Below are 72,089 nucleotides of genomic sequence, written 5' to 3' on the forward strand. Positions count from 1 at the left end.
CCACTTCTATGTCTCCTTGAGAAAACACTTAGGGCGATGATGGAAGAGGAGGTGGCCCAGGAGGAGGAGGAGGAGGAGGAGGAAGAGGGGTCATTTTTAGCACTTTCAGGCCAGTCTCTTCGAAGTGACTCAGAGGGAGGTTTTTGGCAACAGCAGAGGCCAGGTACAAATGTGGCCAGCCAGGGCCCACTACTGGAGGACGAGGAGGACGAGGATGAGGAGGAGGTGGAGGAGGATGAGGATGAAGCATGGTCACAGCGGGGTGGCACCCAACGCAGCTCGGGTCCATCACTGGTGCGTGGCTGGGGGGAAAGGCAGGACGATGACGATACGCCTCCCACAGAGGACAGCTTGTCCTTACCCCTGGGCAGCCTGGCACACATGAGCGACTACATGCTGCAGTGCCTGCGCAACGACAGCAGAGTTGCCCACATTTTAACCTGTGCGGACTACTGGGTTGCCACCCTGCTGGATCCACGCTACAAAGACAATGTGCCCACCTTACTTCCTGCACTGGAGCGTGATAGGAAGATGCGCGAGTACAAGCGCACGTTGGTAGACGCGCTACTGAGAGCATTCCCAAATGTCACAGGGGAACAAGTGGAAGCCCAAGGCCAAGGCAGAGGAGGAGCAAGAGGTCGCCAAGGCAGCTGTGTCACGGCCAGCTCCTCTGAGGGCAGGGTTAGCATGGCAGAGATGTGGAAAAGTTTTGTCAACACGCCACAGCTAACTGCACCACCACCTGATACGCAACGTGTTAGCAGGAGGCAACATTTCACTAACATGGTGGAACAGTACGTGTGCACACCCCTCCACGTACTGACTGATGGTTCGGCCCCATTCAACTTCTGGGTCTCTAAATTGTCCACGTGGCCAGAGCTAGCCTTTTATGCCTTGGAGGTGCTGGCCTGCCCGGCAGCCAGCGTTTTGTCTGAACGTGTATTCAGCACGGCAGGGGGCGTCATTACAGACAAACGCAGCCGCCTGTCTACAGCCAATGTGGACAAGCTGACGTTCATAAAAATGAACCAGGCATGGATCCCACAGGACCTGTCCGTCCCTTGTCCAGATTAGACATTAACTACCTCCCCATAACCATATATTATTGGACTCCAGGGCACTTCCTCATTCAATCCTATTTTTATTTTCATTTTACCATTATATTGCGATGCTACCCAAAGTTGAATGAACCTCTCCTCTGCCTGTGTGCTAGGCCTAAATATATGCCAATGGACTGTTGCAGTGGTGGCTGACATGAAGCCTGATTCTCTGCTATGACATGCAGACTAATTCTCTGCTGACATGAAGCCAGATTGTCTGTTACGGGACCTCTCTCCTCTGCCTGGGTGCTGGGCCTAAATTTATGACAATGGACTGTTGCAGTGGTGGCTGACGTGAAGCCTCATTCTCTGCTATGACATGCAGACTGATTCTCTGCTGACATGAAGCCAGATTGTCTGTTACGGGACCTCTCTCCTCTGCCTGTGTGCTAGGCCTAAATATATGCCAATGGACTGTTGCAGTGGTGGCTGACGTGAAGCCTGATTCTCTGCTATGACATGCAGACTGATTCTCTGCTGTCATGAAGCCAGATTGTCTGTTACGGGACCTCTCTGCTCTGCCTGTGTGCTAGGCCTAAATATATGCCAATGGACTGTTGCAGTGGTGGGTGACGTGAAGCCTGATTCTCTGCTATGATATGAAGACTGATTCTCTGCTGACATGAAGCCAGATTGTCTGTTACGGGACCTTTCTCCTCTGCCTGGGTTCTGGGCCTAAATTTATGAAAATTGACTCTTACAGTGGTGGGTGACGTGAAGCCTGATTCTCTGCTATGATATGAAGACTGATTCTCTGCTGACATGAAGCCAGATTGTCTGTTACGGGACCTTTCTCCTCTGCCTGGGTTCTGGGCCTAAATTTATGAAAATTGACTCTTACAGTGGTGGGTGACGTGAAGCCTGATTCTCTGCTATGATATGAAGACTGATTCTCTGCTGACATGAAGCCAGATTGTCTGTTACGGGACCTTTCTCCTCTGCCTGGGTTCTGGGCCTAAATTTATGAAAATTGACTCTTACAGTGGTGGGTGACGTGAAGCCTGATTCTCTGCTATGATATGAAGACTGATTCTCTGCTGACATGAAGCCAGATTGTCTGTTACGGGACCTTTCTCCTCTGCCTGGGTTCTGGGCCTAAATTTATGAAAATTGACTCTTACAGTGGTGGGTGACGTGAAGCCTGATTCTCTGCTATGATATGAAGACTGATTCTCTGCTGACATGAAGCCAGATTGTCTGTTACGGGACCTTTCTCCTCTGCCTGGGTTCTGGGCCTAAATTTATGAAAATTGACTCTTACAGTGGTGGGTGACGTGAAGCCTGATTCTCTGCTATGATATGAAGACTGATTCTCTGCTGACATGAAGCCAGATTGTCTGTTACGGGACCTTTCTCCTCTGCCTGGGTTCTGGGCCTAAATTTATGAAAATTGACTCTTACAGTGGTGGGTGACGTGAAGCCTGATTCTCTGCTATGATATGAAGACTGATTCTCTGCTGACATGAAGCCAGATTCTCTGTTACGGGACCTCTCTCCTCTGCCTGGGTGCTGGGCCTAAATTTATGACAATGGACTGTTGCAGTGGTGGCTGACGTGAAGCCTGATTCTCTGCTATGACATGCAGACTGATTCTCTGCTGACATGAAGCCAGATTCTCTGTTACGGGACCTCTCTCCTCTGCCTGTGTGTGTGCTGGGCCTAAATATATGCCAATGGACTGTTGCAGTGGTGGCTGACGTGAAGCCTCATTCTCTGCTATGACATGCAGACTAATTCTCTGCTGACATGAAGACAGATTCTCTGTTACGGGACCTCCCTCCTCTGCCTGGGTGCTGGGCCTAAATATATGCCAATGGACTGTTGCAGTGGTGGGTGACGTGAAGCCTCATTCTCTGCTATGACATGCAGACTAATTCTCTGCTGACATGAAGCCAGATTGTCTGTTACGGGACCTCTCTCCTCTGCCTGTGTGTGTGCTGGGCCTAAATATATGCCAATGGACTGTTGCAGTGGTGGCTGACGTGAAGCCTCATTCTCTGCTATGACATGCAGACTAATTCTCTGCTGACATGAAGACAGATTCTCTGTTACGGGACCTCTCTCCTCTGCCTGTGTGTGTGCTGGGCCTAAATATATGCCAATGGACTGTTGCAGTGGTGGCTGACGTGAAGCCTCATTCTCTGCTATGACATGCAGACTAATTCTCTGCTGACATGAAGACAGATTCTCTGTTACGGGACCTCCCTCCTCTGCCTGGGTGCTGGGCCTGAATATATGCCAATGGACTGTTGCAGTGGTGGGTGACGTGAAGCCTGATTCTCTGCTATGACATGCAGACTAATTCTCTGCTGACATGAAGACAGATTCTCTGTTACGGGACCTCTCTCCTCTGCCTGTGTGTGTGCTGGGCCTAAATATATGCCAATGGACTGTTGCAGTGGTGGCTGACGTGAAGCCTCATTCTCTGCTATGACATGCAGACTAATTCTCTGCTGACATGAAGACAGATTCTCTGTTACGGGACCTCCCTCCTCTGCCTGGGTGCTGGGCCTAAATATATGCCAATGGACTGTTGCAGTGGTGGCTGACGTGAAGCCTCATTCTCTGCTATGACATGCAGACTGATTCTCTGCTGACATGAAGCCAGATCGTCTGTTACGGGACCTCTCTGCTCTGCCTGTGTGCTAGGCCTAAATATATGCCAATGGACTGTTGCAGTGGTGGGTGACGTGAAGCCTGATTCTCTGCTATGACATGCAGACTGATTCTCTGCTGACATGAAGCCAGATTCTCTGTTACGGGACCTCTCTCCTCTGCCTGTGTGTGTGCTGGGCCTAAATATATGCCAATGGACTGTTGCAGTGGTGGCTGACGTGAAGCCTCATTCTCTGCTATGACATGCAGACTAATTCTCTGCTGACATGAAGACAGATTCTCTGTTACGGGACCTCCCTCCTCTGCCTGGGTGCTGGGCCTAAATATATGCCAATGGACTGTTGCAGTGGTGGGTGACGTGAAGCCTCATTCTCTGCTATGACATGCAGACTAATTCTCTGCTGACATGAAGCCAGATTGTCTGTTACGGGACCTCTCTCCTCTGCCTGTGTGTGTGCTGGGCCTAAATATATGCCAATGGACTGTTGCAGTGGTGGCTGACGTGAAGCCTCATTCTCTGCTATGACATGCAGACTAATTCTCTGCTGACATGAAGACAGATTCTCTGTTACGGGACCTCTCTCCTCTGCCTGTGTGTGTGCTGGGCCTAAATATATGCCAATGGACTGTTGCAGTGGTGGCTGACGTGAAGCCTCATTCTCTGCTATGACATGCAGACTAATTCTCTGCTGACATGAAGACAGATTCTCTGTTACGGGACCTCCCTCCTCTGCCTGGGTGCTGGGCCTGAATATATGCCAATGGACTGTTGCAGTGGTGGGTGACGTGAAGCCTGATTCTCTGCTATGACATGCAGACTAATTCTCTGCTGACATGAAGACAGATTCTCTGTTACGGGACCTCTCTCCTCTGCCTGTGTGTGTGCTGGGCCTAAATATATGCCAATGGACTGTTGCAGTGGTGGGTGACGTGAAGCCTCATTCTCTGCTATGACATGCAGACTGATTCTCTGCTGACATGAAGCCAGATTGTCTGTTACGGGACCTCTCTCCTCTGCCTGTGTGCTAGGCCTAAATATATGCCAATGGACTGTTGCAGTGGTGGCTGACGTGAAGCCTCATTCTCTGCTATGACATGCAGACTGATTCTCTGCTGTCATGAAGCCAGATTGTCTGTTACGGGACCTCTCTGCTCTGCCTGTGTGCTAGGCCTAAATATATGCCAATGGACTGTTGCAGTGGTGGGTGACGTGAAGCCTCATTCTCTGCTATGACATGCAGACTGATTCTCTGCTGTCATGAAGACAGATTCTCTGTTACGGGACCTCCCTCCTCTGCCTGGGTGCTGGGCCTAAATATATGCCAATGGACTGTTGCAGTGGTGGCTGACGTGAAGCCTCATTCTCTGCTATGACATGCAGACTAATTCTCTGCTGACATGAAGACAGATTCTCTGTTACGGGACCTCTCTCCTCTGCCTGGGTGCCGGGGCCTAAATATCTGAGAATGGACTGTTCCAGTGGTGGGTGACGGGAAGCCAGATTCTCTGCTATGGAACCTCTCTCCAATTGATTTTGGTTAATTTTTATTTATTTAATTTTTATTTTAATTCATTTCCCTATCCACATTTGTTTGCAGGGGATTTACCTACATGTTGCTGCCTTTTGCAGCCCTCTAGCTCTTTCCTGGGCTGTTTTACAGCCTTTTTAGTGCCGAAAAGTTCGGGTCCCCATTGACTTCAATGGGGTTCGGGTTCGGGACGAAGTTCGGATCGGGTTCGGATCCCGAACCCGAACATTTCCGGGATGTTCGGCCGAACTTCTCGAACCCGAACATCCAGGTGTTCGCTCAACTCTACTTATTATGTAAACCCATAAACTTTCATATATTCCTATTGACTAGAATTCTTATTTTCTCCATAAATGACAATTGTGAAGCCTTCAATTCCCATTTAGGGATAATTTCAGAGAACGCAAGTTGCGAAGATGGGAATAATACTTTAATTTTACAAAAGGTGTCATGCATATCTTTTAACAATAAATGAGTACTTATTCTGCCCAAATCATCCAAACCTACATGAAGAATAATCAAGTCAGGCATAGGCCAATCTCCTGAGAAAGAACAACATAAAGAATAAATGTTCTTAAGTCTGATACCCGTAATTCCTCTCCAGAACATAACCACTTTATTACCAAAACCTAAATTATTAGATTTAAACCGCATAGTTGAACGATCACATGCCAGAGATATGAGTTGATTTCCTAGGATCCACACAATCTTTATATCTGAAAAAGATTAAGATAATAATTCAGGTCTAATATATAAACGAAACCTATTGGATTTCCACCTGCCAATTATTTTTATCACATTGTCCCTAAGTCCTAAGGAGTAAGCATAATTGGCCGCCACAATACGGAACGAATGAGCAGAGATTTTATCCTGCTCCAAGTTAAAACGTGCCTTACATTTTGATAAGACAAAATTAAATTAACATTTCGTCAAGGGAGTGTTGTCAGCATGAAGGATTAAGGGACCAGGAATTACCCCTCTAGTTAGTAACCATTCCTTTATAGCTAGGACAGGACATAATTCAGAAGAGGGATATTTATTTAAGTTGCACCAAGCACCTTTACCAAGCTGATCTGTTTTAGATCTTTTAATAAATATTTTTATTCTATCCTCATGTAGGAGTAAATCCTTAAGCAACAGCGGGGCCTCCGACACTCTATTCACGGCCGCTAACTTGCAAATATGGAAAGCAGCGAAAAAAGCAAGCAAGAAGACAGCTTTGAATAATGAATTTTCATATGAAGAGGAACAAATGGCTGGTAAATACAATATACATTTTTTTTTAAATTAATCAAAGATAGTGGTTTAGTTCTAACGGTACAACTTTTCACTTTTTTCGCTCCTTTTATAACTTGTTTAGTCAGAAAACTATTAGAAAAAGGGTTAATATTAAGGGCTTTTTGGAAGAAGGAAATGCCATAAATCAGCTTTTGGATATAATCCCCTTTCTTTCCTTCTCTAAGTAAATTCTGAAGAAAAAGCATCAAATGCAGAGAATTATTATCAGTCTCCTCAAAACTATTAGCCAAGAAAAATTGCCGCCAATTAATCCACGCGGCTGAATATGCAGCCTATGTAGTTTTAGCTAAAGAGTTTTGTAGGAGCCTGCTTATAAATTCGATATCAAGTACCTTGGGTGAGCCGGGCACACTATTTCTTCCTTGTCCGAGATCTCTGAATACTGTCATGTTCTGTCGGGACAAAGCATCAGCTATTAGATTATTTCTCCCTTCAATATATCTTGCCTTAAGCCAAATATTGTTTTGAAGACATGTTAAAACAATTAATCTGAGTAACCCAATAACAAAAGTAGACTGTGCAGATAAGCAGTTGATAGCAAATACTACACCTTTGTTATCAGAAAATAATAATATTTTTCTGTTTTTAAAATATTCTTGCCATATAGTCAAAGCAACCAAAACCGGGAAAAGCTAAAAAAAATGTATATTTCTCATAAATGGCTTTTCACACCATTCAATCGGCCAAATATCGGCAGACCAATGTGTACCAAAACAAGCCCCATAACACAATGACACAGCTGCGTCAGTGAATAAACGGAGAGAATCAGAGTCAACGAACTCCTCCTGCCAAACCGTTCGACCATTAAAATTCTCAAGAAAGCAGAGCCAGATGCGAATATCCTCTTTCAGTTGGGAGGATAAACTGATGTGATCATTTGCATTTCTCAATCCCGCCGTGGCAGCATATAATCTTTTTGAAAAAATTCTGCCCATAGGTATAATTTTGGATATAAAATTCAAAGAACCCAAAACAGTTGGTAAACATTTGAGGGATGTTTTCTTACATAGTAGCAAATTAAGAAGCTGAATCCTTGTAGCAATTAATTTATCCTCAGGAATTTTGAATTCCATATTTGCGGAATCGATAAAAATTCCAAGGAATTTCATATTTCCAGTCTGTTATACAGTTTTTTCAACGGCTAACGGGATATTAAAATACTCAGAAATACCACTAAAAGTATTCAATAAATGAATACAATCTTCAGTACCTTCCTTGCCTATGAATAAGAAATCATCCCGATAATGAATTGTATACCCAGAGTTATAATGTGCTTCTACCATCCATTGCAGGAAGGTAGAAAATGCTTCAAAGTAATGACAGGAAAGAGTAAACCCCATTGGGAGTGCTTCATCATAATACAGTTTACCTTCAAAATGAAAACCTAAAGAATTGTAACCGTCAGGATTAATAGGGAGTAACCTGAATGCGGACTTAATATCCATTTTGGCCATCAGCACGTTTCTACCTGCCTTACGTAAAAGAGATAACGCTATATCGAATGAAGCGTAATGCACTGTAGACAAATCTTTATCAACCATTTCATTCAGAGATCCGTCTTTTGGAATAGACAGATTGTGAATCAAACGATAGGAGTTATTCTCTTTTTTCGGCACCAGACCAAGTGGAGATATTCTGAAATTATGGAAAGGGGGGAAAGAAAAGGACCCGCAATTTTATTGTCAGAAATTTCTTTATACATTTTTTCCTGGACAATAAGTTTATTAATATTAACAGATTTAGCGTTTTTTTTACAACACAACAACCAGGACCTAAGAAAGTTGGTACATAAAACCCCTTAGAAAAACCATTAATTAGAAGATGGGCCTTCTGTTTGTCTGGGTAATGCCTTAAATAAAGCAATAGCTTTGGCAGAATCAAGGGAGTCAGTCACCTGTTCTATTTGTGTCTTTGCTAATACCTGGTAGTCCGTGTTTTTTAAAACACTTGGTTGCAGATTGGTTACCGGTACACAAGCTACATTCGTGTTTGTACTTGCAATTGCTCTGCCAGCGACAGACGGACTCATTAAACGCGAAACATAATCCTTTCTTAATAGGTTGGTGACGAAAAAGAAAATTTCTCTGAAGTAACATTAAATTGAGCCATAAGCCCACGTCTTTTGTCCCCCAACCTAAATTAGGGTATACAGCCAATTTTTGCCTATAGGACTTGTCGTAATTAATCCCGGCTGTACCCCCAACATTTCTGAAGGCCTCCAAGATGCTATCCAGATAATAAAATAAATCACAGCAGTGCATGGGCTGTTTTTCTCCCAAAACAGCTGCGTATATACAGAACGCCTGCACCCAGTTTAAAAAGGATTTTTGCAGACTACATTTCCTTTCTTTTTCTTCCTTCTTATCAATTTTCACATCTTTAGATGAAGGAAGTAAAGAGAATAAATCAACTTATTCTCTTCTCCATATTTTCTCCTTAATTTGCTGGGATAAATGGAAACCCAGGGGATACATTCGGCAAGGCATAGAATCCTTCAGGGAAGTCTCCTTAATACCTGCACAATTCTCAAGTGAGGGAATTATCTGAAGCCCCAACCTATCCTCGGCTGACGCAATGTTGTCAGTGTTAGAGACCAAATTAGGCATCTCAACGACAGAGTCATTGTCAGTTAAAGACCTCTGCTTTGTGATGCGAGTCAGATTTTGATAGGAAAGAAACATAGTCTTTAAATAACTGTATCTTTTCCCTATCAAACATAACATCAGAGATGGGAATATTACCATAATCCTGTGTAGTGCCCTGCAAAAAGCAGTCACTATTAAGTGTTTGTGCATAAGGAGTCTCACCAGCTGCAGAATCCTGCGTAGCAGTCACCGGCTTGGTCATTAAAGATCTGACAGTGGACTTGGCCGTTGACTGTTAAGACAGATGAAGATGCTTGCGCTGCTTATCAAAAGATCTCGAGCCTTGTTGTGCAGCAGAAAAATTAATCCTGCGTTTTGGAGAGTGAGAAGATGGTGAATAAATGGCCTTTTTTTCCCTAGGTCTTTTGGCTGGGACTGGGGGAGGCGGAGCATCGTCCTGTAGTCGCGGAGGGATGACGTCAAGAGCTGTCGGCTCTGCGCTCCTAATGGGAAAGGCAGTACAGACCGAATCAGAAGAAAACCTATCCGGCTGAATACTCGTGCAGACTGCTTCATCCTGTAAGCATCTGCGTAACCATTCTTCTCCTCCTGAAGACGCTCCTTTAGAAATTAGCTGTTTAAGTAAATCTTCCATGCTGGAGACTTCTTCTTACAGGTCCTGGTTTCTTCTCTGCCGCTCACCAATTGAGCAGTAACTGTCAAACCTTTTCTTTTATAGGTACTCACGTGCATACAGTTGATCCATTCTCCAATCAAGATGAGGAAGATCTTTCCTTGAAGCCCAGATCGCACGAGGCATCTGTTACCAGGTAAGAAACATAAACCGTAAATACTTGCGCATGCAATTAAAGGTGTCATGACACCATGTCACCCCTAATTGCATATGCAACTAGGTCTGCCCATTATCCCTCACATGTGGAATGCATCAGCCTTCACAGCATGATGCACACCATGGAAATCACACGATGTAACATCCATGTGGGGGAGTCATGTGATGTTCTGTGGGCAGGTCCTAAATGTTACATTCTGTGATTTCCATGGTGTGCATCATGCTGTGACCCATATGCAACATCCAGACATGTGGCTAGGGCCCTTTTAAGATATGATAAATGTAATTTTTCGTGACGCCAGTTGCATTGCAGCAACGAGGGACTATATTCCCCCATGTAGAAGGTGATGGTGGAACCCAGGTGTAGGAATGCCAGAGTGGTGTAAGAGTTGCCTATAATTAGAGATGAGAGAATCGAAGCTGACGAAGTGGAATAAGTTTAGAATTTCAGTAAAAATTTGATTTGCAATGAATGCCAATTTCCTCGCGCTTTGTGGTAAGGAATCACATTTTTCCTCAAATTGCAGCTACACGTGTGAGGACTAAGGACATGGGGCAAGGAACTCTGGGAAGGCGGGATCACCCAGATTGACATGCTTGCATGCAGCCAATCAGCAGCCAGCCTGCCCTGTGTTGTCACAGCCCTATTAATACATCTGCCATCTTACAGTCAGACATTTTCCAGCGTTCAGAGTGCAGGGACAGATGTGTGAAGGTGCTAGGGACAGCTATTGAAAAAACGATTGTGGAAAAAAACTGACAGAAAAAATTATTTATAAGTGCAGGGAAAGGATAGGGAGGAATCATTTCACAGCATCTTAGTGCAGGAAGAAACGTCAGAAGGCGCTAGGGACATTTATAGGAAAGTGATTTACAAGTGCAGGGAATGATTATTTGAGGATCCAAATAGTCATTAGACAGCTCTGTCATTCAAGCTTTTTGTTATTGGGCTGCAAGTCTTATGTTGAAATGATATGCATTTCACTTCTGCAGTTATTTCTGTTGAAAGCGTATAGGGGCATATTTCAGTAACAAAGAAAAATATATACGCACTGCACTGTTCCAGTTATTTCTGGTGAAAGCATATAGCGACGTATTTTCGTACAACAAAAAATATATACTGTATATTTACTGCACTGTTGCAGTTATTTTCTATTGAAAGCGTATAGTGGCTTATTTCAGTCCAACAAGAACAATATTTACGCACTGCACTGTTGCAGTTAATTCTACTGAAAGCGTATAGGGGCATATTTCAGTAAAATAAGAAAAATATATACACACTGCACTGTTGCAGTTATGTCTAGTGAAAGCGTATAGGCGTGTATTTCACTAAAATAAGAAAAATATATACGCACTGGTCTGTTGCAGTTATTTCTGGAGAAAGCGTAAAGGGGCGCATTACAGTAAAATAAGAAAAAAACATACGCACTGCTGCAGTTATTTCTGTTGAAAGCATATAGTGACATATTACCGGATGACCGGGACACTCCATGACCTTCCCAGAAGCTGCTGTCAGGAGCAGCGGTTAATTTGTTATACATCTGTATAGTGCGGGGGGAATCCAAAGACCCTTTCCATCTCTGTGCTCCATTATATGTGGTAAATAGTGTTGATCAAGCACAAGGGAGATGAGCGCTTCCTATGTGGAAGCACTCATCTCCAGTCATCTGTATCGCCGTCCTCAGGACAGCGATACAGATGCCTGCCTGTGCTGCGGTAGGGGAGGGAGAGGCGTGTCCCTTTCCCTTCCTCTGATAGGCTGCCGGCCTAGTGGCTGCAGCCTATCAGAGGCCGGCGCAGGCGGCGCGATGACGTCATTGCGCCGCCTGAGCCATACAGCGTGGGACACAGGCCAGAAGAGGCCTGCATCGCATCACTGACATGGAGGTAAGTATGTTTATTTTTTATTTTTTATTATATACAATACTTTTACTGGCGGGGGCTGTTATTACTGGCAGGGGCTGTTATTACTGGCAAAGGGGGGGGGCTGTTATTACTGGCAAAGGGGGGCTGTTATTACTGGCAAAGGGGGGCTGTTATTACTGGCACAGAGGGGCTCTTATTACTGGGGGCTGTGATTACTGGCACAGAGGGGCTCTTATTACTGGGGGCTGTTATTACTGGCACAGAGGGGCTCTTATTACTGGGGGCTGTTGCTACTGGGGGCTGTTATTACTGGGGGCTGTTATTACTGGCACAGAAGGGCTGTTATTACTGGGGGCTGTTATTACTGGCATAGGGGGGCTGTTATTACTGGGGGCTGTTATTACTGGGGGCTGCTATTACTGGCACAGGGGGGCTGCAATTACTGGCATAGGGTGCTATTATTACTGGCACGGGGGGCTGTTAATACTGGCACATGATTGGGGGCACTATAGGGGCATCTACTGAGGCCACAAAGAAGGGGTATTTTATATGGGCTCTCTGTACAGTACAATGTTTTACTGGGACACATTATGGTGGATACAATGGGGAAGGGGGGAGAGAAGTACTATGGGGTCATCTACGGGGGGCACTAAGAAGGGGTATTTTATACTTGCAAATTATGGGGGACACTGAGGGCATCTACTGGAGCATTTTATACTGGTACATTATGGGGGGCACTAGGAGGAAGGAGGGTGTGGAGCACTATGGTGTCATTTACTAGGGGCACTATATAGGGGTATTTTATACTGACACATTATGTGGGCACTATGGGGACATTAGCTCAACTGGGGGCATCACAAGGGGGTATTTTTTGCACTGTCACATTATAAGGAGAATTATTACTACTGGGGGGGCATTATGGTGGGCTTTATTACTCCCCCATGGTATGACCCCCTAGTAGCAGCACCGGCCTCTCCCTGCTCTGCTATCCCTCTGCCCCTTCTCCAAATTCTTATTATGAAATCTTTCTCATTAGGATAAAACACATCAGCTCCGCCGAACCCCCGGCCAAAGTGTGGAAGTGGCGTCCGAGATCCCCAAGGGCGAAGCCAAGTAACTGTAAGTTTTCATGTGAAATATGTTTGTTATACACATATAGCCTACACTGTGGAGTCTGTTCTATAAGCACCATTGTTTTGTGGCGGCGGACAGAAAATAATCTGAAAGTGCCCCTCCCGAGACCAGGCTCTGGATCCGCCACAGTATGTCATCTTGCCACTCTGTGGCCTACTCATGCTGCCGCCACCTCCAGGCTCTGTCATTGTGCCGATCTGTAGTCTCCTCATGCTGCTGCCACTTTCAGACTCTGTTATTGTGCAGCTCTGCGGTCTCCTCATGCTGCTGCCACCTCCAGACTCTGTCATTGTGCCACTCTGTGGCCTCCTCCTGATGCTGCTGCTGTCGCCACCTCCAGACTCGGTCATTTGTGCCACTCTGTGGCCTACTCATGATGCTGCTTCTGCTGCAGCTGACGACACCTTCAGACTCTGTCATTGTACCACTCGGTGGCCCTTTCCTAATGCTGCTGCTGCCGCCACCTACAGACTCTGTCATTGTGCCACTTTGTGGCCTACTCATGCTGCCGCCACCTCCAGACTCTGTCATTGTGTCACTCTGTGGCCTCCTCCTGATGCTGCAGCCACCTCCAGACTCTGTCATTGGGCCTCATGCTACTGCCACCTCGAGACTCTGTCATTGTGCCACTCTGTGGCCTACTCCTGATGCTGCTTCTGCTGACGCCACCTTCAGACTCTGTCATTGTGTCACTTGGTGGCCTTTTCCAAATGCTGCTGCTGCCGCCACCTCCCGACTCTGTCATTGGGCCTCATGCTACTGCCACCTCCAGGCTCTGTCATTGTGCCACTCTGTGGCCTACTCATGCTGCCGCAACCTCCACACTCTGTCATTGTGCCACTCTGTGGCCTACTCCTTATGCTGCTTCTGCTGCTGCTGATGCCACCTTCAGACTCTGTCATTGTGCCACTCTATGGCATCCTCATACTGCTTCCGCCTCCAGACCCTGTCAATGGGCCACTCTGTGGACTTCTCATGATGTTCCCACCCTCCCCACTTCATGACTGGTCCACTATTTTGGCTTTTGGCCCGGCTGACATCATCATTTATTTGACACTTCTAATCTGTCAGAAGGAAGGAAAAATTAGATGCACAACGGATCCTGTCTGTGTAGCAGCTTTAAGGCCTGTATAGTCCCATCAGAATTGGCTTATAATTTGGTAGCCAAAAGCAAGAGTGGGTAGAAAACACAGAAGACATGCAAATATTTCATTCATGTGTTATCTCTGTTTTAGAGCAACTCCGTTTTTTTTCCCTTTAGCAATACTGATGGATTATTGAGCAAATGCTGACTGAGTGAAGGCTTATGCTCCACAGACAGGATCCGTTTTTTGTGGGTTATTGTTCTGACGGATCAGAGGAAGGGCAAATTAATCAACACCAACTTACTGCTAACACCCTCTCCACTCTGCCAGGGGGCTCTACTTGTATAAGTGTTTAATATGACAGGTTCTGTAGACATCTATGTGGAATCAGCTGACAACGTTGTAAAAGGAGTGCGCTTCTTCTTGACGCTAGCACAGGTAGTAAGGCTGAGTTGATACTTGAGATATTTGGTCAGCTTTGGCCCAAATAAGTGAAGTATGCAGTGATTCTAAGAGCGACGCCTGTCATCAGCATGTCATACGGACTTATTTTACTACCAAAGCAGACTACCTATGCGTGTTACTGCAAGGCACAGTGTTTTACACCACTATAAACGCTCTCAGCAGACAGGAAATAGCAGTTTTTAACGCAATTCACCACAAATAAATTCGGATTGAAGCAAAATTTTTTTAAAAAATTGGCGAATCGGACGAATCAAATTATTAAAAAATTCGCTCATCTCTACCTATAATGTCCCTTTAGGTGTTGTGGCTGTCAAGGTATTCCTACTTGGATATCCGGGAACCCCAGGCGATGCTGGACGAAGCAGAGCAAGTAGGGTGAATAGATGGTGGAGAGGATGATGAAAGAAATTGAGTTCAAACTTTGTACGAAGTTCAACTGCAGCTTTACTTTGCATAAACATATCTTCAAATGGTTTATAGACTTGGTCTTGGTTTCTAGCAAGCTTTAGCATGAAAATGGCAGGCAAACCCTCTTGGCTCTGCTATGCTAAAAGGATTAAATAATAACTTTTCCTTTTGCTTTCTGCTGCAACTTCTCTCTTTGTCTGACTCTATGGAAAGGCACAAGGCAACTTCTTCCTGGCTAATGAGACTTCTAGAAGTGCTCCAGCAGAACTGAAGGTGTTCTAGCTGGTGTGGGCAATACACGTCCAGGAGGGATGCAGCACTGCACTCCGGCTTCCTTAGCAGGGGTTGAGGTAGAACTAACTAACTGGAACTAACTGGTCCCCACCCTTCCTGCAGGACATGGTACTCGCCCACTCCTCCACAGGGGGGTTAGAATGGACTGGAAGGTTCCATTCTATTCTGCATACTGCTCTGCCATATTCGCTGCCACCTGCTGGTGAACCGGGCACATTACATTTGAACATAAACAGATGCATAACAGGAAATGCACAATATATGGGACCTGGAATAAATGTATAAAATTACATTGAGATTGAATACCCAGATAGAAACAGGGCGTAGGTGTGGTAATGCCACTCGGGGCATTGCACATACTTCTCCACATTTCAGCACAGTGTGTAAGTGACTGAGTGAGTGACTATTATTCTAACAGTCATTCAAATACAATGTAATGGCTCTCAGCTTCTCCTCATCACTCAGGTTGCTGGTTAGGATGTCGGATGGTGTGGTGGTCACATTCACAGGACAAAGGGCGGTGGTGGGAATCCTTTTACTACATTGCTGGTTTGCTGTAGCCCACAAGAAATAAGGTACCCACACCTCACTGCAATGGAGCCAGCAGCTGGACTGAGACACTCGCTAGAGCCAACAGCAGAGTATCTCCATGCTTATTGGCCAGCTGTAGCAGACAGACAGACAGGGAGTCATTAGGAAGCCATCAACAGCACAAGCATCAACAGGAGGAGGGTGAGCTTCATTTACAATACTTCCTGATGCTGATGTAGATCTTGCAATTATCCAGTCAGAAAGAGGGAAGGGCATTTTTCCCGCCCACGCACCCAACCTCATCGGCTTTTATAGTGACTGCTGCCTCCATTGGTGGTATGCCACTGCTGTCTAAATTGTACATTTAAAATAGAAGGCAGTCTAAAGATGTATTGAAACTTATCACAGGGGCCTTTGCTAGATGATAAATTTAGTACATGGCTAAACAGTTTTGCCAAAATTCATACCACCTAATGATTGACTTGCATTGATTGTTGGTGCAATTTTAGTTACAAATTTTGCATATTAAACCACAAACTCTTTCCTTCAACAGTGGATTATTATTGTTGGCTCATAAATATGTCTGAAACAAGAAGTGACACTTTGAACAGCAAATGTATCATATTTTAGTGCACAATAAATTCAGGTGCAGCTGCAATAGTAAAATTAGAGACAAAGTAGGTTAGAGACAAACTGTGAACATCTGCTGGTGTACCATTTAATCCATTGTAACAGACAGAAAGAATATGGTACAACTGCAAACATGGTAAGAAGGGTTCCCACCAAGGTTATTACTCAAAAAATTCTACAAAGACACCAAAGATAATACTGAGGGAGCTTCAAATATCCACTGTGGGAAGTATCTGTCCATAGGACCACTGCAAACTATGGAAGAGTGGCCCAAAAAAAGCGCCACAGCTTAAAGAAAATTAAACAAAACATGTTGGGAGTTCACCAAACAAATGTAAGAAGGCGCTCTGGTCCGGTTATATTTAACCTTTTCATTTGCAGGCCTGAAAAGGCCTTAAATGGAACCTGTCATCAACTTTATGCTGACCTCACTGTGGGCAGCATAAAATAGTAACAGAAGTGCTGATTTCAGCGGTGTGTCATTTATGAGCCTAAAGTAAGTGGTTGCTACCAGCATCAAAATCATTGTAGCACAGGCATTGAAAAGAGTCAAATCTACCTCAGAAGAGTCATGTTATTTATAATCTCTTGCACTCCCACCCATCTGCTGATGATTGGCAGTTCTCTCCTAGAGGGAAAGGGAGAAAACTAGGTAGAAGCCTGTCAGTGATCAGCAGGTAGGCAGGGAAAGAAGGAATTTATGAATAACCATAACTAGAGTTGAGCTGACACCTGGATGTTCTGGTTCAACGTAATCGGCCGAACTTCACAAAAAAGTTTGAGTTCTGGATCTCTGCCCTAACCCCTGAAGACGCCTGGATAGGCGAAACATGTCGGGGGGCAGCGAGTGAATGTAGTGTTTTAACCACCAAATAGCCGATCCTCTATCTTAATATGAGAGAAATGATAATAAGAGTGTAGTCCAGTAAGGTGGCAGAGTAGCTTGCACGCTGTGAGCACAACAGTGTGTAGCATACAAGCAGTGGAACTCCTGCATAATAAAGGACGAACTAAATAAGCCATTACAGAGGCATCGAGCCACCTAGTGGACAAACTCGATAATCATAGATAGTATTGTGAAAACTGTAATAGGCAGGTAGGCTATGCTGACAATTTTAATTTCTAATTTAATTGAGTTCTAAGCGAATTGTTTTAATGACAAGAAATAAAAGCTATTTTTTAAAATTAGTAACACGTGTAAATCAAGGGACACTGATGGTCCTAGTGGCCAATTGTAAATAATAACTGGACCCAAACTTGACCCCGAACTCGAACCCCATTGAAGTCAATCAGGACTCGAACTTTGGAGCACTAAAATGGCTCTAAAAAAGTAATGGAAAGGGCTAGAGGGCTGCAAAAGGAAGCAAAATGTGGTTAAGAGCATGGCAAGTGCTCTGCAAACAAATGTGGATATGGAAAAGACTTAAAATAACATAAAATACGTAAAAAAAATAAATAAAATCTTGATCTTGGAGGACGAGGTCCATATGGAGTAGGAGGTTGAGGAGGCGGTGGATGTGGTGGTGTAGGTGGAAGGGGCGGTGGAGGAGGAGGAGGTAGCTAACACAGTTTTTTTGTTTTAAATTTTATATATTTTTTGTTTAAAGGGCTTCTGTCAGCCCACTAAACCGTTTTTTTTTTTTTGTTTACTAATAATCCTTATACTGCGAGCTCTGCATACATAAGTTAAATAATCATTTTGGTTCAGTAGAATTTGATAAAAAGCTATTTTTAAAATATGCAAATTACCTTGCTACCAGCAAGTAGGGCAGCTACTTGCTGGTAGCAGCCGCATCCTCCGATCCTAATGACGCCCCCTCCGCATTGTGATTGACAGGGCCAGGGAACGGAATCGTTCTCTGCTGGCCCTGCCTGTTTGCAATCAAAATCCGGCGCCTGGTGTAGATGTGACGTCATCGTCGCAGGCGCATTGAGGATGGTGCGGCCGAGCGAGCGGCTCTCAGTGCGCCAGCACAGATTGAAGATAGGTACGGCCGCGGCGCAGGCGCCGGATTTTGATTGCAAACAGGCAGGGCCAGCAGAGAACGATTCCGTTCCCTGGCCCTGTCAATCACAATGCGGAGGGGGCGTCATTAGGATCGGAGGATGCGGCTGCTACCAGCTAGTAGTAGCCCTACTTGCTGGTAGCAAAGTCATTAGCATATTTTAAAAATAGCTTTTTTTATCAAATTCTACTGAACCAAAATGATTATTTAACTTATGTATGCAGAGCTCGCAGTATAAGGATTATTAGTAAACAAAAAAAAAAAAACGGTTTAGTGGGCTGACAGAAGCCCTTTAAATTAGGGTATTAGGGTACACCCCAAAACATTGGGAAATATAACCTGTGATAACCCCATCCAGCCGTGCTAAACGTTCAGACTGGCTGCAGGGCAGGCCAGCACCTCCAAGGCGTAAAGGACATGCTCAGGCCATGTGCCCAATTTGGAGACCCAGAAGTTGACGGGGACAAACTCATCAGTCAGTACGTGTAGGCGTGTGCACATTTACCGCTCCACCATGTCGCATGTCCCCGTGATGTCCACAATGCAATTGGATATTTGCTTTATCAACTTTCGATGTTTTTTTCTGCGCCTACCATGTTGATCATGGTTAGCGGCGAATCAGGGACCCATGCCGGAGAGGCAGCGTGAGAAAGGGATACCATTCCAAGGGAGGTCAATGTATAAAATTAAATGTGAGCAGAAATGTGGGACAAATTATTGAAGCCGAACCCCTCAATTACCCACTCCCGACTCGGGGAGGTAGTGACGATAATTAACAATACAGGACTCATAAGATTCCCTGTTATTGGAATGATTAATAAAAAATTATAGGGAATGTCACTGGGGTATTTTGGATTTGGAAACGTAAGACAGGAGAGGCCCTGCTGCCGCTTTGTTGACTCTAGATAACTTCTGCTGATCGCACGTCCCTGTGACGTCTACGATCCAATTGGATATCTTCTCTATCAACTTTCGATGTTCTTTTCTGTGCCTACCATGTTGATCATGGTTAGCGGCGAATCAGGGTTCCATGACTGGAGAGAGAGCGTGAGAAAAGGATACTACATCCAAGGGAGGTCAATGGCTGCAATGTGATTGCGCTGAAATGTGGGACATGTTATTAAAGCGGAAGGCTCGAATGAAAGGGCCAATTAAAGATGAAATTTAGAAATTTAAGTCCCTGTCACCTATGCAGAGCAGGGGATTTTCATCTGCAAAAATGGGTTAATGTCACCCACCAATGGAACAGACGATTTTTAAAAATTTCGGGCCCTGTCAACTATGTAGAGCAGGGGTTTATTCACAGCAAAACAGTGTTCATGTCACCCACCAAATCAACAGACAATTTTACAAAAATTTGGTCCCTGTCACCTATGCAGAGCAGGGGTTTGTATATGGCAAAATTGGTAAAATGTCACCTGACAATGTAACAGACGATTTTTTGAAATTGAGGTCTCCTGTCACCTATGCAGAGCAGGGGTTTATTCACGGCAAAAATGGTAAAATGTCACCCAAGTATGTAACAGACGAGTTAGTGAAATGTAGTTCCTTGTCCACTAGGTAGACCAGGGGTATATCACAGCCAAAAATTGGTGAATGTCACCCGACAATGTAACAGAAAAATGTGTGGAATTTATTAAAATGTCTACTAGGAAGAGCAGGGGTATATCACAGCAAAAAATTTGTGAATGTCACCTGACAATGTAACAGACAAATTAGTGAAATGTATTAACCTGTCTACTAGGAAGAGCAGGGGTATAACCCATCCAAAAATTGCTGAATGTCACCCAACAATGTAACAGACAAACTAAGTGAAATTTATAAACCTGTTCACTAGATAGAGCAAGGGTATATCACAGCCAAAAATTGGTGAATGTCACCCGACAATGTAACAGACAAATGAGTGAAATTTATTAAACTGTCCACTAGGTAAAGCAGGGGTATATCACAATCAAAAATTGGTGAATGTCACCCAGCTATGTAACAGAAAAATTTGTGAAATTTATTAACCTATTAGGTAGAGCAGGGGTATATCACGGCCAAAAATTGGTGAATTTCACCCGACAATGTAACAAACAAATTAGTAAAATTTATTAACCTGTCCACTAGGAAGAGCAGGGGTATATCACAGCCAAAAATTGGTAAATGTCACCCGACAATGTAACAGACAAATCAGTGAAATGTATTAACCTGTCCACTAGGTAGCACAGGGGTATATCACAGCCAAAATTTGGTGAATGTCACCCGACAATGTAACAGACAAATTAGTAAAATGTATTAAGCGTTCCACTAGATAGAGCAGGGGCATATCACAGCCAAAAATTGGTGAATTTCACCCAACAATGTAACAGACAAATTAGTGAAATGTATTAACCTGTCTACTAGGTAGAGCACAGTAGACCACTAGGTAGACCACGTGACATATCCCCCCACATACTGTACAGTCATCGACAGTTTTGATGGAGGTTTTAGGAAGTTGGTAGGCACATGCAGCTAAAGGGAGAGCGTTTATGTATGGGAGTTTGACTTGGGAACAAGAGGCGGCTGCAATTGTTTTAAGCCATATGTATTAGAGTGTTATGTTCTATATTATGTGGCTACATAAGAAGATCACATATAGTCATGTTCTGCGTATGGGTCCGGTTGATATCAGGATGGGCGTTTCAGGAGCTCATTGGTAGGGCCACATTAATGTGTCACAGTCATGTATATACAGTTGTTAACAAGTGATTGGCGACCATCTCTTTGGGGTTTATACCTGATGGTATCCACTCTAGACCACTGTGCAGTATGTTATCAACTCAAGATTGTGTATAATTTCTTATGGAGTTTTATTTTTAGGTATTTATCTCATACACATACCTCTTAACATTCTCTAACTTTTGTTATGCCTATCACAAGTGTTACGTTTATATGTGTAGAGTTTATCTTATATACACTTCACACATTTTTACATTTTTTTTAGATGTGTGTACACATGCATTAAGTGTGTATCAGATCTTCCTGGTCTGGTATCTCTCTACAATGTAGTATGTCACCACATTATCATGTATTTTTCATTTCTGCTTATATCATTAGGTTCAGTAATGAGGCACTCTCTTCTTTTTGTAAGTGACATGCACAGAGTATAGGACATGTACACTCACATACTGTATATATGACAATTGTACCTTATCGTTATTCACCATCCTGATTTTTCAGTATTATATTCTTTTCTTTTTAGCGGGGTAGTCTTTCTTCAAACATTTATTTAATGATTTTTTCGATAAAATCTATGGCATTTATTTTTGAATTATGGATTGTGGGTTATATGACCCAATCGATATTTACTTTCGAATCATAAATCTAAATCTATATAATCTGAGAATAGTTTCTAATCATGTATTTATTCATGCTCTATCGATAGTTTATTGATGTTCACTTTCGAATCATGAATCGAGGGTTTGAGGTTTATTTTCGAGTCATGGATCGAGATTTATATAATTTAATTATGAGTTTTTTCTTCATTTTTTTATTTTTCCTTGTTTACCTTTTCTCTCTCATTATTTGTACAAGTAGCGCACTGTAATAACACAGCTTTTCAGTTGGGTGTTGGGACACTTTAAAAAGATTTTTTTAGGATATATATACATTGATATACTATGATCTATTATGTTTCTTTTTCAGCGATATCATTATGTTTCACAATTTTTTATATATTTTTTAGAAGGTCTTTACATATTCATTAGGATTAATACCCTTCTTATTATATGTCTTTTCACAAACACGATTGGTGTGTATTTTTTAGAATCATGGATCGAAATTTATATTCAAGGTTTGTTTTGTTTTTTGTTTTTTTTCTTTTCTTTTTCCTTTTCTTTTTCTTCAACTCATTTCTAAATTTGGGCGGCCGTCCCTTTGTCTCCTGTTCTTCTTTATCCTGTCTTTTTCTGTTGTGTTTATATCATTGAGCTCCCATGACGTCACTGTTTAGACCTGACATGCGCAATGGTTCCATGATGGTGTAGACACGGACTTGCGATACTTGGTGATGCGATTCTGTTTTAACATCGTCATCACATGATCATGGGGCGATCACGTGATTATATACATTTCCTTGGCGCCGGATGTGCGTTTTTACCTCACTTCCTGAGTCACAGAGACGACATAGAATAGGATCATTATCTCTCATGTGGTGATTGGCTGACTGGTGTATTTAACCTGTGTCCCCCAGCGATGACGCTACCCCCAGACGAAGGTATGCTGAAACGCGCGTTGGGGTTGGCACCATCCTGGAGGAGACACAGCATGGGTAATTGTTCCATGTCCTTTGAATATATATGACATGTTTGCATTTGCACTTTATCATTTGATGTATTACATATATGACATGCTTGCATTTGCACTTTATCCCTCAATGTATCAAACAGATGGATTGATATATGGACATGTATTCAATGTGTTTATCCTCCAGTCAGGGGCGTAACTAGGGGTGACTGGGCCTCACAGCAAATTTTTGTATCCCCCCCCCCGTGTAAACCCCGCTCCTTTGGCTAGTCACGATCTAGACAAGACCAGGCTGCCACGCCATCCTTTTCCTATTATATATATTATATACATACACACACACCCTATCTGTCATGTAGTGTCATTCTATCATACTGTTGTGGGGGCCGTGTCAAAGTCTTAGGCCCCTTTGACATGGGCGAGTTTTCCCGCGGGTGCAATGCGTGATGTGAGCGCATTGCACCCGCACTGAATCCGGACCCATTCACTTCAATGGGGCTGTGTACATGATCAGTGATTTTAACGCATCACTTGTGCGTTGCGTAAAAATTGCAGCATGCTCTATATTCTGCGTTTTTCACATAGCACAGGCCCCACAGAAGGGAATGGGTCTGCTTGAAAATCGCATTGCATCCGCAAGCGTTGCGGATGCAATGCGATTTTCACGGATGGTTGCTAGGAGATGATAGGGACCCGAACTTTATTATTTTCCCTTATAACATGGTTATAAGGAAAAATAATAGCATTCTTAATACAGAATGCTAAGTAACATGTGGCTTCAGGGGTTAAAAAATTATAAAATATTTAATTATTCACCTCATCCACTAACCCTGCCTTCTGAGGTGCTTGTGGTGCCCCAGCTGCGTTGGCAACCTCTTCCTCCTCCTTTGCCTTTGCCTTGTGCTTCCACTGTGCCCCCGCTGTCAGGTGGGAATGAAACCAGCAGCGCGTCTACAAGCGTGCGCTTGTACTCACACATCTTATGATCACGTTCCAGTGACGGAATTAAGGGCGGTACGTTGTCCTTGTAACGGGGATCCAGTAGCGTGGCCACCCAGTAATCAGCACAAGATAGAATGTGGGCAGCTCGGCATATAATCAATCGGTCATGTGTGCCAGGCTGCCCATAGGCAACGAAAAGCTGTCCTCTGTGGGAGGTGTATTGTCTGTGTCCTCTGTATCCCCCCAGCCACACACCAGTGATGGCCATGAGCTGGTTTGGGTGCCACCCTGCTGTGAACATGGTTCCTCCTCCTCCATCTCCTTCTCCTCATCCTCCACCTCGTCAACCTCCAGAACTGTGCCCTGGCTGGACAATTGTGTACCTGGCGTTTGTGGGTGCAGTAACCCACCCTCGGAGCCACTTGTAAATGACTGGCCTGAAACCCTATGAAATGATCCCTCTTCCTCCTCCTCCTCCTGTGCCACATCCTCTCCATCATCGCCCGAAGCGTATTTTTCAAGGAGGCATAGAAGTGGGATAGTAAAGCTGAGAACAGCGCCATGTTGGTGGAGTACTCGAAACAGCGTAACAAGGCACACAGGTGTTGCATGGAGGCCCAGTCATTGGTTGTGAAGTGGTGTTGTTCCACAGAGCGACTCACTTGTGCGTGCTGCAGCTGAAACTCCACTATCGCCTGCTGCTGCTCGCACAGTCTGGCCAGCATGTGTAAGGTGGAGTTCCACCTTGTGGGCGTGTCTCATATGAGGCGGTGAGCGGGAAGGCCGAAGTTACGCTGCAGCACTGACAGGCGAGCAGCAGCAGGGTGAGAACGCCGAAAGCGTGCACAGACGGCCCGCACTTTCTGCAGCAGCTCTGACATATCGATGTCATTTTTAAGGAACCTCTGCACCACCAAATTCAGCACATGCGCCAGGCAAGGGATGTGCGTCAAACCAGCTAGTCCCAGAGGTGCTACAAGATTTTGCCCATTATCGCACATCACCACGCCGGGCTTGAGGCTCACTGGCACCAACCTCTCATTGGTCTGTTGTTCCATGCCTGTCCACAGCTCCTGCGCGGTGTGGGGTTTGTCCCCCAAAATACGTTTTAAAACTGCCTGCTGTCGTTTACCCCTGGCTGTGCTGAAGTTGGTGGTGAAGGGGTTACGCTGACCGGATGAGGAGGCGGTAGAGGATGAGGAAGCGGAGTGGGAGGAGGAAGCAACCGGAGGCAAAGAGAAGCGCCCTGCAATCCTCGGTGGTGGAAGGACATGCGCCAAACTGCTATCCGCCTCAGGCCCAGCCACCACTGCATTTACCTAGTGTGCTGTTATGGAGATATAACGTCCCTGACCGTGCTTACTGGTCAATATATCTGTAGTTAGGTGGACCTTGCCACAGATGGCGTTGCGCAGTGCACACCTGATTTTGTCCCCCACTTGGTTGTGCAGGGAAGGTATGGCTCGCCTGGAAAAGTAGTCGCGGCTGGGCACGATGTACTGTGGGACAGCCACCGCCATAAGGCTTTTAAATCTCTCCGTCTCCAACAGACGGAATGACAGCATTTCAAAGGCCAGTAATTTTAAAATGCTGGCATTTAGGGCCAGGGATTGTGGGTGGGTAGGGGGGTACTTCATCCTCCGCTCCAGTGTTTGAGAGTAAAGAGCTGAACGCTTCCATGGGACATTATGGAGATGCTTGGTGACCCAGGTGTTGGTGTTGCTGGCAGATCCTCTGTTTGCGGGGTGGCAGGTGCCACTGTCACTCCAGAGGAGGATGAAGAGGCCGCGACTGCAGCAGAAGAGGAAGCAGGAGGAGCCAGAGACCTTTCTTGGTTTTTGAGGTGTCTACTCAACTGCAGCTCGTGCTTTGCACTTAGATGCCTGGTCATGCAGGTTGTGCTCAGGTTGAGAACGTTTATGCTTAGCTTCAGGCTCTGATTGCACAGCGTGCAAATCACTTGTGTCTTGTCGTCAGCACATTGTCTGAAAAACTGCCAAGCCAGGGAACTTCTTGGAGCTGGCTTTGGTGTGCTCTGTCACTTTGCTGTGCTGGGCAGTATCAGGCGTACTGTCTAGGGGACGGCTGCTCCGCTTTTGCACCCTGCTCCCTCTTCTGCTGTGCTGGTGGTTCTGTGCGACCACCGCCTCTTCCTCCGAACTACACAGGTCACTTGCATGACCTTGATTCCATGTGGGGTCAAGGACCTCATCGTCCTCCACATCATCTTCCACCCAGTCTTCACCCCTGCCTTCCTTATCGATCTGCACACTTTCGAAAGCCACATAAGTTGGCACCTGTGTTTTGTCATCATCCGAGAAGTGCTGCGGAGGTCCTCCCATGTACTCATCTTGAAACATAAGTGGTTGGGCACTGGTGCATTCAATCTCTTCCTCTTCTGGGGCAGGGCTATGTGGATGGCCCTGGGAAACCCTGCTAGCAGAGTCATCAAAAAGCAGAAGAGACTGCTGCATGACTTGGGGCTCAGACTGCTTGGCTGATTTGCAAGGGGGTGAGGTGAAAGACTGAAGGACATCGGCTGCAGGTGCCAACTCTGATCTTTCTGCAGGAGACTGGATTAGAGACAATGTGAAGGAACTGGAGGCACTGTCAGCAACCCAATCTACTATCGCCTGTAATTGTTCTAGCCTCACCATTCGTAGAGCCACATTACGCCTGACCAAATAACGCTGAAGATTCTGTCGCCTACTCGCACCTGAGGAAGGTGTTTCACTTGTGTGTGTAGCTGGCACAGATCGATCACGTCCTATCCCTGCAACAGGAGTTCCACCAGCAGCACCACAACCCATTCTCCGCAAGTTTAGGATCTTGCCCAAAATGGGTGGTTTTCTTTATAACAGAATATAACAGCAGTATCTAACGCCTGTATTTCACACTGACAAATGCAGCAAAGGCCCCAGATGTAGGGTATTGCCAAAAATTTGTGTTTTTTTAATAACAGAATATTATGGCAGTATTTCAAGCTTATATTTCACACTGACAGATGCAGCAAAGGCCGCAAGTTTAGAATTTTGCCCAAAATGGATGTTTTTTAATACCAGAATATTATTGCAGTATTTCAAGCTTGTATTTCATACTGACAAATGCAGCAAAGGCCGCAGATGTAGGTATTGCCAAAAATAGGTGTTTATTTATTAACAGAATATTATGGCAGTATTTCAAGCTTGTATTTCAAACTGACAGATGCAGCAAAGGCTGCTAATTTAGTATTTTGCCCAAAATGAGTGTTTTTTTAATAACAGAATATTATGGCAGTATTTCAAGCCTGTATTTCACACTGACAGATGCAGCAAAGGCCCCAGATTTAGGGTATTGCCTAAAATGTTTTTTTTTTTTTTTTTTTAAATAACAGAATATTATTGCAGCATTTCAAGCTTGAATTTCACACTAACAGATGTAGCAAAAGCCGCAAATTTAGCATTTTGCCCAAAATGGGTGTTTTTTTTAATAACAGAATATTATTGCAGTATTTCGAGCTTTTATTTCATACTGACAAATGCAGCAAAGGCTGCAGATGTAGGGTATTGCCCAAAATCGGTGTTTTTTTAAACCCAGAGTATTATTGCAGTATTTCGAGCTTGTATTTCACACTGACAGATGCAGCAAAGACCGCAGATGTAGGGTATTGCCAAAAATGTGTGTTTTTTTTAAATAACAGAATATTATTGCAGTATTTCAAGCTTGTATTTCACACTGTAACAAAACAATAGCAAAGACAGGTGCACTCTGCGGTCTTACTAAACCCTCAAGCTGATTTTAAAATTGAGACATTAGTCAACATGTCCTACGGTGTAGGACATGTCTAAGCACGGGCACCACGCCAAGGTTTCTCAAGAAGCCCGGGACCTAACACTCTCCTACCTGAGCCGTATGGGCAATATCAGGAGCCAGTGGGCAAATTACAGGAGCATGAGGCCGACTCACAAACAACTCACCAGTTACCTTCAGCATGTAACCATGCTTGCAATGGGAGGAGGGAGGAGTCTGCGAGTCCCACTCAAGTGCAGTATTTGCTCCCCTATATATATGCACGATTGCATGTGGGTTTGAGCACCTCCTGCTAATACCACGCCATTCTTTTCAGTTTGTATATATAGAGATTCTTGGAGGTGTATAAACTCCAATTTAAATGTGCCTGTTTTCCATCTACAGGCCACATTTAGGTGCACCTGTGAGGCCTGGGCCATATCAGCCAGCCTTGAGTGGGACTCGCAGACTCCTCCCTCCTCCCATTGCAAGCATGGTTACATGCTGGAGGTAACTGGGGAGTTGTTTGTGAGTCGGCCTCGTGCTCCTGTAATTTGCCCACTGGCTCCTGGTATTGCCCATATGGCTCAGGTAGGAGAGTGTTAGGTCCCGGGCTACTTGAGAAACCTTGGCGTGGTGCCCGAGCTTAGACATGTCCTACACCGTAGAACATGTTGACTAATCTCCCAATTTTAAAATCAGTTTGAGGGTTTAGTAAGACCGCAGAGTGCACCTGTCTTTATTATTGTTTTGTTATATTGTTATATTGATTATCACATCCACATAATTGCTACCTTGTGTAGGATGTCTATTGTGGTACTTGTGGTTCGCTGCGGCATCCTCTATCGTATGCATTTTTGCTGGGGATCGCCATTAGCAACGGGCCACAAGTGCAGGATTTGCTCCCCTATATATATGCACGATTGCATGTGGGTTTGAGTACCTCCTGCTAATACCACGCCATTCTTTTCAGTTTGTATTTCACACTGACAGATGAAGCAAATGCAGCACATGTAGGGTATTGCCAAAAATGGATGTTTTTTAATAACAGAATATTATGGCAGTATTTCAAGCTTTTATTTCACACTGACAGATTCAACACAGGCCGCAAATTTAGTATTTTGCCAAAAATTGGTATTTTTTTAATAAAAGAATATAACAGCAGTATCTAACGCTTGCATTTCACACTGACAGATGCAGCAAAGGCCACAGATGTAGGATATTGCCAGAAATGGGTGTTTTTTTTTAACCCAGAATATTATGGCAGTATTTTAAGCTTGTATTTCACACTGACAGATGCAACAAAGGCCGCAGATGTAGGGTATTGCCAAAAATGGGTGTTGTTTTATAATAAAATATTATTGCATATTGCAAGCTTGTATTTCACACTGACAGATGCAGCAAAGGCTGCAGATGTAGGTATTGCCAAAAATAGGTGTTTATTTAATAACAGAATATTATGGCAGTATTTCAAGCTTGTATTTCAAACTGACAGATGCCGCAAAGGACGCTAATTTAGTATTTTGCCCAAAATGGGTGTTTTTTTAAACCAAGAATATTATTGCAGCATTTCAAGCTTGTATTTCACACTGACAGATGCAGCAAAGACCGCAAATATAGGGTATTGCCAAAAATTTGTGTTTTTTAAACCCAGAATATTATTGCAGTATTTCAAGCTTGTATTCAACATGGTCAGATGCAGCAAAGGCCCTAGATGTAGGGTTTTGCCAAAAATTGGTGTTTTTTTAAACCCAGAATATTATTGCAGTATTTCAAGCTTGCATTTCACACTGACAGATGCAACAAAGGCCGCAAATTTAGTATTTTAGCCAAAATGGGTGTTTTTTTAAACAGAATAATATTGCAGTATTTCAAGCTTGCATTTCACACTGACAGATGCAGGAAAAGCCGCAGATGTAGGGTATTGCCAAAAATGTTTTTTTTTTTTAATAACAGAATATTATTGCAGTATTTTAAGCTTGTATTTCACACTGACAGATGCAGCAAAGGCTGCAAATTTAGTCTTTTGCAAAAAATGTTTTTTTTTTATAACAGAATATAACAGCAGTATCTAATGCTTCTATTTCACACTGACAGATGCAGCAAAGGCCGCAAATTTAGTATTTTGGCCAAAATGGGTGTTTTTTTTTAAACAGAATAATATTGCAGTATTTCAAGCTTGTATTTCACACTGACAGATGCAGGAAAAGCCGCAGATGTAGGGTATTGCCAAAAATAGATTTTTTTTTTAAATAACAGAATAATATTGCAGTATTTCAAGCTTGTATTTCACACTGACAGATGCAGGAAAAGCCGCAGATGTAGGGTATTGCCAAAAATAGATTTTTTTTTTGATAACAGAATATTATTGCAGTATTTCAAGCTTGTATTTCACACTGACAGATGCAGCAAAGGCTGCAAATGTAATCTTTTGCAAAAAATGTTGTTTTTTTTTAACAGAATATAACAGCAGTATCTAATGCTTCTATTTCACACTGACAGATGCAGCAAAGGCTGCAAATTTAGTATTTTGGCTAAAATGGGTGTTTTTTTTAAACAGAATAATATTGCAGTATTTCAAGCTTGTATTTCACACTGACAGATGCAGGAAAAGCCGCAGATGTAGGGTATTACCAAAAATAGCTTTTTTTTTTAAAATAACAGAATAATATTGCAGTATTTCAAGCTTGTATTTCACACTGATAGATGCAGCAAAGACCCCAGATGTAGGGTATTGCCAAAAATGGGTGTTTTTTTTAACCCAGAATATTATTGCAGTATTTCAAGCTTTTATTCCACACTGTCAGATGCAGCAAAGGCTGCAAATTTAGTATTTTGTCCAAAATGGGTGTTTTTTTAAACCCAGAATATTATTGCAGTATTTCAAGCTTGTATTTCACACTGACAGATGCAGCAAAGGCCACAAATTTAGTATTTTGCAAAAAATGGGTGTTTTTTTTATAAAAGAATATAACAGCAGTATCTAATGCTTGTATTTCACACTGACAGATGCAGCAAAGTGTCACAGCCAGTTCTGTTAGAAGGTCTCGCAGACGTTCTTCTCTACCTCTTGTATAATGTTCTTTGTTTTGGTTTCACTTTCTCATCTCCTTTTCTTCTGCCAGGTGTCACTTATTTCGACTAATCGTCTCCCTTTAAAATCCCTCCCATACTGCGTCACTTTGCGGTTTATACTACTTCCTGGATGAAGTGTTCACTGCTGGAGGCTGCTTCTGCTGTTTGTTCAGATAAGTCTTTTACTTTATTGTGTTTCCTTGCTGGCTTGATTCTAGGTGACCCTGACTCCGTCCGTATTAAGTGCAGGGAGCCGGTGGTCGTGTCCCCTCACTATTATAGGGTTTTCAGTTGTCACACAGTATTAGGTATGCGGGCATGCAATCGTCTACCATACAGACCCTTGCGTGTGCATAGCAGTCAGGGAGAGTTCTTAGGGTTTTATAAGCTCCTATAAGTTTAGGATCAAGCCAGTCGCTCGTTTATTTTTTTGTTCCAGCTAACTGCTAACTTCATCCGTGACACAAAGGCCACAGAATATTATTGCAGTATTTTAAGCTTGTATTTCACACTGACAGATGCAGCAAAGGCCGCAGATGTAGGATATTGCCCAAAATGTTTTTTTTTTTTTAAACCCAGTATATTATGGCAGTATTTCAAGCTTGTATTTCACACTGACAGATGCAGCAAAGGCCGCAGATGTAGGGTATTGCCAAAAATGGGTGTTTTTTTAATAACAGAATATTATAGGGTATTGCCAAAAATGGGTGATTTTAACAGAATAACAGAATATTTTTGCAGTATTTCAAGCTTGCATTTCACACTGACAGATGAAGTAAAGGCCGCAGATGTAAGATATTGATTAAGATGGGTGTTTTTTAAACCCAGAATATTATGGCAGTATTTCAAGCTTGTATTTCACACTGACAGGTGCAGCAAAGGCCGCAAATTTAGTCTTTTGACCCAGCTTCTATATAAGCTGGGGTCACGTAGCGCTGCACGTCATTCTCCTCTGATTAGTGTAGGGATAGGATGCTGCTGCTGCTGTGAGGGAGAGAATAGGAAAGAATCTTGTATCAGAAGTGCTTGTTTAACTCAGCGATCTACAACGATTTTTTTTTGTGGGTGCAGTGCACAATATTTTTACCCTGCTCTAAACCCAGTGACATTGAAAAATAACTTTTATCTGTCTGTTAATTAGGTGGGTGTCGGCGGCCATTTTATGCAAGTTCAGTGCACCAGCACAGCATATGTGCATTTGTGACAGTCAAATACAAGCTTGAAATACTGTAACCCATTTTTTGACAATACTCCACACCTAGTGTCCTTTTTGCTGCATTTTTCAGTGTGAAATACAAGCTTGAAATACTGCCATAATATTCTGGGTTTAAAAAAACAACCATTTTTTGTAAGACACTACATCTGGGACCTTTGCTGCATTTTTCACAGTGAAATACAAGCTTTAAATACTGGCATAATATTCTAGGTTTAAAAAACACCCATTTTTGGCAATACCCTATATCTGGGGCCTTTGCTGCATTTGTCAGTGTGAAATACAAGCTTGAAATACTGCAATATAATTCTGTTATTATTAAAACACCCATTTTTGGCAATACCCTACATATGCGGTCTTTGCCGCATCTGTCAGTGTGAAATACAAGCTTGAAATACTGCAATAATATTCTGTGTTTAAAAAGACACCCATTTTAGGTAAAATACTCAATTTGCGGCCTTTGCTGCATCTATCAGTGTGGAATACAAGCTTGAAATACTGCAATAATATTCTGGGTTTAAAAAAACACAAATTTTTGGCAATTCACTACATCTGGGGCCTTTGCTGCATCTGTCAGTGTGAAATACAAGCTTGAAATACTGCAATAATATCATTTGCCGCCTTTGCTGCATCTGTCAGTGTGAAATACAAGCGTTAGATACTGATGTCATATTCTGTTAATAAAAAAAACACCCATTTTTGGCAAAATACTCAATTTGCGGCCTTTGCTGCTTCTTTCAGTGTGGAATACAGGCTTGAAATACTGCAATAATATTCTGTTATTAATAAAACACCCATTTTTGGCAATACCTTACATCTGCGGCCTTTGCTGCATCTGTCAGCGTGAAATACAAGCTTGAAATACTGCAATAATATTCTGTTTAAAAATACACTCATTTTTGGCAAAATACTAAATTTACGGCCTTTGCTGCATCTGTCAGTGTGAAATACAAGCTTGAAATACTGCCATAATATTCTGGGTTTAAAAAAACACCCATCTTTGGCAATTATCTACATCCGCAGCCTTTGCTTCATCTGTCAGTGTGAAATACAAGCTTGAAATACTGCAATAATATTCTGTTATTAAAAAACACCCATTTTTGGCAATACCCTACATCTGCGGCCTTTGCTGCATCTGTCAGTGTGAAATACAAGCTTGAAATACTGCAATAATATTCTGTGTTTAAAAATACTAAATTTACGGCCTTTGCTGCATCTGTCAGTGTGGAATACAAGCTTGAAATACTGCAATAATATTCTGGGTTAAAAAAAACACCCATTGTTGGCAATACCCTACATCTAAGGCCTTTGCTGCATCTGTCAGTGTGAAATACAAGCTTGAAATACTGTAATAATATTCTGTTATTAAAAAAACACCCATTTTGGGCAAAATACTAAATTCGCGGCCTCTGTTGCATCTGTCAGTGTGAAATACAAGTGTTAGATAATGCTGTTATATTCTGTTATTAAAAAAACACCCATTTTTGGCAAAAGACTAAATTTGCGGCCTTTGCTGCATCTGTCAGTGTGAAATACAAGCTTGAAATACTGCCATAATATTCTGGGTTTAAAAAACACCCATCTTTGGCAATACCCTACATCTGCGGCCTTTGCTTCATCTGTCAGTGTGAAATACAAGCTTGAAATACTGCAATAATATTCTGGGTTTAAAAAAACACCCATTAGTAGGCATGGCTGTGATGGCTTCTAAGGGGACACAAGTTAAACGCTTGTTGATTGGCTTCTCTGCAGCCTTTCAAAAAGCACCATTAACTCGCTGAACACAGAACCCGAACTCGAACTTTTACTGAAAAGTTTGGGTTTGGGTCCGGGGTCAAAAAATCCTAAAGTTCGGTACGAACCCAAACTTTACAGTACGGGTTCGCTCAACCCTAACCATGACCCTTCTCAGGTGGCCTCTTTTCCAGGCCCAGTCTGCAATGATTGTGATGTTGTTTCTTGGCAACAACTTACTTTTAACTTATAAATGACAGACCGCTGAAATCAACTCACCTGTCTCTACTTTATGATGCTGTTTAGTATGGGCAGCATAAAGTTGATGACAGGTTCCCTTTAATGACCAGACATTTTTTGTGATGCAGAACATTGTGGTGATAGAGGGATCCTGATATAAAAATTATTGTTAGAAGTAGGCAACCCCTCCCTTTACATTCCTGTAGGGGGTCATCACCTCTTCCAGGTCCGTCCAGGCCAGAGATTGCAGCAATAAAAATCTGCAAGAAACCAGAGCCGTACCATGAAGTGTGAACATGTCAGATACCATTGTTAATAAAAATCAGTAAGAAGGAACAACACAGAAAACCACTGCCCTATCATAAAGTGTGAAGATGTCAGATACTGTACCAGCATGATACAGACGAGAACCATTAGAGAAAAAGCTAGTGTCCTTGTTCTGACTTCTTACACGTTCACACAGTGTGCAGTCTGACAATCAGCATAAACCATTGCTGTCTTCTAAATAAGAGTACTGTTCTTTGTAGTCTAACTTGTTTATTGGTCAACAGGTTGTACTCTCTGCGCGTTGCGTGTGAGTGAGAGATTGCATATGTGATTGATTGTATACGATAGATTGGTAAAACTACCAGAATACAAATAGCATGTATAAGTATTAAATTGGGGGGGGGGGGAGGCAGTGCGTCTTATGTGGCGAATACTTGAGTTTGTATACCGCCGACCGCATGCTGCGCAGCGCGGTGGCGGGTGTATTAGTAGGCATGGATGAAAGACTGTTAGCATTGCCTGCAGTTAGGATTCCTACAGTGAGCGGGCCCGGTGTAGCAGAATACAGTGACTGCACCGGGCCCACTGTAGTTACAGAGCTGGATGCCGGCCCCTCATCCCTATTGGGGGTCATTCTATGGATGGCACTGTTATGGGGGTCTGTGGATGACACATAGCGTAAAATGCTATTTATGTGTCATCCACAGATCCCCCATAACAGTGCCATCCACAGTCCCCAATAACAGTGCCATCCACAGTGCCCCCCATAACAGTGCCATCCACAGTCCCCAATAACAGTGCCATCCACAGTGCCCCCCATAACAGTGCCATCCACAGTCCCCAATAACCGTGCCATCCACAGATCCCCATAACCGTGCCATCCACAGATCCCCATAACCGTGCCATCCACAGATTCCCCATAACGTGCCATCCACAGATTCCCCATAACGGTGCCATCCACGGATCCCCATAACCGTGCCATCCACGGACCCCCCATAACAGTGCCATCCACAGATCCCCATAACCGTGCCATCCACAGACCCCCATAACAGTGCCATCCCCAGATCCCACATAACACCATTAGGCACACCTTTTGATTCAAATTTTTTTATTTTATTTTTTCCTCCTTAAAAACCTAGGTGCGTCTTATGGGCCGGTGCGTCTTATAGGGCGAAAAATACGGTACCTCCACCATGTTTAGTACGGAAGTGTTCGGGACATTCAGACGGAATGGATGGAGGTAATATGAAATTGCTAAGGCGAATATCCAAAAAGATATTTCCATACAAAGATTTTGAGGCAGACTTGAGGCAAGTGGTTGAAAAAACTGTCATAAAAGGTCATTACCATACTCCCTGGTCTCCGCTGAAATCACAGATGGGGAGAGGGGTGATGGGGTGGATGATACTGACCATCAGAAGCTGGTAGACTGACTGATATTTCTGCTTCCCCAGGCAACTGCAGTTTTCAACTGTAACTGGGATATCCAAGGAGCCACAGTTACAGGGGAAAAAGCCCCCTGTGGGGGCACTGTACACATGTGGAGCTGATTGGGATTTGCTAAGATCCTGCAGCTCTGCCCCAAGACACCTGGTGATCACATGATTGGATGGTCCAATGGAGGAATCGGCTATGCACCAAGAATTGTAAATTGTACTGATGGTAGTGAGTAGGCCTGTACAATTTGATCAAAACATAAACAAAGTGAAACTATACGGAAAGGGGAGCTTTTGAGATATGTTTATATGATGTGCTGCTGCATGGTTGTTCTGCCACATTCAGTGTGGTTATACCACCATCTAGCGGTGTTAAATTGTATTACACTTTGTTTTCTTATTAAAAGAGTTTTGCATTGCAGGTTATTGCAAGGCATCCTAGTAACATAATACATAAGGCCGAAAAAAGACATTTGTCCATCCAGTTCGGCCTGTTAACCTGCAAGTTGATCCAGAGGAAGGCAAAAAAAAACAAAAAACTGTGAGGTAGAAGCCAATTTTCCCCACTTTAGGGAAATAAAGAATTCCTTCCCGACTCCAATCAGGCAATCAGAATAACTCCCTGGATCAACGACCCCTCTCTAGTAGCTATAGCCTGTAATATTATTACGCTCCAGAAATACATCCAGGCCCCTCTTGAATTCCTTTATTGTACTCACCATCACCACCTCCTCAGGCAGAGAGTTCCAGAGTCTCACTGCTCTTACCGTAAAGAATCCTTTTCTATGTTTGTGTACAAACCTTCTTTCCTCCAGACGCAGAGGATGTCCCCTCGTCACAGTCACAGTCCTGGGGATAAATAGATGATGGGATAGATCTCAGTACTGACCCCTGATATATTTATACATATTAATTAGATCTCCCCTCAGTCGTCTTTTTTCTAAAGTGAATAACCCTAATTTTGATAATCTTTCAGGGTACTGTAGTTGCCCCATTCCAGTTATTACTTTAGTTGCCCTCCTCTGGACCTTCTCCAGCTCTGCTATGTCTACTATGTTCTTATCACGGGCATCTATGCCCCTTCTGATGCAACCCATTATCTTATTGGCCTTGGCAGCAGCTGCCTGACACTGGTTTTTGCAGCTTAGTTTGCTGTTCATTAAAATTCCTAGATCCTTTTCCATGTCAGTGTTACCGAGTGTTTTATCATTTAGTATGTACGGGTGACTTACATTATTCTTTCCCATGTGCATAACTTTACATTTGTCAGTGTTAAACCTCATCTGCCACTTATCTGCCCAAGCCTCCAATCTATCCAGATCCCTCTGTAGTAGTATACTGTCCTCTTCAGTGTAAATTACTTTACACAGTTTAGTGTCATCTGTGAAAATTGATACTTTACTATGCAAGCCTTCTACAAGATCATCCTGGGAAAGAGTAGTCTCCAGTCCCCAGGACACATGATCAGAGCTGTCCTATGCATATCTCCTTCTCAAACTCCACCATCAGGAACATCATGTTATGCAGAGCTGTTCAGTTAGTTTTAATTGTTACTCGGGGAGTCGTTGTGACTGTTAGCTAGCCATGCAAGCCTATGTATAGACAGCCATTTTTACCACGTGCCTTCACTGTTAATGTATATGTTATAGTACATGCTATCTTGTAACGGTCACGTACACACACACACAGGGGTGAGGATAGTGACCACTGCGCTCCACCCTCACCCATGGCCCTGCCTACTTGCCTCACGAGTCCTGATGACAGGGGACAACTGGAAGGCAGTCCCTAACTTAGGATACATGTGGGAAGGACAGACAAGACAAATAACAGAGAGTGAACAAACCGGGTCAAAACCAAGAGGACAACGCAGTACAGAGGGATAAGCAAAGAATGGTCAGGAGAAGCCGGGGTCATAAATACCAGGAGAGTAGAGAAGTACCAAAGGAGTCCGCAAAGAATAGTCAGATGGAAGCCGAGGTCAAAATATCAGGAGGGATGCGCAGTACAGGAGGAGAGGCAAAGGATCGTCAGGGAACAGGATCAGGTAAGTATACAGGTATCCAACAAATGCCAGGAACGCAAATTAACAGGCAACCTGTGGCCAGCAGGCTGCCTGTATTTATAGTGGGGAGTGAGGGTCATGTGATGTGGCCAGCATCACATGACCGACAGACCGACCAGTCGAGCCCCGAGTGATCAGCTAGGCGTTCAAGGCAGACCTAGAAGCAGTGAGCCTCCCAGCTAGCAAAGCCGCCCTGGGAACAAGGTCAAACACAGATCCTTGCTACCGAAGCTAAGCAGCAGGTCTGCAGGAGATGGTAGACCGAGTGCGCCTTCGGCGCCCCGTGACATATCTTATACTTAATACTTATACATGCTATTTGTATTCTTGTAGTTTTACTAATCAATTGTATACAATCAATTACACATATACAATCTCTCACTCATGTTCACCGCGCAGAGAGTACAACCTGTTGACCAATAAGCAAATTAGACTACAAAGAACAGTCCTCTTATTTGGAAGACAGGAATGGTTTATGCTGTATGTCAGACTACACGCTATGTAAATGTGTAAGAAGACAGAATAGTAAAACAGATGCTATTCATCAGCGATAGGGGATCTGACTATACAGAGCCACCATCAGCCACACGTCCTGCGTGCAAGATTGCAACAGCTGCCATACAGTCACAAGAAGCGAGAGTGCAGCCCCCAGCAAGTGCAGCATGATCCAGACCACGCTGAAGCCCGTTCCTCCCTAGGCTGAGTCCGCACAGAGACATTAGGCAGCCAGCAAGCATGCACACAATATCCACTAGCCAGGCATCATCAGTCAGGATGAGGTCACAAGCATGCCGCTCTAGCAAGTCCTCAATAAAAGAAATGGCTGCTCTCAGAAGCTGAGGCAGCAAAAGTAAGGTCTTCCTTTGCAGCACAAGAGATGCAACTAAAACTAAGGCAAATTAATATACACAGGTTACAAGATACAAAGTTCACATATACCTACAAATACTGTACTTAGGCCCTATGTAAGATCAGACCCTAAAGTAAAAAACACACTCAGTGTACATAAATACACCTATACCGAAAATGAACTGAGACTAAACAGGTTTAACATCAAAATACACTGAACAAAAATATAAACACAACACTTTTTTTTTTCCCATTTTGCATGAACTGAACTCAAAGATCTGAAACATTTTCTACATACACAAAAGACCCATTACTCTCAAATATTGTTCACAAATCTGTCGAAATCTGTGTTAGTGAGCACTTCTCCTTTGCTGAGATAATTCATCCCACCTCACAGGTGTGGCATATCAAGGTGCTGATTAGACAGCATGAATATTGCACAGGTGTGCCTTAGACTGCCCACAATAAAAGACCACTCTGAAATCTGCAGTTTGATCACACAGCACAATGCCACAGATGTTGCAACCTTTCAGGGAGCGTGCAATTGGCATGCTGACTGCAGGAATGTCTACCAGAGCTGTTGCCCGTGCAATGATTGTTAATTTCTCTACCATAAGCCGTCTCCAAAGGCGTTTCAGAGAATTTGGCAGTACATCCAACCAGCCTCACAACAGCAGAGCCTGTGTAACCACACCAGCCCAGGACCTCCACATCCAGCATGTTCACCTCCATCATCGTCTGAGACCAGCCATCCGGACAGCTGAAGCCACAATCGGTTTGCATAACCAAAGAATTTCTGCACAAACTGTCGGAAACTATCTCACGGAAGCTCATCTGCATGCTTGTCGGGGTCTGGACCTGACTGCAGTTTTGTCGTCGCAACCGACTTAAGTGGGCAAATGCTCACATTAAATGGTGTCTGGCTCATTGGAGAGGCGTTCTGTTCACGGATGAGTCCTGCTTTTCACTGTTCAGGGCAGATGGTAGACAGCCTGTGTGGCGCCGTGTGGGTGAGCGGTTTGCTGACATCAACGTTGTGGATCGAGTGACCCATGGTGGCGGTGGGGTTTTGGTATGGGCAGGCTTATGTTATGGACAACGAACACAGGTGCATTTTGATGGCATTTTGAATGCACAGAGATACCGTGAAGAGATCTTGAGTCCCATTGTTGTGCCATTCACCCCTCGACCATCACTTCATGTTGCAGCATGATAATGCACGGCCCCATATTGCAAGGATCTGTACACAATTCCTGGAAGCATTTCAGAGTGGTCTTTTATTGTGGGCAGTCTAAGGTACACCTGTACAATATTCATGCTGTCTAATCAGCACCTTGATATGCCACACCTGTGAGGTGGGATGGATTATCTCGGCAAAAGAGAAGTGCTCACTAACACAGATTTCGACAGATTTGTGAACAATATTTGAGAGTAATGGGTCTTTTGTGTATGTAGAAAATGTTTCAGATCTTTGAGTTCAGCTCATGCAAAATGGGAGTAAAACCGAAAGTGTTGCATTTATATTTTTGTTCAGTGTATATATATACTTTGTGAATAAAGTGGTTGTACCTGCGCTATCAATAAATCACTTTCCTGTCTCTGTGAACAATTAGTGCACAGAACCGCTGCTAGATACCTGGAGGATGACGGCTGCACTGATCCAAAAAAACATGCATATGTGTATAAAGGTAATTGCGGTACCAGTGCTGGGATAGAGAAAAGTGTAACGTAGAAAATAATAACTAATACCTGTCCCGATGGATGGCTGCTCGATGCTGCTGTAGTGCAGGGAGATTCTTCAAACCATCGATGATGCAGGGCAGGTTGCAGTGCTTCTTGCTCGACTTCGAAAAATCATGCGCCGCTCCGGCCGGTAGCTGGCGTGCGCACGAGGGAGCGCGTTGGTAAGGGATTCCAGAATCCCAATTCTAACATTTTTGGCTTTATACACCACCACAATGGATTTGAAATGAAACGAACAAGATGTGCTTTAACTGCAGACTGTCAGCTTTAATTTGAGGGTATTTACATCCAAATCAGGTGAACGGTGTAGGAATTACAACAGTTTGCATATGTGCCTCCCACTTGATAAGAAACCAAAAGTAATGGGACATTACAATATTAATCATAAATCACACTTTCACTTTTTAATACTTGGTTGCAAATCATTTGCAGTCAATTACAGCCTGAAGTCTGGAACGCATAGACCTCACAAGACGCTGGGTTTCATCCCTGTTGATGCTCTGCCAGGCCTCTACTGCAACTGTCTTCAGTTCCTGCTTGTTCTTGGGGCATTTTCCCTTCAGTTTTGTCTTCAGCAAGTGAAATGCATGCTCAATTGGATTCAGGTCAGGTGATTGACTTGGCCATTGCATAACATTCCACTTCTTTCCCTTAAAAAACTATTTTGTTGCTTTTAAAGTTTGCTTTGGGTCATTGTCCATCTGCACTGTGAAGCGCCGTCCAATGTGTTCTGAAGCATATGGCTGAATATGAGGAGATAATATTGCCCGAAAACACTTCAGAATTTATCCTGCTGCTTTTGTCAGCAGTCACATCATCAATAAATACAAGAGAACCAGTTCCATTGGCAGCCATACATGCACACGCCATGACACTACGACCACCATGCTTCACTGATGAGGTGGTATGCTTAGGATCATGAGCAGTTCCTTTCCTTCTCCATACTCTTCTCTTCCCATCACTGTGGTACAAGTTGATCTTGGTCTCATCTGTCCATAGGATGTTGTTCCAGAACTGTGAAGGCTGTTTTAGATTGTCGTTTGGCAAACTCTAATCTGGCCTTCCTGTTTTTGAGGCTCACCAATGGTTTACATCTTGTGGTGAATCCTCTGTATTCACTCTGGTGAAGTCTTCTCTTGATTGTTGACTTTGACACACATACACCTACCTCCTGGAGAGTGTTCTTGATCTGGCCAACTGTTGTGAAGGGTGTTTTCTTCACCAGGGAAAGAATTCTTTAGTCATCCACCACAGTTGTTTTCCGGGGTCTTCCGGGTTCTTTAGTGTTGCTGAGCTCACCGGTGCGTTCCTTCTTTTTAATGACGTTCCAAACTGTTGTTTTGGTCACGCCTAATGTTTTTGCTATCTCTCTGATGGGTTTTTGTTTTTTCAGCCTAATGATGGCTTGCTTCACTGATAGTGACAGCTCTTTGGATCTCATCTTGAGAGTTGACAGCAACAGATTCCAAATGCAAATAGCACACTTGAAATGAACTCTGGACCTTTTATCTGCTCATTGCAATTGTGATAATGAGGGAATAACACACACTGGGCCATGAAACAGCTGAGAAGCCAATTGTCCCATTACTTTTGGTCCCTTAACAAGTGGGAGGCACATATGCAAACTGTTGTAATTCCTACACCGTTCACCTAATTTGGATGTAAATACCCTCAAATTAAAGCTGACAGTCTGCAGTTAAAGCACATCTTGTTTGTTTAATTGTGATAAAATGCATTGTGGTCGAGTATAGAGCCAAAAATGTTAGAATTTTGTCGATGTCCCAATATTTATGGACCTGACTGTATATACGCTTATGTAACACCCAGCAGGGCTAAAGTGCAAGTGCCTATTATCAGTTATATCTCCATGTCAAAAAGTAGCCGCCAATAGCATAACAATAAGACTACCAAAATAACCCAAGTATATATGTTGGGGAACAATATATTAAGAGCCAAGACTGGAGTAATGTATATCAAATCTATAAACAATCACACCACTAATAACTTAAACCTTGCAGTAGTACATAGTATTATCACATACCCATCATATTAGGGATATCTACCTCACGAGAGCCACATGGTTAGATCAGGAGCTATTTTTATAGAGCAGGTTGTTACGGACGCGACAATACCAAATTTGGTTGTTTGTATTAGTTTTACATAATAAAGCATTTTTGAAAAAAATTCATTTTTAGTGTCTCCATATTCTGAAAGCCATGATTTTTTAATTTTTTGGGCGACTGTCTTATGTAGGGGTTCATTTTTTTCAGTATAAGATGACAGTTTGATTGGTACAATTTTGGGGTGCATATGACTTTTTGATCGCTTGCTATTACACTTTTTGTGATGTAAGGTGACAAAATGGCTTTTTGACATCATTCGTTTTTTTTTTTTTTTTACAGTGTTCACCAGAGGGGTTAAATCATGTGATATTTTTATAGAGAAGGTTGTTACAGATGCGGAGATACCTAATATTTATACTTTTTTTTATTTATTTAAGTTTTATACACTAATATCATTTTTGAAACAAACCAAAAAAAAAATCATGTTTTAGTGTCACCATAGTCTGAGAGCCATAGTTTTTTCATTTTTTGGGCGATTCTCTTAGGTAGGGTATCATTTTTGCGGGATGAGATGACTGGTACCGTTTTTAGGGTGCATATGACTTTTTGATCGCTTGCTATTACACTTTTTGTAATTTTTTTAAGGTGTTCACCTGAGGGGTTAAGTCATGATATTGTTATAGAGCAGGTTGTTATGGACGCGGTGATACCTAATATGTATACTTTTCTTTTGACATTTAACAATAAAAGCATTTTTTAAACAACAAAAAAAATCATGTTTTAGTGTCTCCATAGTCAGAGCCATCATGTTTTTTTATTTTTTGGCAATATGTAGGGGCTCATTTTTTGCGGGATAAAGTGACCGTTAGATTGGTACTATTTTGGGGGGCATATGCCTTTTTGATCGCTTGGTGTTTCACTTTTAGTGATGTAAGGTGACAAAAATGGCATTTTTTTACACAGTTTTACATTTTTATTTTTATGGTGTCTATCAGACAGGGTGGATCATGTGATATATTTATAGAGCCGGTCATTACGGATGCAGCGATACCTGATATGTGCATTTTTTCTTTTATTTTTCTATTTTTTATTATAAAATCAGGGGAAAGGGGTGTTTTTTTCTTTATTTTTTTATTCAAAGCACTTTTTTAAACTTTTTTTTTAAACTTTATTTCGGTCCCACTCTGCGACTTCAACTGTTGGGGGTCTGATCCCCTCTGCAATGCATTACAATACATCTGTATTGTAATGCATTGCCTGTTAGTGTATGACACTGAGTCATACACTAACAGGTTGCCTAGGAGACCCAGCCCGAGGCTGGATCTCCTCGGCACCTGTAGAAGGCAGGTCCCGATGCTGTGCATTGGGCAGCCTCTGTACGGCATCGGGCTGCCTTGTCACGCATCGGGTCCCCGCCACAGCAGAGCAGGGACTCGATGCGCTCACTCACCCACCGGAAACAACTTCTATTTCACAGTCAGCGCGGACCGTGGCACATAAGGGGTTAATCCGCCAGCACTGTCTTTTACAGCGATGCCGGCGGATACAGCAGGGGCCTGGCTACAAGGGACTGCTGGACCCCTGCACTGATAGGGCGCCCACCACTCCGGTGCCAGCCTGATCAGCACTCTGTGCATGTCTGGCGGAATGCATTCTGGCAATGCATCCCCCTGCCGTACATGCACGGTGGTTTGCGTTAAGGGGTTAAGGACTGATATAAGTGTGCTATCGATAGATGTGAAGATAAAAGAGAGATAGGAGGCAGCAACTCATGTGTGGTATAGTAAGATGATTAGTAAAAAAGGTAAGTGAAAACTCTTACCGGATGGTGTTGTGATGAGTCACAATATCTATATGTAGCTTGTGCTGATTTGCCCGATCAGCATGCGGGGTGCCTGCGCTACTGCCTAGGTTCCAGCCCCGTGCCTTGGAAGCAATCGTCGGGGAGAGGTATCGTTTGCAGAAGAAGAAATAGAATGAACTTTTTTGATGGAGCTGTCAGCAGGAGTCAGAGACAGCTGGTATTGTTAACACAATACTTTTTTATTTTTACTCAACGCGTTTCAGGGGCGGAGAGCCCCCTTCATCAGGACAATATACAACATAAAGCCGCATTCACATGTGGCAGTTATTTAAACTCAAAAAAGGCGCGTGAGGCCAAAGGAGGGTGGAGCAGGGGGAGGGGGAAATATATAAAATTATATATAGTGTGGACCTGATTTATTTAAAAAAAGGGGAAATAAATAAGATAAAATGGTTATATATGGATTTTAAAATATGACCAAATTCAACCACTGTAGCTATATCCATATATAACCATTTTATCTTATTTATTTCCCCTTTTTTTAAATAAATCAGGTCCACACTATATATAATTTTATATATTTCCCCCTCCCCCTGCTCCACCCTCCTTTGGCCTCACGCGCCTTTTTTGAGTTTAAATAACTGCCACATGTGAATGCGGCTTTATGTTGTATATTGTCCTGATGAAGGGGGCTCTCCGCCCCTGAAACGCGTTGACTGAAAATAAAAAAGTATTGTGTTAACAATACCTACCTGTCTCTGACTCCTGCTGACAGCGCCATCAAAAAGGTTAATTCTATTTCTTCTTCTGCTATCGATATGTGTGATATACTGAGGTGTGTGATATACATATAATATACTTTTTAACATAGAAAGTATATTATAGTGCATTTGTATGTGGCTCTGCTGCGATACTACAGCTATATAGAGGGACAAACGCTATTGGAATAACTAATTTGCAACTGGTGTGATATATCTGTTGCAAGAAGCAAATAATTTAAAGGATGATGAAAAATCTAAATAATAAAGTTTTATTAATGATATATGTTAAAAACATACAAAAAGGATGTGTGATTTAAAAACATGGTGTGAATTAGGCTGACTGAAGGGTCAAATGGAGGAAACGTGTGCCTCACACAGGCTGGATAGGTGTAGCAATAGTGTAGCGCTAAACACCATTAATTTGAGTACCAGTCAGGTGACCACAGTTCTCTAATTGATATAGACCCCAAAAAACTGGGGTAAATCACATGAGGCATGTAAGTGGCGACTACTGTATATTGTGCCACTATATAAAGTGCCCAATGGGATAATACCCCTGAATCAAGGCACAGTATGCAGTGCTGGGCTACATCAGAGTCTGACAACTGGATGTTCCAAGGTAACCCAGAGGATGGCCACTTTGCCATCCACTGAGAACAGTTAGTAGTGAGTGCTACGCTGGGGACAGTAAAATACACTCTACTCACAATACTGATATGGCTCATTCACAGCCAGACAGCAGCAGAAAACTGTAAGAGGCTGGACGCATTTCTGTGCATATGTGGGCGCACTTCCTCAGGAGCATGAACTAAAGCACCAACAGCTAAAGCCTGCCTAAGCCGCACACTCTCTAGGTTGAGAGCTGGCGCGTTGTGTGGCTCTGGTGTGAACCACGGCACCCATGTGATGTGATTTATAGGGCAGACACCCGGCCGCGCAGGCATGCCTCTGCTGAATCAACGAACCCGATGGGAGGCACGGCTTTGACAACGCCGGTCAGCTGATCAGCAGGGAAAACGAGGTATGCCTCAGGGAAACGCAACAGTGCTGTAAATCTTTTGGAACAGGGTATGATCGACATCCCCTCCTCTAGGTGACATCTTTATCAATTCAATGCCCTGAAATTTGACAGAAGCAACCCTGCCATCATGAAAGTCCGCGACATGGCGGGCAATCGGGGTATCATTCAATATGGTGATATCAGAGATATGTTACCCAATGCGCCGCCTAAATTTGCGCATTGTTTTACTGATATATTCAACGCCACAGATGCACGTCAGTAAATATATCACCCCTGCTGATTTGCAGTTGATGAGCGGTCTGATGTAGTAAGTTTTGTTAGATGTACAGTACTTCCAGTGAAGGATTTACTCTTGTTGATATATTTGCAAAACTTACACGACCCACAAGGCAAAGTACCAGTGAGAGTATTACGGAGCCAGGACTGAGGTTTAGGGCTATGATAGAAGCTGTGGACGAGGGAATCCCGTAAGTTATTACTCCGGCAATAGGCAATCGCCAGTTTGGGCGGAAATAGTCCCCCAATATCATGGTCTGATTTTAAAATATCCCAGTTGTCTGCCAGGAACTGGCGTACCTCCACATGGGCCCTGTCATATGTACCAATGATTCTCGCAACCTTCTTCACATTCTCTATGGTTTTAGGAGACAGTAACTGATCCCTATTGGTGCTAAGAGAGTGTTGGCATGCCTGCTTAAGCACCTTTCGTGGATAACCGCGATTAACAAATCTCTGCTGCAGTTCTTTAGCTGCAGATCTAAAATCCGCTAGTTGGGAACAAATTCTCCTGACTCTCAGGTACTGCCCTTTCGGTATACCCCATTTAAGGGCCATTGGATGCCCACTCTCCCATCTCAGGAGACTGTTAGTAGCAGTGGGCTTCCTGAAGATATTCGTCACAATCTGGCCAGAGGTTCTTAGAGTAACTGTGAGATCCAGGAAGGAGATTTGATTCTCGCTGATTTACGATGTAAAATATAACCCCCTATGGTTTTCGTTCAGGGTAGTCACAAACTCCTGAAAGACCATTTTGCTTCCAACCCACAGGACCATCGATGTACCTGACCTATATGGGGACTGACAATGTGAAGTGTTCCAGATAATTGCAGAACACAATCTCTCTCTCCCACCAGCCCAGGTAGAGATTCGAAAAAGTCGGGGCACATGGACTCCCCATTGCAACTCCCCTGAGCTGGTGGAAGATCTGATCATCAAACAAAAACACATTGTGCGTCAAAATGAAGTCCAGCAATTTTATTAGGAATGCATTGTGCCATCTTAAATGCTCGCCCCTATGTTGTAGAAAAGTGAGGGCCACTCTACAGCCAAGATCGTGAGGAATTGAACTGTAGAGGGCCTCAATGTCCAAACTGGCCATTAGTGTATCTTTCTCGCAATGGATGCCATTCAGGTGACCCAAAACGTCCATTGCGTCCCTCACATATGAGGGTAAACTGGTAACAAATGGGCTAAGGATGATATCAGCGTATGTACTGATATTGGCAGTGAGGCTACCCATACCACATACAATAGGTCTACCCTTTAGAGGATCATAACCTTTATGTACCTTCGGTAGGCTGTACAAAACTGCCATATTGGGATGTTCAAGGAGGAGATATGCATACTCAGTGTTGTTGATGAGTTTAGTCTCCAGGGCTCTTGAAAGGATGGATGTCAATTCTCGTCTGAAAAATGGTGTGGGATCAGAGGATAGTTGTCGATACATATTTTTGTCACTCAGGATCTTTTGGCACATATTTTGATATTGATTGTGCCCTAGAATGACAATATTCCGACCCTTTTCAGAAGGTTTGATAATTACATCCCCATCCTGCTGGAGCCCTCTGAGCGCCTCCCTTTCTACACAACCAAGGTTGTCTGACCCACAGGGTTGTGTCTCTAAAGAACGTAATTTATTGGCGACTATGGAGAAGAATGTGTCAATTGGTGTGTTGTCATTAAGGGGGGGGCATTTTTTGGGATGGAAGCCATAAACTAGTAAAGGGGCCTTCTTCTGGTTCACATTGTGCCATAGTATAGAGTTCCGCAAGAAGCTGCACATCAGGGAGATCATCCTCATTCATCCCCATTTCCTTGCATTTACGACGGTCATGAGTATTGAAATATTTACGCCATTTAAGTTTGCGAGCAAAGAGGTGCAGGTCTTTCACCCACCCAAAGAGGTCAAATCTCTGAATGGGGACAAATGAGAGGTCCTTCCGTAACAACTGCATCTCAGTGTCCGTCAAACTGCGGGAAGATCGGTTAATTATTTGGAGGTCGTCTTTTTTGGTAAAGGAAGAACGGTGAGGAACCAATGCTCGGTTCTGAAAAGAGCTTAATATTTGCTCCTGAGCATATATTGGGACACCGGGGGGGGTATTGTCTAAAAAATCTCCCCTGCCACCTTTACCCCAAAGTCCTCGCCTACCACGCTCTCTGCCTCTACCACCGTATGGTCTTCTAGAACTCTGGGAGCTGGTTCCTTTCCCTGAGAAGTCAGGATCAGTCTCACTCTGACGATGATGCCTCAGTATCTACTGCAAGTGCGTCAGAGTGTTTGACACTGTAATCAAAGATCCTGCCCTCCTTGAAATTACCTCATATCCCTGTTGAACAGGTTATGTTTATTTCCTTTCAGCTGCCCTGTATACTTCTCAATTGATTACTGAAGGAAAGTTTCCTTTTTATTAAACTCAGGGTGCGTACTGAACTTCTTTGTTTGTTCTATCGCTTCCTTCAGTTCATTTTCAACAGTTGATAACACAGTTCTTTCTTCTTCTAGAAGAAGTAACATTAATCTCGTTAAGAGCTCTATAGATTCTTTTTCACACTTCTTGATAAATTCAGTGGACCTGAGACGAGCTGCTGGAATGATTGAGTTGTGGAGCCCCCGGGGGATGATCTTGTTTTTGATGTATGTATCTAGCGATTGAACCTGCCACCAGGACGCAATTACATTTTTACAGACACGTATAACCTGTTTGAAGGCTGAGGAGATACTTAGGGTGTGGGAGGAGAAAAATAACTTCACTAGGGTCACCCATCCACTTGTTCAGTATTAATGTTTCCAGACAAGAAGCCTGCCATTCCCCAGTTTCACTTGGAAAATTCAACTTACAGAAAAACAAAAATAAATATTCAGTGGTGGAAGTGTATACGTCCAGAGTATTGGTACAAGAAGCAAATAATTTAAAGAATGTTGAAAAATCTAAATAATAAAGTTTTATTAATGATATATGTTAAAAACATACAAAAATGGTGTGTGACCTAAAAACATGGTGTGAATTAGGCTGACTGAATGGGTCAAATGGAGGAACCGTGTGCCTCACACAGACTGGATGGGTGTAGCAATAGTGTAGCGCTACACACCATTAATTTGACCCTTCAGTCAGCCTAATTCACACCATGTTTTTAGGTCACACACCCTTTTTGTATGTTTTTAATATATATAATTAATAAAACTTATTTTTTTTATTTTTGAACGTCCTTTAAATTACAAACTGGATTCCAAAAAAGTTGGGACACTATACAAAACGTGAATAAAAACTGAATGCAATGATGTGGAGGTGCCAACTTCTAATATTTTATTCAGAATGGAACATAAATCACGGAACAAAAGTTTAAACTGAGAAAATGTACCATTTTAAGGGAAAAATTTGTTGAACCAGAATTTCAACAAATCCCCAAAAAGTTGGGACAAGGCCATTTTCACCACTGTGTGGCATCTCCACTTCTTCTTACAACACTCAACAGACGTCTGGAGGAGACCAGTTTCTCAAGTTTAGAAATAGGAATGCTCTCCCATTCTTGTCTAATACAGGCCTCTAACTGTTCAATCGTCTTGGGCCTTCTTTGTTGCACCTTCCTCTTTATGATGCGCCAAATGTTCTCTATAGGTGAAAGATCTGGACTGAAGACTGGCCATTTCAGTACCCGGATCCTTCTCCTACGCAGCCATGATTTTGTGATTGATGCAGAATGTGGTCTGGCATTATCTTGTTGAAAAATGCAGGGTCTTCCCTGAAAGAGATGACGTCTGGATGGGAGCATATGTTGTTCTAGACCCTGAATATATTTTTCTGCAATGATGGTGCCTTTCCAGACATGCAAGCTGCCCATGCCACACGCACTCATGCAACCCCATACCATCAGAGATGCAGACTTCTGAACTGAGCGTTGAAAGCAACTTGGGTTGTCCTTGTCCTCTTTGGTCTGGATGACATGGCGTCCCAGATTTTCAAAAAGAACTTTGAATCGTGACTAGTCTGACCACAGAACAGTCTTCCATTTTGCCACACTCCATTTTAAATGATCCCTGACCCAGTGAAAACGCCTGAGCTTGTGGATCTGGCTTAGAAATGGCTTCTTCTTTGCACTGTAGAGTTTCAGCTGGCAACGGCGGATGGCACGGTGGATTGTGTTAACTGACAATGGTTTCTGGAAGTATTCCTGAGCCCATTCTGTGATTTCCTTTACAGTAGCATTCCTGTTTGTGGTGCAGTATCGTTTAAGGGCCCGGAGATCACGGGCATCCAGTATGGTTTTACGGCCTTGACCCTTACGCACAGAGATTGTTCCAGATTCTCTGAATCTTCAGATGATGTTATGCACAGTTGATGATGATAGATGCAAAGTCTTTGCAATTTTTCGCTGGGTAACACCTTTCTGATATTGCTCCACTATCTTTCTGTGCAACATTGTGGGAATTGGTGATCCTCTACCCATCTTGGCTTCTGAGAGACACTGCCACTCTGAGAAGCTCTTTTTATACCCAATCATGTTGCCAATTGACCTAATTAGTGTTAATTGGTCTTCCAGCTCTTCGTTATGCTCTAATTTACTTTTTCCAGCCTCTTATTGCTACTTGTCCCAACTTTTGGGGGATTTGTTGACACCGTGAAAATTTTAATTAACGTATTTTTCCTTTAAAATGATACATTTACTCGGATTAAACGTTTGATCTGTCATCTACGTTCTATTACAAATAAAATATTTACATTTGCCATCTCCACATCATTGCATTCAGTTTTTATTCACAATTTGTTTAGTGTCCCAACTTTTTTGGAATCCGGTTTGTATTTTCTTCTTGTACCAATACTCTGGATGTATACACTTCTACCACTGAATATTTAGTTAGTAGTTGTGTGCGGTTCTGCTGCGATACCGCAGGTATATAAACGACACCATCCCTAACTGGTCACTCTCATCACAGAGTACACAACTAAGCCTTTGGTAGACCACTAAATATTACACCTATAAATCACTACCAGACCGCTTATAATGGAATGTCAATTTATTACACAATTCCAAAATAAATAACATACATATAAAAATGGTAAAAAGAGGATACAAGTGCAGGGAAAATGGTAACACTTGGAGGGAGACCACAGCAGATAAACAGTTCATACAGATGTCCATATGCTAGGTAAAAATAATTAAAGTGCAAGTGTATAAGAAACATAAAAAAGTCAGTTAGACAAAGAACAGTTACCCATGTTGTGCTACACGGGTTTCGACATACTTTCGTCTGGGAGTGGCATCATTACTGGGGGACACAGCTTAAATACACCAACCAGCCAATTGTCATCAATCTATGATGGAATTATCTAAAAAAACTGCGGCTCGTATAGGATTTCATAAGCACCGCGTCCGAGGAAGCCGAGGAATAATGTGGTTATGGCATATCACGTGATTGAATCACATGATCGCAACTGCGAACACATGATGATGACGTCGGCATAAGATCGCGTCAGGACTATCGCGAGACCATGCTCCCAGCATCAATATTTGTATTGCGCATGTCAGCCCTAATAGCTGTTACAAATGAATCACGTAATGTATAAACCATATAACAATGAAACAGAGGGGGTATGTGGACACAGAAAAAGAGCAAAAATGAAAAAAAGCTGAGAAAGAATGGGCTGCCACTCAAGAGTAGAAAGAATAGATGCAAGATTGAAACTTATGTATATTTCATTAGATGCTTAAATCCATGATAGCAAGTAGATGTAAATATGCTAAGTAATAATAATATATATAACAAAATTGTATATATGAAATCAAAAGTACAAAAATTATAACTATAATAAAAAATTAAGAATAAAGTGTCAAAAAACAATATACCATATTTTTCGCCCTATAAGACGCACAGGCCCATAAGACGCACCGAGGTTTTAGAGGAGGATAATAAGAAAAAAATATTTTCCATTACATCTCAGGTCAGACCAGCAATCAGACCCCCAATGTTAATCAGACCTCAGCTCACAGCCCCAATCAGACCCCCAATGTTAATCAGACCTCAGATCAGACCCTCAATGCCTCAGATCAGATCCCCATGTCAGCCATCAGCTCCATGTCAGCCATCATTACTACATGTCACCAATCATGCCCCCATGTCACCCATCATGCCCCCATGTCAGCCATCAGCCCTCAACTATCAGCCCCCCATTGTCAGCCATCATGCCCCCATGTCATCCATCATGTCCCATGTCAGACATCATGCCCCCCCCCATGTCAGCCATTGTAAAATAAATACTAACACTTTTTAGTAGGCTACGGTATTTTAAGGACCATGAAAGGCCAGCAATTTTGACAGATCTTGAGACGACAATAGTATTTGGAAAGGTTAGCAATCCTCCTACCTCAGCATATCATGATGTAAGGGTTTTTACTTGTTAACCATATATGTTTGTTAGAATGTTAAATTTAGGATACAATGTAACTCTATGGAGAGTCAACCTATAAAAAGGATTTGTCTCATGACTTTGGGAAAGCATTATTTGACAAGACACCTGTTGCTCTCTACACACACTACTTTAAGGCCTCTTTCACACGAGCGTCATGTTTTTTGGCCGGATGCGTTCAGGGAAAATCGTGCGATTTTGCTTGCGAGTGCATCAGTTTTGTATGTGATTTCGTTGCGTTGTTGCGTTTTTCCCGTGCATGTGACATGCGGATGTCATGCGTTTTTTCCGCGCGTGAAAAAAAATTAACTATCCACTACATTCACCTGTGATTGCAAAGACATAAGTACCTCCAGCATGCCTCGTTTTCGTTGGACATCTCAATTTTTTGGTGGACTTTGTCCTGTGGTAGTTGTGTGTCTGTGTGTGGTTTTGGACTTTTCTTTGCAGGATGTCCACTTTCACCCTGTCATCAACTGACCATGTGTTATTGCACTGGCTGGTCTCCCGCTATTTTGGCGAGCAACCAGCAATGATTGAGGAGGAACCGCGGAGGAGGCGTATGTGGGTGCATCCTATAATTTCGCAGCGGGCCAACAAAGGTCTCTTTGTTGGCTTGTACTCAGAGCTCCGTGCGCACCCTGCAAAGTTCTTCAATTTTTGTCGTACAGTACAGACCAAAAGTTTGGACACACCTTCTCATTCAAAGATTCACACTGAAGGCATCAAAACTATGAATTAACACATGTGGAATTATATACATAACAAAAAAGTGTAAAACAACTGAAAATATGTAATATTCTAGGTTCTTCAAAGTAGCCACCTTTTGCTTTGATTACTGCTTTGCACACACTTGGCATTCTCTTGATGAGCTTCAAGAGGTAGTCACCTGAAATTGTCTTCCAACAGTCTTGAAGGAGTTCCCAGAGATGCTTAGCACTTGTTGGCCCTTTTGCCTTCACTCTGCGGTCCAGCTCACCCCAAACCATCTCGATTGGGTTCAGGTCCGGTGACTATGGAGGCCAGGTCATCTGGCGCAGCACCCCATCACTCTCCTTCATGGTCAAATAGCCCTTACACAGCCTGGAGGTGTGTTTGGGGTCATTGTCCTGTTGAAAAATAAATGATGGTCCAACTAAACGCAAACCGGATGGAATAGCATGCCGCTGCAAGATGCTGTGGTAGCCATGCTGGTTCAGTATGCCTTCAATTTTGAATAAATCCCCAACAGTGTCACCAGCAAAGCACCCCCACACCATCACACCTCCTCCATGCTTCACGGTGGGAACCAGGCATGTAGAGTCCATCCGTTCACCTTTTCTGCGTTGCACAAAGACACGGTGGTTGGAACCAAAGATCTCAAATTTGGACTCATCAGACCAAAGCACAGATTTCCACTGGTCTAATGTCCATTCCTTGTGTTCTTTAGCCCAAACAAGTCTCTTCTGCTTGTTGCCTGTCCTTAGCAGTGGTTTCCTAGCAGATATTCTACCATGAAGGCCTGATTCACACAGTCTCCTCTTAACAGTTGTTCTAGAGATGTATCTGCTGCTAGAACTCTGTGTGGCATTGACCTGGTCTCTAATCTGAGCTGCTGTTAACCTGCGATTTCTGACGCTGGTGACTCGGATGAACTTATCCTCCGCAGCAGAGGTGACTCTTGGTCTTCCTTTCCTGGGGCGGTCCTAATGTGAGCCAGTTTCTTTGTAGCGCTTGATGGTTTTTGTGAATGTACTTGGGGACACTTTCAAAGTTTTCCCAATTTTTCGGACTGACTGACCTTCATTTCTTAAAGTAATGATGGCCAATCATTTTTCTTTACTTAGCTGCTTTTTTCTTGCCATAATACAAATTCTAACAGTCTATTCAGTAGGACTATCAGCTGTGTATCCACCTGACTTCTCCACAACGCAACTGATGGTCCCAACCCCATTTATAAGGCAAGAAATCCCACTTATTAAACCTGACAGGGCACACCTGCGAAGTGAAAACCATTTCAGGTGACTACCTCTTGAAGCTCATCAAGAAAATGCCAAGAGAGTGCAAAGCAGTAATCAAAGCAAAAGGTGGCTACTTTGAAGAACCTAGAATATGACATATTTTCAGTTGTTTCACACTTTTTTGTTATGTATATAATTCCACATGTGTTAATTCATAGTTTTGATGCCTTCAGTGTGAATGTACAATTTTCATAGTCATGAAAATAAAGAAAACTCTTTGAATGAGAAGGTGTGTCCAAACTTTTGGTCTGTACTGTATGTCGGTGGCTACCTTTGATTGGCTGTTGGGGGAGTTGAGGCCTGCCTTGACTTTACAGGACACCAACATGCGGCGGAGTGTGTCACCTGAGGAACGTCTCCTTATTACTTTAAGGTAAGACTATATATATTATCTGGCTCATACATGAATGACCCACTGTTTGCCAATACATAGCTGTTTGATCTATGGCCTGTGTCTTCAGAATTATACATCTTCTATGTATATTTCCCTTCAGGGACCCTCTGGACCCGGGATTTAAATTTGTAGGGTTCAGATAGCCGAACGGCTAATAGTTTCCCGTTTAAGGTCAAATAAAATATAACATTTATTAGATATTCATTAAAAAGAACGGGAAGATAGAAAAGAAAAGGTGTTTAAAATTCCAGTGTTCTAGTGCATGATGACAGTATACACTTGTTTGATTACTGGTATCTGCTTATATTTGCAGTTTTTCCCAGAGTGTATTTCGATCCTGAGGAAAAGAATCCTATTAAATTTCCCCTCCTCCGGTTCAATAGGATTGTGACAAATTGTTACTATCTGTCAGCCCTGCATCGGAGTGGATAGAGTGCTTGTAACTCTATCCCTAAGTTCCTCTTTAGGAACGAGTAACTGTTGTAATCGGTTACACCTAGTGTCTGCAGCGCACCAGGGTCCGATAACAATGCACACTACACTGAGCTAAAAACCTAAACTTGCAGCTCCCCCGACATGTTTCACCACGGATGTGGCGTCTTCAGGGGCTATGGAGCTACTATCCTTAGTAGCTCCATAGCCCCTGAAGACGCCACATCCGTGGTGAAACATGTCGGGGGAGCTGCAAGTTTAGGTTTTTAGCTCAGTGTAGTGTGCATTGTTATCGGACCCTGGTGCGCTGCAGACACTAGGTGTAACCGATTACAACAGTTACTCGTTCCTAAAGAGGAACTTAGGGATAGAGTTACAAGCACTCTATCCACTCCGATGCAGGGCTGACAGATAGTAACAATTTGTCACAATCCTATTGAACCGGAGGAGGGGAAATTTAATAGGATTCTTTTCCTCAGGATCGAAATACACTCTGGGAAAAACTGCAAATATAAGCAGATACCAGTAATCAAACAAGTGTATACTGTCATCATGCACTAGAACACTGGAATTTTAAACACCTTTTCTTTTCTATCTTCCCGTTCTTTTTAATGAATATCTAATAAATGTTATATTTTATTTGACCTTAAACGGGAAACTATTAGCCGTTCGGCTATCTGAACTCTTCTATGTATAGTTACTTAATAGTAGTCCCTAACTATTGTATATATTGTATTTTTTATTCAGAAAACTGTTTGTGCTTTTGTGTATAAATGATTAAAGCCAGGTCCTCTCCAGCAGCTGATAACAGTGCCTGGGCTGTGTGCACTTCTCCCTGTCCCTGCACTTGGCAGACGCTCCCTCACTCAGCAGAGCTGGACAATGCAGAGCCGAAGCAGCGCAGAGCAGGGAAGGGAGATCTGCCATCTGCTCAGTGTATAAATGAAAGAAACATGTGGTAAGAGGACCCCTTTGTGCTGCAGGAGATTAACCCTTTGAGGGGGGAGGGCTCTGGTTACTGATACTTTTGGGGGGCTAATGTTACTGGCTAGTGAGGGCAGGTGGGATTAGCCTCAAGGGTTAGGGCAATGGCGGCCATCTTAACTGAATAGTGAGATTGCAGTTTTATGCAGACTGGTTGCACTTTGTGTAATAACAAGTAATTGATTATAGTCACAGAAGATACATGTTCCGTGGGGGTTAATAAATTAAATTGTGCCTATAGTGATGAGGATACTTCACCTGTGTGTATCTGGTAATGGTCTGGAAGTTGTTTTTGCTAAATGCTCTTAAATTTGTTAGAAGTATGTATGAATATATCATATTGATTTCTAATCTTGGAGTATGGGTTAATAAAAATTCAACTTGCCAGACACATTGCACTAAAATAATGTAAATTAAATAAAATGATTTTAACTATTGTGCAAAGTAGTATATTAATATTTTTTTTTCTCATTTCAGATATCTTGCGACAGGAAATTCTTTTTCTTCCTTACATTTTGTTTTTAGAATGGGGACCTCCACAATTGCTGGCGTGGTACGGGCTACATGTGCCGCCATTTGGTTGACACTGAAGGCTTCAGTGCTGCCACCTCCAACCAGGCAGCAGTGGCTTGATATAGCCCAGGGCTTCCAGGAGAGGGCGCAATTCCCAAATTGCATTGGTGCCCTGTCACGGCTGGCGGTGGGGAAAACCCCCAGCCGTGCGGTGCCAGGAGAAGGTAGGGTTACCACTTGGCCGGGACCACAGAGTTAGGGAGCAGGAAGTCGGCCCTGAACTAGGGGACAGAGTAAGACGACCTGCTCCTCCTAGACACGGAGGAGCAGGAGTCTCAACGGCCAAGCAACACAGGGGGATACAAAAACAGCTATGGCAGTGGTAGGCAAATGGAAACAACTCATCACTCACCTGCCACAGACAACACAACCAGGAACCCATGTGCAGGTGCTGTAAGTACAAGACAACAACGGACACAGCACACACCAGACATCACACAGGAACCCTGGCCCATAGGCTGCAATAACACAATCCCAGTCACACCTAAATAACCCCTTGAAACATAGACTTTACTGACAAAGGTTTATGACCAGAAGGATGGTCCCCACCAGGCAGATGGAGGAGACAGGAGGCTGCTCCAGCCAGCATGGCTGAGAGCAACCTACTGAACCCAGCCAGGGACTGAGGCTTTATAGGCCAAGAGGCCACACCCAACGGTCAGAACACACCCAGTGACATCACACACACACTGGGAAGGAAATTAACCCTTCAAGCACCACAGAAGGGAAACTCACATAAAGGGGAAAGCACACAACCTCACTCACCTGTCTCCGACGGCAACGGCATGCGTGGCAACTGTGTCCTCCAGAACAGCCAACAGGCCGAGACACTTCCACAGCATGAAACCATCACCAGACGTTGCCGCGGACAACCGCAGGTGAAGGGAGGAGTCCAGGTGCATACTAAACATCACCTCGTGCACAACAAACAAACAAGGAAGTGCACAATATCACACGTTGCCAAGGGCAACCGCACACATGCCTATTGTCCGCGGCAACCGCACCTGAGGCAAACAACTAAGTGCCCCCAGCTGCGGTTGACAACACCAAGCCGCGGGCAACCGCATGCGGCTCCCAAGGAGTCACGACCATGACCAAGGGTCGTGACATGCCCTTGACGGGAAGCACATACGGGTTAAGAAGCCACCTAACTCAGGGTCCTGATACTATAATTATAAGCAGTATTTCTCTGTAGTTTTGTTGGGCTTGGCTGACACAAACTACAGGTTTATAATTGTAGATATCGGGTCCTATGGAAGTACTGCAGATGCTTGCATCTTCAGGGCTTCCAGAATGGGTCGCTGGCTTCAGTCCAACCAACTGGACGTGCCACAGCCAGCAAACCTTCCTGGCTCTACTGGGCCACCAGCGCCTTATGTGGTTGTAGGGGATGAGGGTTTTGCCCTTTCAAGCCACCTCATGCACCCCTTTCCTCGACGAGGTTTGGATGCCAAGAGGCGCAATTTTCACTTAAGTAGAGCCAGAAGGTTTGTGGAGTGCGCCTTTGGCATTTTTTCCCATAAATGGCGTGTTTTTCTGTCGCCCATCCAGCTGGCCCCACAAAATGTGAATACGGTGATCAAGGCGTGTGTAGTGCTGCACAACTACATACGTACCTATGAGTCAATACCTGATGAGGACGCCCAAGTCTACAGTCCGCCATAAGGAAGAGACACTTTACGACTTGGAGGATCTGGATCTGCTGGACTGAGAGTGCGGGAGTTATTTTCTGATTATTTTATGTCCCCAATAGGTTCTTTACCTTTGCACCAGTAGACAGTGACTCATAGTTTTTTTTTCCTCACTTTTTTGCAGATTTTTACCTGGATGGATATCTTTTAGTTAACTTTTGTTTTTGGTAGTTAGGGACTCGCAAGATAATGAGGACCCTTGACGTGGGTTGCGAGCTTACATATTTTGCTTTAAAATATACTGTAGAAAACACAGTATGTGAAATATGTACTAATACCTCATTCCGTCACATTTTGGAAATTTCCAAACACATGTATGCATGCTTTCCCATCATCAGTTAATAAAGTTTGATTTCGCTGCATTTAGAGGTCCCACCAAAATCGCAGAAACATGTATCATGGCACATAACTCCATCTGTATTGTGTTTTCTATTGTGTGTCTAAAAGGACAATAAATTCTGGAGACCATGTTATGTATATATGTATAATAGAAATAAAAATCAGTTGAATAAAGTGTTTCCCCAAAAAATTATATCTGAAATATACATTTAAAAATAGTCTGGGTACTGTTATTGAGCAAACAATCAACACAATGCATATATATATATATATATATATATATATATATATGTATATCGTTAACTGTTTTTGGCTAAGATACCTGTATAGTATATTACTATGGAGTATATCTTCCGATATCATATTGTCAGTACTATAGTATTGGACTTCATTAAAAAACAATACAACACTATAGAGTACACTATTAATAATGTTGTGTATATGTTGCTGATATATAAATATGCTATGTCTTTAATAAAGATAAGTAACAATATAACTTGGTGAAATAAAACTCGGTTTATTTGAACATAAACCTCTGAGTCATCTCGACTTTTCTCAAAATAAAAATCTTTTCATACAGAAATGAAAAATAAAATAACTTTTATAAATTGGTATAATGGGCAGATGGTGATGGTGGGGCCTGATACTGTGGCATAAGGTAGGGTGATTGGGAAGGGGGGCCAGAGTACTGCGATGATCCAGGCTGCGAAGAGATGGGTGCAGACTGCCCATATGCAGAATCAACATTATAATGTTGCCCATATGGGCGAGTAGGTGGCCCATAATGTCCCCTTGGCGGTTGCATTTGTGGAGGAGCGGCAGTGAAGGCTGTGAGTGCTAGGATACTGGCATTGGTTGGGGGCCATACAAGTTCCCATGGAGCCGCCAATTTTCAAGGCCCTCGAAAACGATATTTGGGTCATTGGGGGGAGTGGCTGCATCCAAAACGATATTTAGAGCAGCTTTGGTGCGCAAAACTCGTTCTGGAGGCAGCCTGCGCAAATATGAGCCCATACTACGCACATAATGATCAAATTCATCCTCATGCCGGGCTCTAGCTAAATAATCCATAACCTGCAGATTTACATTTGTATCGGCAGGAGTGGTTGCCCGTCGTCTGGGCCTGCTTGGAAAAGACAAAGGGATGGGGGGGGAATTCTGCTCCAGAAACAGGTGGTGGTCTGGATGGTGCAGTGCTTGTTCCTGGTGCTGTGTCCACCTGTGATGGAGGGAGTATCTTCCTCACATGCACTGGACAGCTGTGGTGCAGACTCCGCCTCTTCTTCCGGTAGGTTGTCCTCTGTCCTTTAAAAAGAATGCAAAAATTATAAATTTAGAAGATGAAGTGTATTTCGCTGCCCCTAAACACCATTTAAAAACCACTTGTCATGTTGTTAAAGCAAATGTCATCATGGAAAAGGAGACATTTTTCAAGTTGGTTATGTTTTACAAATATGTCTATTTTACATGATTTATTTTTATACATATATTACATTAAAGTGTTTTTATAATCTCAGAAAACAGAGGCATATTGCTCGGATATGCCCCCATTGTCTTAAAGGTGTGGGTCACACCAATGGAAGCAGCACCTATAGCGAGAAGGGAGAGCCAAAACTGAAGGAGAGTGCACTGCGCATGTGCAGCTGACGTACATTCATTTATATGGGAGAGTCGGGAATGTGCGCTGGGTGGTGGAGGTACCCTGGCAAATCTGCCCTCCTCCAGCCACAGCCATCCCCGCTATGTTAGTTAGTGATATAGCACGTAAATTTAGAGTAGAACCTTCCTAATCACAGGTGCATATCCATAAACCAAACATAATAAAAAAATATATGGCTGCACACCGTTATAGATATACAAACTATTGATGAAAGAAATGGGGGGTCATTCAAGATAAAAGTGATCCAATACCGACTAAAAATGAGTAATTTAAGCTCTTAGCGCACCTACGTGTCGGGCCAATATACCAGGCGTTAAGGTGGCTTGCGCAGATGGATCCATTAACTAACAATAAATAGATTGCCTAACTTTGTAGTTACTTTTATTAAAGCCTACAATATTCAGGGCAGTGGAGGAACCAGCTACAAACCTACTCTGCTCAGAAGTCCCAGGTAGATGGGCGTGTTCTTGATATAGCTGCTATCAGACAATGGTGGCATATCCTAGTGATATGCCCCCATTGTGTTAAGATGGGAATACCCCTTTAATTACATAGTCTACAAACAGTGTATATGGATATAAACATCTAGTGGTCATTGAGTAAAATAAACTTACGGACGCAGCTCCATGACCTCACGAAGAAACATCAGTTGGTTCTTGAACATGTATGGCCTATTCTTGCTGGCCCCGGACCCGCTCCTCGCATGTTGCAGCATTTCCTTGCGGAATTGGTCCCTGCAACTCTGCCAACGATTCTTGACATCGTCCACTTTAAAATAAATAAAAAAATTATAATTTTATTAACCAAAATAAACAGTACGACAAATTATAACATATGACATGTGTTATGCTAAAAGGAGCAGGGACGTGCACACATACTGCTCGATAAGGGGGCTTGAGCCCCTGCCTCTTTTAATGCCTACATCCATTCCTTCAGGGAAAGCACAATTTATTCACCAGTCCGCACGCTCACTAGTGCAGGATCAGGGTGACAGGGTTTTTTAAAGGCTAGCGCAGGGGCTGCCTGGGTCACAGACATGCATGATGCATGTCTGCAACGACACATCATCCCCCCCAAGCGGGATTAATGCAGGGGAGCAAGCGCCGGCCTGTATGACTCCATCTGCTGCCTAAGTTCCTTTATTGCCTGTCTGCTCTCAGTGGCTGCCCTGGTAATGTATTGTATATAATTTCAAGTCCTTAAACAAAACAGGTATGCCAAGGAATAATAGTTGTAGTGCTTTGCCCCTTTGCGTACTGGGGGTTGTAGTGCTTGGTCTCTTTGCATATTTGACTCTGTAGAGTCTGGTAATGACATCATTTTTCCATAATATGTACGGTTAAACCCAAAAAGTTTTTTTTTTTTTTTTTTAAAGAACTTTAAAAGCCCCTGCCCTTCCAAATATCTGTGCACGTCCCTGCTAGGGAGGATTAAAGACGACATGTGCTATGCTAGGGAGGATTAAAGACGACATGTGCTATGCTAGGGAGGATTTAAAAGACGACATGTGCTATGCTAGGGAGGATTAAAGACGACATGTGCTATGCTAGGGAGGATTAAAGACGACATGTGCTATGCTAGGGAGGATTAAAGACGACATGTGCTATGCTAGGGAGGATTAAAGACGACACGTGCTATGCTAGGGAGGACAGCAAGGATCACACAGGTATACATTGCCTACTTACCCAAATTCTGCCGGCTTTTGCCATGGGTTTTTTCCCAGATGTATTCAAACAGCTCCTTGCTAATTTCCACCCAGGCCTGATCTTTTTTATACCGATCGTGGTAGTCATCACTGCGCGTATCCCAGATGCATGGCCTCTCTTGCACAAGGACTAGCAGCCTACCAAAATCCATTGGCCGTGGTGTCTTTGGCATGTTAGCAAAGAAAATCAAAAGCTCCGCAAGGGATGTGTGTGCTGAGTAAACTACAAAACTCCTGCCTCATGTGCTGCCTTCAGTCACACACTGAGCAACGCAACTTCCTGTCTGAAATCCAGGGTTGCTAAGTTACTTGCATTTAAAACGCAAAGCAACGCATGACATCCGGATGCACTATGATTTTCACGCAGCCGCATTCATTTTTATGGGGCCTGCGTTGCGTGGAAAACGCACAAAGAGGAGCATGCTGCGATTTTCACGCAACGCACAAGTGATGCGTAAAAAACATCGCTCATGTGCACAGCCCCATAGAAATGAATGGGTCAGGATTCAGTGCGGGTGCTGTGCGTTCACCTCCCGCAACGCATCCTCGCTTGTGTGAAAGGGGCCTAAGGGAATTACTTTTTCACTCATTTTAAATTGTTTTATTGCTTGCTTGTAGCTTTTTGAGATTCATCTGCTGTGCTTTATTTTTCTCTTTCTAAACTTTGTAACCTTTTCTTTTTATGCAAATTATCAGATCAAGAACTCTCCATATTTTGTGGGCTCCTTCTGAAGCATTTCTTGCAAAATTAAGAAATGCTTGACGATAATTTAAAACCATAATACCCCCCCATGTCAGCCATCATGCCGCCCCATGTCAGCCACCAGCGCAAATAAAATAAAATAACTTACCTCTCCTGCTCCTTTACGCCGCCGCTTCTTACCACCAGCGCTCTCTTCTTGTTGGTTCTCCGATGTCAGCTGTGAAGGCTGCGCACAGTGAGGTTACATGGTGCGCAGCCCTGCACAGCAGACAGCCGAGTGGAGGACCAGGAAGCGGTGAGTACAGATCCTTCATTGCTTCCCGGTACTAATGAAGCACTTCCAAAAGGAGGGAGGGGGGGGGGGGAACTGCATCTTATGGGCGAAAAATACGGTAATACGTAAAATGAAAATACATGAAAAAAAGTGATAATAAAAACCATTAATAACCAATATAATATCATTAAATAATGTGTTGAAAAATGATTACAATAATACTAATAAAAATAAAAGTGAATAGATACATAATTATCATAAATACCTAATTATGTGTTATCATCAATATAAATTAATGTGTGAATAGTTTACAGATGTGTGAGTGATTGTTAAAATTATGTAAAAAATATTTAATAAAATACCACACTTTATTCATTAGTAAATCTAATGAATTGATAACTACTATCCTTATCACTACTCCTTTTCTAGAGTGATGTGGTGTGAAAAAAATGTGACAGTGATGGTGAAAATTATGAAAATGAATCTCAAAAAACTAACAAATGCAATAATAATGGGAAAGAAGAAAAAAATTAGTCATGGATATACACACCATCTGGAAATTCTAGAAACCCCTATTCATCTGCTATTGTGATCCGTATGTCCCATCACCCTCCACATTATCCCTCAGCATCACTCGGACTGGTCCTTCCTTTGATGGGCTCAAATGCACTGAGCCATAAATTAATTATGTTACATTAAAAGACTATAAGTAGTGAAAAATTGGGTGAACCCCATAGATGACCCTAGAAAAACACAATTAGTAGGTTAAAAAACAACATGATGGAAAATTAAAATCAAGAGTTACGGAGGATGGAGACCCAAGGAGATTTACACCAGGAAATAGCCTACAAAAATTATGAGAAACAGGTGGATTAATTTAATCCATTTGGACGAAAGGTATTTAATTTCCAGATCCAGTTACACTCTAGCTGTGCTAATCTTTTTAAGATATCTCCGCCATGAACATTTTTAAAGACACAATCGATGGCTCGAACTTTCAGAACTTTGCACCCATAATAAGATCTAAAATGTTTGGCTATTGGTTTTAAATTGCTCGGATCCCTTTTATCAATGGCTGACATAATATCTCTGACATGTTCACGTACCCTCACCTTTAATTCATGCGTGGTCAGACCCACATAAATTTTCGGGCAGGGGCATGTTGAGTAATACAATGACCGCTGTACTTGAACATGTCAAGGATTGTGTTATTCTAAATGTTTTCTTATGACTCGAATTATGAATAGAGATGGCTCTCTCCATGTTTGGACAGGCAATGCATTTTCCACATTGGAAGAAACCACACCTTGGTTTACCCACCCCCGGGAAAATCGGGGGAGCTTGTTTCAAGAAAAAGCTCAGAACAATCTCTCCGATTTTTAAAGAGCTTTGCCGTTACCAATGGTCCAGAGTTAAGATATTCTGCAAGAATTGGTTCCATGAAAAGGACTGGGCAGAATATTCTCAAAATATTTTTCATTTCAAGCCATCTAGAATGGTATCCTGTGATGAATCTTGCTTTGTTGTCATTTGACCTCTGTCTTTCAGAGAAGAGAAGATCATGACGATAACGTCTGCATGCTTTTTTCATTGAGCGTTGGCTGTACCCCCGATTTGTATACCGCAGGCATATAGAGGGACAAACATTATTGGAACAACTATTTGCAATGAGTGTGATATACCTGTTGCCCCCCCCCAAAAAAAAAACTGATTGAGGGGTGTGATATATCTGCTTCCACAAAATACTGATTAAGGAGTTTGATATACCTGCTTCCACAAAATACTGATTGAGGGGTGTGCGATATACCTGCTTCCACCAAATATTTATTCAGGGGTCCTATATACCTGTTTCCAAAAAATACTGATTTGGGGGTGTGATATACCTGCTTCTACAAAATACTGATTAAGGAATTTTATATACCTGCTTCCACAAAATATTGATTGAGGCCTGCGATACACCGGCTTCCACCAAATACTGATTAAGGGGTGCAATATACCTGCTTCCACCAAATATTGATTCAGAGGTTCTATATACCTGTCTCCACAAAATACTGATTGATGGGTAAGATATACCTGCTTCTACAAAATAATGATTAAGGCGTTTTTTTTATACCTGCTTCCACAAATTACTGATTGAGCGGTGTGATATACCTGGTTCCACAAAATTCAGATTAACGGGTGTAATATACCTGCTTCCACAAATCACATATTGAGGGGTGCGATATACTTATATACGTGTTCTATATACCTGTTTATAGATGGCCTTGGGGATCACCCGGCGGTCGTTTTGCGGCAAACTTTGCTTGTTCGCCGAACAGGCGAACATATCGCAATGTCCGCTGTCATCATATTCTTTTGCATTGTGCAGAACTTTGACCATGACAAATCCATTAGGTGGGACAGGACAGCCAATTGAGATGTTTCAGCACATGGACACACCCCCTACCCTATACATTCTGTTTTTTTTGCCAGTGTAGGGAGAGGTTGCTGTGTCGGGCAGGAACAGACTATTAGGGACACCAAACGCTAGCTAATAGGGCCACAAAAGTCCTTTTAAGGACTGGTATAGGTGTGTTATTTATAGGTATGACATACAGAGGGGTGTGATATACTTATAATATACTTTCTAACATAGAAAGTATATTATAGTGCATTTGTATTATGCAGCAGTTGTGTGCTATTCTGCTGCAATACTGCAGCTAGATAGAGGGACAAACGTTATTGGAATAACCAATTGTAACAGGTGTGATATATCTGTTAAAAGAAGGAAAGGGATGGCACTCAGAACATTTGTGTTGTATGGGTGAATAAATTAATATATTTATTAAGGGGTGGCTAGATATGCCTTATGTAGTAAAATATGATAGGAGGTTGTATCAAAGTAATAAAATTACATAGAATAGCAGTATGAATAAAGCACATTAGAATAAAAACATGTTGATTATATAAAGTCCTGTTAAATAAACGATAAGATGGATAGAAGTCTGTATAAAAATGGATCTATTTAAGAAAATTCAGTCTTTGGATAAAAGGAGTTGATAACGTATCCTCATATATAATGTCACTTGTCCTGATAGATCATAAATAACATAAAATAACAATTATTGAAAAAAATCCTGTTGAGGAAGGGGGAATAATAGGAGATGTCTTGTAGACCTGTAGGAGGAAATTACAGTCTCAAATTTCGATATCCAGCAATATATTGTGGTATAGTCTCCTGAAAAATCAAAACTTCCTATAAGAAGTAATGTAGAATAGTGCAGAATCTCCTTATTATTTGAGAATCAATCGTATCCGATTTGGTGATAGTATTATGTGGTCATCAATTACTGCTGTTAAAGCAGGTACATTACCCTCCTGGTGGCCGTCATGGATCGGGGCCGTCAGTGGATCGGGGAGCGGCTCCTGCCTGCAGATCGGCGTCCACGTGTGTTCTTCGCGCCCGCTGTGTAATCCGGCCGTTGGTTTGCTGCTGCTCTTCGTCACTTCCGGTGACGTCACATGCGTGTGAGAGATCTCCCGCTCAATTCAATAATAGCTTGCCACGTGGAGATAGGTGGCGGGAAGAGACGTTACAGCTTGCAGGAGGGAAAATAGGCTCCGGAGCTTTTTCTTTGGTTGTAGGATCCTGGTGCTAGCTAGTTACAATGGGCTTGGCTCAATACCCCATACGCGTTTCGGAGCTTGCTGCTCCTTCATCAGTGGGCATTGGGTTATAGAGAGCCGCCCTATTCTTATATGTGATATATCTGTTGCCCAAAAAAAACAACTGATTGAGGGGTGTGATATACCTATAATATACCTTCTAACATAGAAAGTATATTATAGTGCATTTGTATTGTGCAGCAGTTGTGTGCGGTAGAGCTGAGATACCTCAGCTAGATAGAGGGACAAACGCTATTGGAATAACTAATTGCAACTGGTGTAATACAACTGTTGTCCCAAAAAAAAAACTGATTGAGGGGTGTGATATACCTATAATATTCATTCTAACATAGAAATTATATGATAGTGCATTTGTATTGTGCAGCAGTTGTGTACGGTTCTGCTGAGATACAGCAGCTAGATAGAGGGACAAACGCTATTGGAAAAAGTAATTGCAACAGGTGTGATATACCTGTTGCCCCCCCCCCAAAAAAAACTGATTGAGGGGTGTGATATACCTATAATATACCTTTTAACATAGAAAGTATATTATAGTGCATTTGTATTGTGAAGCAGTTGTGTGCATTTCTGCTGAGATACTATAGCTATATAGAGGGACAAACGCTATTCGAATAACTAATTGCAACTGGTGTGATATACCTGGTGCGCCCAAAAAAAATGATTAAGGGGTTTGATAAACCGGATTCCAAAAAATACTGATTAAGAGGTTTGATATACCTGCTTCCACAAAATACAGATTCAGGGGTGTGATACACCAGCTTCCACAAAATATTGATTGAGGAGTGTGATACACTGACTTCCACCAAATATAGATTGAGGCATGCGATGCACCAGCTTCTACCAAAAATTGATTAAGGGGTTTAATATACCGGCTTGCAGAAAATACTCATTAAGGGGTTCTATATACCTAATTCCACAAAATACCGATACAGGGTATTGATATACCGGCTTCAACCAAATATTGATTGAGGACTGCGATACACCAGCCTCTACAAAATGTTGATTAGGGGTTTGATTTACCTGCTTCCAGCAAATACTCATTATTGGGTTCTATATACCTGTTTCAACAAAATACTGATAGAGGGTATTTATATACTGGCTTCCACCAAATATTGATTGAGGCCTGCGATACACCAGCTTCCACCAAATATTGATTACGGGGTTTGATTTACCGGCTTCCAGCAAATACTGATTAAGGGTTTCTTTATACCTGTTTCCACAAAATACTGATTAAGGGGTTTGATATATCTGCTTCCATAAAATACTGATTGAGGGGTGTGATACACCAGCTTTCACAAAATATTGATTGAGGGGTGTAATATACCGGCTTCCACCAAATATAGATTGAGGCCTGCGATACACCAACATACACCAAATATTGTTTAAGGGATTTGATATACCAGCTTGCAGAAAATACTCATTGAGGGGTTCTATATACCTAATTCACAAAATACTGATAGAGGGGATTGATATACCGGCTTCCACCAAATATTGATTAAGGCCTGCAATACACCAGCTTCCACCAAATATTGATTAAGAGGTTCGATATACCAGCTTTCAGCAAATTCTCATTATTGGGTTCTATATACCTGTTTCCACAAAATACTGATAAAGGGTATTGATATACCATCTTCCACCAAATATTGATTGAGGCCTGCAAAACACCGGCTTCCACCCAAAATTGATTAAGTGGTTTGATTTACTGGCTTCCAGCAAATACTCATTAAGATGTTCTATATACCTGTTTCCACAAAATACTGATAGAGGGTATTGATATACCGGCTTCCACCAAATATTGATTGAGGCCTGTGATACACCAGCTTCCACCAAATATTGATTAAGGGGTTTGATTTACCAGCTTCCAGAAAATTGATATAGGGTATTGATATACAGGCTTTCTCCAAATATTGATTGAGGCCTGCGATATACCCGCTTCCACAAATACTGCTCTTCTATAGACACTTTGTCACAGGGTCATTTTGAGAATGACAGGCAGAGGAAGAGGCAGGCCATTCCGCAGGGGTGGTAGGGGTCGGGAAGGTGCACCATGCCGGAGCCTAAATGGGAAGTTGGAGAAGGTGCATGCGATTACATCAAAGGATGCACCAGAGCTGGCTGAGTGGCTCACTCAGCCTTATGCTACTGCACCCTCCTCAGCCTCTGTATCAGCACCCTCCTCACTCTCTGCTGTGTGCACCCCCAAAGACACCACCACCATAGCCCCTCCACTTGAGTCAGAGGAATTATTTTCCCATCCATTCCCCATAGAACGTGTGCATTAGTCAAACTGCAGCCGACTCTTAAAGTGGCAGAACAGCAAAGGCAAAATAGTCAGAGAAAGAGCACGAACCCTCCTACGATCCCTAGAGAGAGAAAGAGACGCATGGTGGGAGGCCAAAGTCCAGAGCTAGAGTGCCTGCACCGCTATCCATGGAGAGACCATGTACTGCAGTCAGCTAGTTCCCCACCACTAGGCCCAAAGCCTGCAGCAGCCTATCCAAGCCAAGTCATCACAAAGAATCGCAAGTCTGCACAGAGCATCGCAACTCAGCGCAGAGCATCGCATCACATCAAGAAAAGACAAGTCTCCTTTAAGACAGACATTTGTTCCAGCAACCTTCAGATCGCAGTATCCTGCTCTTCAGAATAAGGTCAGAATTCTCCTTTATTACTTATCATTGCATATAGGGGCTTTGGCATAAAGAGACATTTTTTGTGTTTAGAAATAAGAACCTTTAAATAAAAACAAAGGACAGTTTGTAGTACACGGACTCTAAAGCATTTAAAGTGAAAGTCATTTATCGCCTTAATTTATCGCTGTTGTATTTAAAGTGAGAGTCATTTATTTCTGCATTTGTCAGTATTGCATTTAAAGTGAAAGGACTCTTAATATTCGGATTGATTGTTAGTATTTCATTTAAAGTAAAATGTCTGAACCTAGTATTACCATACCACTGTTAGAGGATGCAAAGATAGATACAGTAGAGGGGGAAGAGCAAGGGAACCTGTCTGAGGTAGAAGAGTTTGATGCAGCATTAGTCTTGCTTCAAACAAATATAGCCCAAACAGATGAACTAAGATGTTCATCATGTGCCAAAAAACTGACCCCAAAGATGCTAGAAAATTTAGAGCAAGAAGCAGCACTGAAAGGAAAAAAAGTTTGCCAGAATGTATGATAAATGGAAATTATACATTAAAGGCATTAGTAAAAAGCTAAAGCAAGAAAGTATAAAAGGGAACTTGAGTGATATGGTAGAGACGCGGTCGCTTACAACATCTTCCCAGGACATTGTAAGGAACATGAACACAAGATTTAGTAAAACTCATGAGAGAACAATCATCTGCAGCAAACTATGATGGAGTTAAAGCAAGAAGTAGAATGAACAAGCTTTTTATGAGAGACTATGCTAAGTCCTTAGAGGGAACCACAATCTCAAGTGTGACTTCATTCGCTAGCAGAAGTGCTACCCACATATCAGAGTCCTCAAATACCTCAGCCAAAAGAAAGGAATTAGCTGAACAACTTGCTGTCAAGAAAGCAGAAATTGAGATGGAAGCTGCCATCGAGGTGCAGCATCAACTGATGGCTGTAAATCAAGCTGAAAAGGATGCACAACGCCATCAGATGGAAGCTGAAATAGATGCACAACGCCATCAAATGGAAGCTGAAATAGGGGCACAGCGCCATCAAATGGATGCTGAATTGAAAAGTCTGGAAAGGCAGAAAGAAGTTAAGATCATAGAAGCTAGACTCAGAGTACATGAGGAGGATATGAGTCAGAGTAGTCATAGGTTCAAATTAGAGTTGAGCGAACACCTGGATGTTCGGGTTTCAGAAGTTCGGCCGAACTTCCTGGAAATGTTCGGGTTCGGGATCCGAACCCGACCCGAACTTCGTCCCGAACCCGAACCCTATTGAAGTCAATGGGGACCCGAACTTTTGGGCACTAAAAAGGCTGTAAAACAGCCCAGGAAAGGGCTAGAGGGCTGCAAAAGGCAGCAACATGTAGTTAAATCCCCTGCAAACAAATGTGGATAGGGAAATGAATAAAAATAAAATAAATAAAAATTAACCAATATCAATTGGAGAGAGGTCCCATAGCAGAGAATCAGGCTTCATGTCACCCACCACTGGAACAGGCCACTGTCAGATATTTAGACCCCGGCACCCAGACAGAGGAGAGAGGTCCCATTGCAGAGAATCAGGCTTCATGTCATAGCAGAGAATCAGGCTTCACGTCACCCACCACTGGAACAGGCCATTGTCAGATATTTTGGCCCTGGCACCCAGACAGAGGAGAGAGGTCCCATAGCAGAGAATCAGGCTTCATGTCATAGCAGAGAATCAGGCTTCACGTCACCCACCACTGGAACAGGCCATTGTCAGATATTTAGGCCCCGGCACCCAGACAGAGGAGAGAGGTCCCATAGCAGAGATTCAGGCGTGGGCGTGGCTGGTTCCTGCAGCCACAGAGTTAGGTTGTGTGTTTGCTGCAGCTCCTGAACTTCCACCTCGTTAAGGCCCCAGGGAGATTTCCAACATCTTAATCCCCTGGGCGGAACCAGGCTTGTGGGGAGGTTTTTCACCTTTCCCCCTAGCCCAGGCCCTGCCGCTCCCTAGGGAGTTGGTAGGGACCTGGGCTATGTCGTCCAAGGCAGGACCCTCTGCCTCCCAACTCAGGCGGACGAAGGAAAGGAGGCTTCATGAAGCTGAGCCATATAGTGGAGTGGTGGTCCTTTTTTCAGCACCGTTTGAAAGCCGATGGATAATCGAGTTAGAAATGGGGAGGTGTTTGATCTTGGATGTCCTCATGAGGGGGCAAGAACTCCGCCTGATTAATATCTTTGGGCCCCAATCTAGGTGGGAGAGGAAAAGCCTCCTCATGAGGATCAAGCCTTTCCTTTTTTCGAGCCGGCAGGTGGTCTTTGAGGGGATTTCAATACCGTCACAAGGCCCCAAGATAGAGGAGGCGCCAGAGACCGGCTGGCTTATGATAGTATAGCCCTGAATAGTGTAGCTAGCGAGGCTCGCCTGGTGAATGTCCACATTAGGCATACCCCAGGCTGCACGGGATTCACGTACTATAGAGGTAGCTAGGATAGATAGGTTTTATTTAAAGGAGGAGGCTACTTTCTCAGCTTTACGGGTAGTGGAGGTAGAATTCTCTGACCACTGTTTAATTATGTTTTCTCTGAACATTGCAGAGTCCCCCCGCATGGGAAGAGGGTATTGGAAGCTGAATTCGGCCCTCCTGGAGGAAACAGAGGTGAGACAATCCTTTGAGGACTTTCTTCAGAGCCAGGTGCCGCTTCTGGACCTCTGTGATAGTAAGTCAGAGT

This window comes from Bufo gargarizans, chromosome 7 (genome assembly GCF_014858855.1).
Source record: "Bufo gargarizans isolate SCDJY-AF-19 chromosome 7, ASM1485885v1, whole genome shotgun sequence".
Lineage (NCBI taxonomy): Eukaryota > Metazoa > Chordata > Amphibia > Anura > Bufonidae > Bufo > Bufo gargarizans.